This window comes from Morus notabilis, unplaced genomic scaffold (assembly GCF_000414095.1).
Source record: "Morus notabilis unplaced genomic scaffold, ASM41409v2 Scaffold306, whole genome shotgun sequence".
NCBI classification, from domain to species: domain Eukaryota; kingdom Viridiplantae; phylum Streptophyta; class Magnoliopsida; order Rosales; family Moraceae; genus Morus; species Morus notabilis.
The window spans coordinates 349,040-407,534 of record NW_010359946.1 but is presented as its reverse complement, the minus strand read 5'-3'; the positions used below and the strand labels follow the sequence as shown (position 1 = coordinate 407,534).

Genomic DNA, 58,495 nt, shown 5'->3' with positions numbered 1-58,495 from the left:
ATATATATATATATACATTTTGCTTGAAGGTTGAAAAATAATTCGTTAGATCAAAGACGGCTCTCAATAATCAGTATTTAAGGATTATTTAAATATTAATATAGTACAATTAAACATTAATTGAAAGGAATACTCATTACTCCACAATCTTCACATCTGCTCTCTGTATATATGCTACGGTGCAAGTGCATGTGCCATTTGTGCTTTCTCTTGTCGTCACTTACATGTCGTTTGCTCAAGTTAAGGATGCTTCATGCTGTGTCGTTTGCTCAAGTGGAGTTAAATTGTAGGATAAATTTTATAAATTCCCACTGACTTTTTCACTTGTGTCAATATGCCCTTTAAACTTTAAAATATGTATATTGTGCTCTCTAAACTTTGTCATTTTTGTCAACATGCTCCTTGAGTATAATTTCGGAAGTTTTTTAACAGAAATGCTTATAAATGTTCCCTGAAGTTTGTCACTAATGTCAATATGCCTCATGAATTTTAAAATGTACCTGTTGTGCCTCTCGGAATATAATGTGTCTCTAACTTTTCACAATCTATCTTGATTATATCAATTTTTTGAACGGAAATGTTGATATGACTATTAAATTACTAATTAGTTGTGATATTTGTAGTTTATTGAATGCTTTCCCCTCAAAAAATATTAAAAAATGCTAAAAGGCACCACCAGTGGTGTTAAGCACCACCATCTACTAAAAGGTGGACCCCACACTACGGAGTCCGCCTTCTATTAGATGGTGGTGTTTAATACCACTGGTGTCTTATAACATTATTCAAAAATATTAGTTGGGCCCTAATTCTCAAAATATTAACCGATTAAAGACAATTAAAAAAGAAAAAATAAAAAGTAAATTTGTATAATATAATGGTACTTAAAAAAATATGAATATACCATTTGATAAAGTGCTATACCATAGAGTACTAATATTGTTAAACAAGATAATTCTGCTTTAGATAATTAGCTATACCATAGAGTACCATTAGTACTATTCTTTTGGGTAAAATAATAAGGATTATTTTCATAATTTTTCTCTAAACTGTGTACCTTATTTAAAAATGCCCCGAGAAAACCAATCCAATTACATAAATATACCAAATAGTCGCTATATATATATATATATATGTCCGGGTTACATGGATAGCACATCAAAGAGCCAAATACATTCACAATAAAATACTCTTCTCGCATACAATTATTCTATATTCATACTTAAAAATAAGCCAAAAAAGGAAAGGAAGAGGAAAAAAAAAATGCTATCTAGGCCGAGGGTATTGTTGAAGTACATAAACTCTAATAAATAGTGCTCCAATTAATATTTGTGAGTGGTTAATCAATAATCTCAGTTATTCTTACCACTCAAGAACATTTTTGCAGTCAAACCACATGCAAGAGCCTCATTAGGTATCTTCCCTACTCGGTGAACACCTTCAGCAAAAATCACTCCCATCCCCAAGTGCAAATGAGGCTCAATGTGACAATGGAATGCCCAAACCCCGGGATTGTCCGCGACAAATCTGAGAGCCGTCCATCCGTACGGGAAAATCACCGCCGTGTTTCTAAGCGGCGGGTTCTTGAGGTTCAAATTTTTCTCGTCTTCCGTGGAAAATTTCCCCTCCCCGTAACCGAGAACCCAAAAGTCGTGCCCATGCAAGTGCCACGGGTGAATTTCGCTAACGTTCTCGGATAGGGCATTAGCATTTTGCAGTATCACATCCACCGTGGTGCCCAACCCGAGCATGTAAACCCCGCTGCCAACTGTTGAGTTCGGGTTGGCCGGGGGTTTCATGATGTCATAGGTGGCGGAAAATCTTTCGGGCGGGCTTGTGTTGCCAAATGCGTTCTTGAGCCCAAACTTGATGGAGCCCAAGTAAGGGGTTGGTGGCAGTGCTAAGGAGACATTGTTGATGGCCCACTTGGTGTAGCCGTTGACCCTGTTTTGAGTGTTGAGGAGGAAAAAAAAAAGTGAAAGTTAATTACTACAATAATTTCTGAATTTAATATAAGTCTGAAGTTCAAAACAAAACCGTGATCATACGGTACTAACGAGGAATCTCAATACTATAGTGCTATCATAGTTGGTTCAAATTAAATTGAGTCACAAATGACGAAAAGTGTGAATACTAAAATCAAGCCAACATTAAAAAAAAAAAAAAAGACCAAAACAGGTTCTATTCCTTCTGGGGATAAAGATATCTTTTATGATATGCATCACATGGGCTGCAGCGTTGCAGGTTAATCAATGCTATGGGACTGGAAAAGGGTCAATCATTTTGTGTGTTGTGTTTACAAATAATAGAAATCCGCAGAGAAAATATTGTCCAGAGGTGGAGAAATGAGAATCTTAGGGTCGTTTAGTTGGAAGATTTAAACTATATCAAAAAAAAAAAAAAAAAGTGAAAGTTAATTACTACAATAATTTCTGAAGATATAGTATCGCCACTAATAATAGTAAATTTTTATATATTACTAACATGGAGGTTTTTATTAATGCACCTTTCAGATTCTAATTGTATTTGGTGAAAAATGATAAAATATATATATATATATATATGTAAAATTATCAGAATTTAATATAAGTCTGAAGTTCAAAACAAAACCGTGATCATACGGTACTAACGAGGAATCTCAATACTATAGTGCTATCATAGTTGGTTCAAATTAAATTGAGTCACAAATGACGAAAAGTGTGAATACTAAAATCAAGCCAACATTAAAAAAAAAAAAAAGACCAAAACAGGTTCTATTCCTTCTGGGGATAAAGATATCTTTTATGATATGCATCACATGGGCTGCAGCGTTGCAGGTTAATCAATGCTATGGGACTGGAAAAGGGTCAATCATTTTGTGTGTTGTGTTTACAAATAATAGAAATCCGCAGAGAAAATATTGTCCAGAGGTGGAGAAATGAGAATCTTAGGGTCGTTTAGTTGGAAGATTTAAACTATATGATTCGAATTATTTTTGATTTATGTGTATTTTTTGTGAGAAAAAATACTGTAACGAACTATAAATCATGATTCGAATCAGAAAACGAATTTCTCTACCAAACGCCCCCTTATATTCAGTTGTACGAGTATGTAGGACACATCTCAGCCACGCTCTTCAATAATAACAAAAGTATTTTTATCTTGCACATATATATATATATATAATATGTTAAAAAATCATGTAAAATTGTTAAGTACAATTAGCAAAGTTTTAATATAAAACTTATTTTTAATTATTTTTCAAGTAAAACTAGCATCATAAAACTTTATAAACTAATAGCGTAAACTTTGTTAGATAGTTGTGAAATTTAACATATATATTGAACAAAAGTAATATAAATATATTACATAATAATTAAAAATTTGTGTAATAATTTTAATATATATAATTAAATTCTTATCATGTTGTGCCATTACATTTTTATATCAAGGTAACTCTTAAAAACTCGTCCATATATGTGTGTATATATTCTAGAATATCCATACACAGAAGTGTTATAAATATAAAAATAAACAAAGGTGGCGTTTGCCCTGATTCAGTTTCCATTATAGGTTTTTGATAAAAAGGAGGGTGATTAAAAGAACTTTGTACCCATTTGAAGAAAAGAGAGAGATATATATATATATATATAGAAGAAAAGAGATATATATATATATATATATATATTTTGGTGGGGTAATTAGAAAAATATATTTATTAGTACTATACTTAAGAAAATAATAATTTAGAAGACTAAACAAATTTTAAACATAGATAAATTTGAAAAAAAAAAAAACCGTTCAAAATCAGGAAAAAAAGTGTACTTAAAATATTTAAAAACACAAGTTTTTTCAAAAAAATAAAAAGAAATTTAAAATTTAAAAGCAAACAAATAAGCACGCATGTGTCAATCTAAAGTTGAAATACAGAAGAATTCACACTTCTATATGATCTTAAAAGATCTTGTAGATATTGCTTTGATAGGGTTTGGTTCCTTTCAAGGATCCATGATGATAGTTTGTTCATATACTAATTTTGTAATGTACTCCGCACGTATTACCGTGTTAGAGACATTTAAAGAGTTTATTGTTTACTGAATAATGAGAAATTTATTTGTACAACCATTTAATGATTTTAAATTTATTTTAAAAAGAAATATGTGTAAAGATAATAATTGAAAAAAAATTAAGGACACATTTAAAGAAATTTATTTAAACAACCAAAAATAAAACAAAAACACGTGCGAAAAAAATTACTCTCATAGTAATAAAATGAGAAACATCTTTTTAAAAAAAACACAAAAAGTTAAAATATACAAAATTCACAAAAAAATAAAGATAAAAAAGTAAAAAAAAAAAAAAATTAAGTGCAGGGACTGCCACATGACAGCCTCATAAAAAAGAGTTTTTGCTCTTTTATGTATAATTAGATTTAGAACGTATAAAGTGGGTCCTGTAGAAGCAGCATGGCAATTATTTCTGTATTAATAGGTAGTAGTACTTGTCACTTACTATGCAAATGTATATTCTATTTCCATCCTACAAACACACACACATATATATATATATATATATATATGCTTTTATTCGTTGGCAATCACTACTCACTAGTGTTGTTCCCCCACTAATTCCTAGTCCATGCACCGGGGAAAGGAATATGGTAATGTTCTGTTGCGCGTATCACTATTGTTTTGACTTTCTTCCCCTTAATCTAAGGAATTTGATTCCCCCCTTGTTTTTGTTTGTTATTTTGGTTTCCCTTTCCTATCACTTTCTTCATTCTTGACCCGACGGGGGTAATAATCACGTAGTATTATTATTATTTTTTTAAATTAGAAAACACATAAAACGGAGCACACAAAATTTAGAGACAGATTGATTTAAGATCATAATGTTACGTAGTAATCACAGAGTTGTGTTATAATTATATGTGCATATTATTTATGCACTCGCCAACATGATTAAATAGATGCCGTGAAATGATATGCTAGTAGATTATTAACAATTTTGCGATAACTATCTAATCTTATTTTATTAGTACAAGACCCAAGATCGCATTGATCAAGCACACACACACACACACGCACATATATATATATATATATATATATATGAAAACTTGGTAACATAAAACTCATGTCTTTCTTTAATAAGATAATTAGTAGTAAGATCCTTATTAAATTATACATATATAGTCTAAAAAAACTAGGTGACTTTTACCCGATATGGGCCAATTAGGTCCCAAAAATAGAATTAATCCTTGTGCATGAGAAGCAAAATTAATCCTTATGTAAAACATACCTTCCAAAGGGAATTATTGCCGACAAACATTCCTAACTTTATACTCTTTTAACGTAAGTGTTAAACATCGCCACTAATAGAATATGAGTCTCGTTTATAAGTGAAACTCACATTCTATTAGTAGAGGTGCTTAATATCAGTGGCGACCTTTAAAATTTTTCTGAGACATTACTACATCGTCTATCCAAAAAAAGTAGGGTTCTTAATCACCCAATGTTCTTTTTCTAAAACCAAGACAGAACATGAAACCAATACTAAAAAGGGGCATTCTATGAGGGGAGAGGGACCATTTCACAGTATTTTATACCTAATTATATATATATATATAATGGAGTCTTATTGTGTTCTTTCTCGATATTATTCTATTCTTTATAAACCGTGCAGTTTTATGAAGTCTAATGAGATCATACAATATAGAATCTCTAATAAAAAAGAATATGCATGTATAATTATTGTACATACAATATGGAATTAGCACATGTTTCAATCAAAAAAGAATATGCAGGCATATAAACAACGTGGGAATATAAAGTAGCTAGTGAGAGCATATATATATATATATATGTATATATATGTATAATGATTTATTACCCCAATGGCCAAGTTGAGAGAAGCTAAGGCTGTGGTACTGGCAATCCTTAGCCTGTAGGTTTTGTTTGGAAGCACATGGAGAATCTGGGGTGCGCACTGTTCTCCTCCTCGTAATTTGCACTGGTTCCCGTTCGAATAGTTGCTATAGTGCGCTGCCAGCGAGCAATTATACTGTCCCCTTCCATTTATCAACAAGCTCTGCAAAAATCGATTATATATGGAGAATCCAATAAAGAAGTGATACGTCAAAATAATGAAAGTGACAATTACGAAAAGGAATATGTAGTGGTATGAATTAACTAAGGTTGAATAAAAACAATTATATTGCTTTATGCCTCAATTTTCTATTTTGAGAATTCTTTCGAAAGGGTACAAAAGAACAAATCTAGGTATCGACACTATTTTGAAGCATCAAATATTTATTATATTTTTTTTTATGTTTTGTCTATAATTTTTTATTTTTATTTAATTAGGGCGGTTTAACGTTTAGAAGCAGTACTCTTAATCGTTTGTCTCATTTTATTTTCTCATCCTTTTTTCTTTCGTCCGATTAAGTGTTTTGGAATTGAGATTTTTTTAGTTGGAAAACTTTGGGAATAACGACTCAAACATTGATTGACCACTCGACCATTTTAAAGATTGGGGTCTCGTTCAGTCGTTGATTCGAGTTTTTAATTTAAGTTGAGATATAATTTTATATGAGAATTTTTTACTGTAACATAAAAGTTAGATGTAACTTTTTATGAGAGTTTTTAACTGTAGTAAAACTAAAATTAAAAACTCCAATCGGTGAAATGAACGAAGTCTGGATAAAGTTCTACCAGCATAATAATATGTTTCATTCTTTTTTTTTTCTTTTACTATCATTTAAAATACAAGGATATATTATGGATAGATAATATATGAGGAAACCAGCCAAGCGATGCTGGAAATGGAGACCAGGCTGAGGAACTTGAGGTGGCAGAGGTAGATGTGGGGATAGAGGTGGCTTTGGGGGTAGAGATAGAGAAACCCTAAAAATATAACAAATTTTTTTTTTTTTGAATTTATATATGCTTTTTAGTATCCTAACATGCATCTTAGTAGTAGTATACTTTATTAGCTTGAATTACTACATTTATCCGAGTGGATTATCCGAGTGATCCACAAGGAAGTGAGGAACGAAGCCCAGTATTTTATTATTTAATTAGTGAACCCTAAATTCAAAAATATTGTTATGTGATCCACTTAATGTTAGATCTAACTAAAATCAAGAGATAATTACACTGTATTTACAAAATATCGTACTTTAAATTAGAAATCGAATCGAATTAAAAATAAAAATGTTAGCCTAGTCCCGCACTTTCTATAAAGTAGTGTGCGCGCTGACTTCATAGGCCCCATGAGACAAAGCGGAGTAGGTTTTGAAATTTAAAAGGATTCAAAACGATCATAGCACAAACAATAATATTTGAAGCAGTCTTATACTAGGGTTTTACCAAAGTAGTATTTTATACTACTATTAACAATCAAGAAAAAAAAAAAACTACTGCAAAAAATTCAAATCTGACGCGGATTGAGAATCGAATTTAATTAATTGTGTGGAAAGAGTCAAAAAGTCAATTTAATAACCAATATTGGAAATTCTCGGAGTAGGCAGCAGGAAAAGTGGAGTAGGTTAGAAAAGTCTTATTCTTCTTCAACAAAAAGAGCTTACACAAAAAAAAAAAAAAAAAAAAAAAAAAAAACAACAGAGATGCTATTAAGAAGCGGGTTTAATGTTAATTACCTGCGGTTCACCGATCCAACGAAACGGCAAAGAAGAGAGGCCAACTTCTTGCTCGTGAACACTTTGGTGCCACCAGTCACTCAGCAACAGGTTTATCTCACCATCGTAGTGGAATGGCTCTTTCTCTCCTTCTGCCACGTCGACTATTAATGACCCATACAGCCCTGCTGATCTTTGCATTCCGTAATGCCCATGGTAAAAATATGTTCCCGCCTGCACCATATAATAACCTTTTTACAACGTAAAAATTCTTTCCATAAAAGGTTTGCTTACAAGAGTATCGCTGGATGGACTTTTCCTTGCCGATAAAATTAGTTTTTAATTATGTATATAATCAAAATCGCACCAAATTAAAAAAATACGTAAAATTAACGGTTTTTACACAGATTTAATGTCTGAAAGAGTCTTTTCCATGATTCATTTTCAAATCAGTTGAAGGTTTCTTTCTGTATTTATTATTACACAGATTTAATGTAAAGAGTCTTTTCCATGATTCATTTCCAAATAAGTTGAAGGTTTCTTTATTTATTTATTACTTTTTTAAGAAACCAGCAGCTGCAAGTTGCACTATAATATTAAGATCTAGTGCATGTAGGCATATGGGGAGTATAAACAAGCATATATAAATATAAGATCCGTTTAATTCGTTGATACGAATTTTTAATTCGAGTTAAAATATGATTTTATGTGAAATTTTTTACTATAGTAAAAAAATTAGATGTAACTGTTTCTAATAGAACAAAACTTGTATTAGACAAGTAACAACAATTACTTACGGCCTCGTTCATTTCATCGATTCGAGTTTAGAATTCGAGTTTTGTTACAGTAAAAAGCTCTCAGAAACAGTCACATCTAACTTTTTTGTTACAGTAAAAAGCTCTCACACAAAATCACATCTTAACTCGAATTATAAATTCAAATCAGCGAAGTGAACGGGCTCGTACATTTGAAAGGAACTACACATTACATTGTTTTAAACTCGCTTGGTGATGATTTCAATATATATATATATATATATTATGGTAGAATGATAAATTATATGGTTGTGAGTTGTGACATAAGGTAAAGCTAGCTACAAAAACACTCCGTAGTTAGTGCCTTCCGGCAAACGCGCATGCTTTGCCAACCACCAGTATTGTAATGGAGTATCAGTCGTTCCCTTTTTTAGCCAAAAGGTAACAGACAGAGAACAGAACACCGAAGAACTAGAATATTATTGACGTACGCTGGGGAAAAAAAGAAAAAAAAGGTAACAGACAGAGAACAGAACACCGAAGAACTAGAATATTATTGACGTAACGCTGGGGAAAAAAAGAAAAAAAAAAAGAAAAAAAGAAAGGAAATTACCCTATCAACTTTGAACCTATAAGTGAAGGTTTCTCCTGGGTTGATAGCACACTGTGAGATTGACGCGGTTCCATCTGCCCAAGGAGTTCCCAACTAAAAAAAAAAAAAAGAACATTTAGTAACACATTAAATCAGGAAAAAAAGTGATTAGGAAAGTTAATCACAACAATATCATTATATATGATCATTGTGATTAACTGGAAGAATAATAATAATAATTAGATGGTCGTATAATTGTACGTAGTACCTGTCTGATTCCATGCCAATGAATGACAACTCCCTCGGTTTGGAGCTTGTTAGTTAGGCGAACGACGACGGTGTCGCCGGCGTTGGCCCTTATGGTGGGAGCGGGGAACTGGCCGTTGATCCCCATCACCACGTGCTGGACGCAGTCCAGCGACCGGTACATGTACTCGACATCGAAGTCATAGTGTCTCACCTTCCAACTAAGAGCTTTCCCAATGAGAAGAGATAGAATTATCACACAATATCGTATTAATCCTCCTTCCGGAAGATTAACTTTTGCCATTTAATTGTTCTCAGTGATGTTGTGTTGTATATCTATATCTATATATATAGATGAAAATATGTAAACAAAATTAAAGATGTAATGGTAGAGAATGAATTACAAGAAACGAATCAGAGAACACTAATTAGAGCTGGAAGGACAGAATATTGTAATGTTATTTGAGAGAGTTAGGAATATAATGTTGATAGAGAATACATGAAGGAAGGTCAGCTTGTAATGTGTGAGAGGCTCCAGCTTATATAAATATATAGCATGTTTAGGAAATTGCTGAGGTCATTGTGATGTCTTTTTTTGATAAAGGGGAAGGAGAATGCCACAACTTTTACGCGAGATTTAGGTGACTCGAACTCTCAATTTATAGTTGAAGTGGAGGAATTTACAATCAATTAGACTGTCTTCACTCGTTGTACTGGTGACGTCTTTAGCGTATATTACAAGATTTTTTTTTATTAATTTCTTTAACAAAAGACGAAAGTGTTTTTTTTTTTTTTTTTCATTTCTTTTATGGTAGACTACTAGACTACTATCTTATGTGCGCCACTGCGGAAAAGCAAACTTCTCCGCGTTTCTGATGGCTTATATACAGAGGTGCATCTGGTTTTTTTTTTTTTTTTTTTTTTTTTTTCTTGATATAGAAAATGTAGGGGTGGATTTTTACAGGTGGTCGATTTGTATGAGAGCCGATGACCGATATATAAGTTGTTCAATGTCTGATTTATTGCCCCGTATGAGTATCGATCTAGAGAATGAACGAATAAATAAAATGCAGAAAATAATGAGAGACAAAGAATTTGTATACTTGTCGACGTGGTTGGGATAGATCACAATTACATCTGAGAAGAGAAAAGATGTTTAACTAGCAATTTATTCGGAAAAAATTATTTAAAGTAGAGAAATTCTTTGAAAAAATTTACTTTATAGTGACCAAATTAGATAAAATAATATTTTAGAGGATTATGAAAAAAAACTGTTTAACTAAGGATATATTTGAGGAAAATTATTTTCATAGAGACAAACTAGAAGAAAAATATTTTAATAAAAGTCATTTTAAAATATAAAATTTAGGAGAAAGAAGTAAAAATAAAGGGACCAAGACAAAAAAGTATAAAATGTTTCGGGAAAAACTAAAAAGCAATATAGAAAAAAAAAGGATAAAAATGAGTCCAAATATGTTGTCTCTATTTTTCTGTTTCATTAGTTGTTCCTTTATTATTTATTAAACATATCATTTAAAGTTAAATTGAACAATTTGACCACATGAATAAGAACTAAAAACTAAAATACTTACAATGCATGAGGCATCAAAATTTAATTGAAGGGACAACCAACGAGATAGGAAAATTGAACAACAAACCTTGATTCTAAAAAGGGATAAAATTATTTTAGTATTCTATGTTATTGCGAAACATACTATTAGTACCATGTATTTTTTATAATATTAAAGCGGTACTTCGACGTTTTTAAAATTATTTTCTTGATACACTAAAGCTAATTTTTTAGATATAAAATGACCTTAGTACCCTTCTTTTTGAGTAATTGAGTAATAAAAAACTAAAAAGTCTAGAATAAAAATCATGAACTTTTACATTTTGTTGTTTTCTTTTAAATATTTTAATTTTTTAAAAATATTTTTAGATTTGTCTTAAAATATTGATTTATATTTAATTAATAAGAATAGTAGTTTGAACATTATATGTCCAAAAAATCTATTTCAACGCAAGAAAATATTTTTAAAAATGTCAAGGTTTCGTTTCAATATTATCAAAAACACATAGTAGTAATAGCATGTTTCGTTATAACATAAGGTACTAAAATGATTTTATCCCTTCTAAAAATGGAAACAAGATCCATTGTCTCATTTTCCTGTCTTGGTGGATGCCATTCAAATTAAATATTGACACCTCGGGGTTTGCTTTTATTTTAATATTTTGTTTCTATCTATGTGGTAAGATTTCGAAATCTAAATGGCATGGCAAATAATTAATTAGTAAAGGAATAGCCACCGAGACAAAAAAAATAAGGATAATTGATCTTTTTTTTTTTTGAAAACCAAGTGAGTTGTATTAAATGGAAAAGCCATTTCAGCACTTACAATCTCAGCAATACAACTAGGGTACTCCTCTAACCAGAAATGATCTTCAACCAAAGTACAATATTAGAGAACGATTTATTAATAACTGTCGTCTAACGTACAATATTTTAGACGATGATTTATTAATAACCATCGTCTAATATAAATCGCCAGCTGACATGCGCTTTGGGGCATCACATTAGATGACGGTTATCTATTAATCTTCGTCTTTCAAGAGATGTTAAATCTATTATTTTTGTTGTGCACTAGGTTATACTTGCAACCATACTAAAACCAGAGTTTTGATAAAAATGAGTAAGCGTTATTTTTTTTACATATAAGTGTAAGAGTAAATTGCACTATTGCATCGTAAACTAATTCTTATTAAGAGTTGTTCATCACATTTTAAAATATAAAACCTTAACAAAAAGAGTAAAAAATACACCAAATGCTCGTTTAGGCTAAAACCAATTTTTTTAAAAATTAATTGAGTTACTACTATGTTATACTTGCAACCATACTAAAGTCTAGAATTTAGATAAAAATCAGTATGCGTTCTTTTTTTACATATAAATATAACAGTAAATTGAACTATTGCATCCTAAACTATTTCTAAATTATATAATAGATACCAAACTTTTAATTTTTTAAAAATACTCCTTGAACTTTAAAAAATTAATTGCAATTAAAGCCTAATAACTAATAATGTATTTACAAACTGACAGTTCAAGACATATAAGTGGCATGATTGAAAAGGACGATCTTCAACTTTCATTTGTGAATCTCGTATTTTAAACTGTTAATTTGATAATATTCGTTAATTATTGAATTCTTATTTTTTAATGGAAAACCTAATTAATTGTTACTGATTTTAATATTCATGGTATGTTTTATGAAAATCAAAAGTTCAGGATTGATGATGTAAAAGACGAATATTTTAAGATTCACAAGTATAATTTACTATAAATATAACGAAAGCAATAGCATAGGTTTTTTGCTAAAAAAATAGAGTTTCTCTTTAGGTTAGTCTTATTTGTATTATCAGTTTCTGATCGTTAGATCAGATTAAAATCACATTAAATTAAAAAATATATAAAACGGATAATTCTTAATATATATCTGACTACTGAAAATAAAAAACTACCGATAATTTATTTATTTTTTTTCTGATCCTGTAAGAAAAGTTCCAAAAAAAAAAAACAAAAAGGGATTGAATTTATTGTTTTTTTACGACCTTTTTAATTGTTTTCTTTTGCTAACACCTTTTTCACTGCGACTTTGAAAGAAAACGCGTACTGCCTGTCAAAGCAGACGTTGACAGCGCTAAAAATATTTGCCTTTGATTTTCCTCGGTTTTTGCTACTTGCTGGAGTGATTCTTTTGCTTGTTAGCAAATGGGAATGGAGAAGATCAGCAAAAAAAAAAAAAGAAAAAGGAATGGAGAGAAGCGTGTAATTTATTTCACCGTTAGGAATTATTATTTAAAGTAATAAATTAATTTTTTAACACTCAAATTCCTACATATTTAGAATAAAAATTTACACCGTGGCACACAAAATTATTTTTGGTGCACATAAAATTATTAACTAATTAATTAATCAGTTATTATAGATCGTTCTAATGAGAAAAATAACTTTTTTTTTAACCATAAATGCATCTTTAACAAATATGATTCGTTTTGCAAATTATTTCTATGCTTTCCTCCTCTCTTTAATGTATGAATTCTTCGATCAAAATCCTAGTGCTGGTTATTTTCTTTGTTTTGCAAATCATTTCCCCTTTCTCCCTATTGGTTGTGATAGAGATATGATGCCATGCGCACCGACTACTTGACCGCAACAGCTTAATTAAATTATTTCGTTTTCAAAATACTACTTAGTTATTCTCCTTTTTTTAGCGAAACCATTTCACATTTTCCAAAAAATCAGAAAACAAATTATTCCTGTATAACGTATATACATGTAAGTTTTTATTATGCTTAGATCCATGCATATTGCACATATTGATTTTTTTTTTAAATACACAATCAATGATTAACACTTTTATTAATTTTTTTGGTACACAATTGTATTAAATTGGAATTTCTTCCTAGTCTATGAAATTTCGTGTTGCATATATGTTCTAATTTACAAGTTTGTTAAGAATACCCTTTCTTCTCATAATTTGAACCACAACTCAAATGTTTTAGTTAGCTATTTTTTTTTTTCGCATAAAAATTCATTCAATTTTTTTATTACAATGTTTTCTCCTATAAAAATTCACTTTTAAACTTAAGTTCACAATTTGAACTTGTGAAAATAATGAGCTCAATGAGCATGGTTACGCATTTCTAATTTAATCAGAATAGGTAGGTAGGTTTTCCAAAAAGAATAAGTAGGTGGGACAATATGGAAAGATGATTGAGAAAATTAATGATCAGGAAATACACGTGCTAAAGATGTTGTTGTGTCCAGCAAGTAGGTAGATTATTTTTTGTGTTTTTTTATTCACATTCGGGCGGTCTACTTTCTTATAAACAAAAAGAAGAAAAAACAAAAAAAAAAACAAAACAAAACTGAGTAAAGCCCTTATAAAGTTATATTTGTGTTATTACTTAATGCATCTGAAGGCATGCTAATCACTTTGTGTTTTTAGTTAAAATGAATAAAAATTTAACTTTTTAATGATTTTTCTTGACTCAAACCATTAACTAAATAATTAACTATTATGAAGACTTTTTTTTATGCTAGTCACACTAGCTAAATATAGCTAACAAAAAAAGATTAGTCATTTAAATTTTTGTATTATTTTATTATTTTAAACCATAATAAATATATAGTTTTTTTTTAAATTTAATAAAGTCATTTATATTTTAACTTTAATAGATATTAAAATAATCTATATTGAATTAAAATAGAGAGTATAGTTGGAATGGATTATTAAAAAATTACTAATTAAAATTATCTTTTAACTATTTTAACTAAAATTTAATTAAAATTTAGAGAATTCTCTCAGAAATACTCTTATATAACAATTATTTGAGAGAACGAAGTTTGACTATTCAGGGAAAAAAACGTGTGAAAAACAATGACGGTCATCATTAGAACTTACTTTTAACCAATTGCAGATCTATTACATGTCAGGTTTTGAACCTTGAGATTATTAAAAATACATTGTTGTATTTTTTTTTTAAATTTTTTATTGTTTGCTGAAGAAATATTATTTTTGAAATTATATATATATATATATGTCTGTATATATATATGAATGAGATTTTTCACTTCTATAATTTTAGGGTTAGACGACACATATTTATTAATTTTTTTTAAAGAAATTTTTTTGAGAATTCCTTTTAAAAGAAAATTAACGTGGTCTAATACACTAAAAAAAAAAGGGAAAGGAACAAACCTTACCTTAAATTATGAGTTGATGATTAAATTATGAGATGATGTCTACTGTTAACATGTGAATATTTGTACTTGTGACTTTGTTGTTTTTCTGGACTTGTTTTTGTGGAACGTTCTCACATATGACTCACTCTTTTTAATGTTTTTCTCCCTTTTAGGTTTTAATTGGAGTTATATTTCGCAGCGAGCCTTATTTATCATGGATTACGAAGACTAATTGAAGTTGTTATTAATGTAAAGTACTTGGTGTATAGAACTGTAACGGTATAACAAAGTCCCAATTTTGTATGTTTTCGAGAAAATAATGGTATATTACCTACTCATATTATTATTATTATTATTATTATTATTATTATTATTATTATTATTATTATTATTATTATTATTATTTACCATTGATATTATCTTTATTTGTAAGTTTAATTAGTTTAGATTCTCAGATTTTGTTTATTTATTACTATTTACCATTTCTATCTTTATCTACAAATATATATTATTTTTAAAAAGAGTTAAAAATAAAAATATTCTTACCTACACATACTAGATTTTACCTATACATTTATGAAATTGCCATGTAAGCGACGCGTCATTACCATGTTAGTAATGGAACCAATCAACTATAGCCACGTGGATTGACGCATTAGCATTGTAGCCAGTAAATGATTGTTGTTGAGGTAAAATTTCATTTCTCATTTCTCATCATAGATGTGTCTTTATACATCTCAGAGAATGAGGCTGAATCATGAAATCGATTGCTGAAATGAGTTGCTAGCCATTAGCAGAATCGGCTGGTGAAACGAACTACTACCCGCCAGTAGGTTTGGCTGCCCGAACGACTAGTCCACTCACGGGACTGCCAGCTCAGTATTATAAAAATCAACATTAATTACACCATCACAACAGTCATATTCCGTTGGATATTGCCTCAGAATAATAAAAAGGAAAGTCAATCTCCACCTAAACTTGCTCCCTAAGCAATTTCTCTATGAGGAAAGAATCTTTAATCAAAAGTCAAATGGAAAACTTACCTTAAATCAAATATTCAGCAATCAAGGCCTATAAATCAGCCCTTGCACATTTATGGAGGGTGAGACACATGTTTACGCCCATCATTACACACCTACACCATTTTCAAGCATTCCTAGGAGCTTTTTCGCCATTTTTTTTTTTTTTAGTATTTTCCATAGCATTCTCCCGACATTTACGTAGAATACCATAATAATCTGCATCAATATTCATAGTGGAAGATCTGAAGGCTCAACAGTGGACGGGATTATTAGGAGAACCATTATAAATTTATGTGTCATGCTCTCTTTATTTTTTCTATATGTTTATTTTTACCACGATCACGATACTAAAGTTCTAATCATCAATTTCAGTCATTTGCCACCTAACAAATTTAATTGTAGATTTCACCCTCTACAATTGCCACGTAAACAATTTCAGATTTATTTGTCAACATCCACGTTAGCAGACACATCATTCGCTATGTCAGATTTCACAACCAAATTCCTACACATTTTTTAGAATATTACTTACTCATTTTTGTGTGGTTACGTAAAGAATAAGTTTTATCTACACAGAAAAAAAAGGGTAAATACCTTTCTCTACACCGTTTAATTACTTGCGCATTTTAAAAGTCTCAAGATGTGTATTTTACCTACGCATATCAAAGTTTTACCTACACATATATTTATGGTACAATGGGTAAACCCTTAATTAATGGTAGCACAAAAGTTATCTGTTTCAAAAATCATTCAAAACACCCTTAAAACTTTGAGAGACAAATTGATACCTTTCTCTACACCGTTCAATTACTTGTGCATTTTAAAAGTTTTAAGATGTGTATTTTACCTACACATATTAAAGTTTTACCTACACATATATTTATGGTACAATGGGTAAACCTTTAATTAGTTGTGGCACAAAAGTTATATGTGTTTCGAAAATCATTCAAAACACCCTTAAAACTCTGAGAGACAAATTGACTTAAATACATTAATCATTTTGTAAGTATTATATATGGAAGGGGATTTTGAACATTTTGTATAGACTAAAAGTGAAATGAATTCTTTTTTTTTTTTTTAAATTCCGGGCATGTTAAATGAGGACACATAGTTCAATAGGCATTTACTAAATTAATCCTTTAATTTATTTTGTGTTATTTTACTTAACTAATCAGCTCCGTTAGTGGAATTGTGTAAGTACAAGGTTCAACTACTCAGTTTAGTTTGATCTTCCAAAAAGTACTATTTGGTTTAGTGTTTGTTAATGGTGCGTTGTTTGAATGGGCGTTAGCAGCTGGGCAATGGAATTCCTAATACTCCAACAAACTCAATGACATGAAATGGTCCTCACTTTAAATATAAAATAAAACAAAAAGGAGAGAGGGAAATTGGTCCCTTCCCTTGGCAATATGATCGGCCATTTTGGTATTTATGTGCATTATGACAAACGACAAAGCTTAAACTGTTAATTTTGACTTGAAATGAGTTCGAGGTTCTCTCTCTCAGACACACATATATTGTCCAGGCTTAACTTAGAAACCCACTATTCAGTCGTATTGTGAAAGAAAACACTATAATAAAAAAGTTAAGTTTACCTTTTGAAAGAAAATATTGTAAAAACTTGAGTTGTAATTTGTACTAACAAAATGAACGTGGCCATATTAATTATACTGAATAGTGTCTTTATTTAAAATTTTTTTTTCCTTTCATTTCGATAAATTAGCAATAATTTTTCCTGATCTTTCAAAAAATTGTTTCATATATATGTGTTCCAAAAAAAATAAAAAAGACATATATAGTTGTGTTTCACAAACGTGGGGTGTAAATGTTTATTTTATATGATCAAAATATTATATTAAGAAAAAGAAAATATGAACAAAATATTAGAGGTTTAAGGGCAACTTTCTTAAATATCTAACGTATAATGCTTCAAAAGAAAGTATGATAACCATTAACATACAACTGTAACGTATTCATTTTGCTCGGGTCGTGCGTATATAAACACATTCCACTACCCAATATATGATATCTTGAGATAAAAAATAAATAAATAAAGTAACGAACCAGATTCCCTTATCTCTTTATATATTCAAAAATTGATTTATGTATACAACAAAATAATTAAAAAAAGAGAGAGAAAAAGAGAGAAAAAAGGTTATATAACTATTTTTGCTTTTGCTTTTTTATTTTTATTTGTTTTTCCTTGGTTGTCATTGGTTCCTATATCTTAGTCGTTTTCTTCTTGCATATTATTCTGTTGTTCATAGATTTTACTTTTAAAGTTTTCATTTGTTGCTGGACCTCACGGCCAATTAAGGCATTATTCATTTTTTTCACCTCACGACCAATTAAGGCATTTTTCTTTTTTTCTTTTCTTTTTTTTTAAAGGCACATTTACAGAATAGGAGTTGTCTACATTAATATTAGAATGTGAAAACAATTCAGTGTATTGCAACTTGCAGTGAGTTGGGTATTCATGTCTACTATTATAAAGTTATAGCTTCTCCCTGAAGGAAACAAAGAATCAGGAATTATTAAATAGAGTATAGAAAAAGTATCTTGGTTGGGATGTGGGAAGCATTAATTTAATTTGTGAGATCTTACACTACTCTTTCACTTAAAATAAAATGAAAAATCATATAATATCTTTTACATTGCTGAATTTTAATAAATTTTTTAAAATTAAGCTATATAAGAGCAACTCCAACCATACTAGCTATTTCATGTTTTTAGCTAAAATAGTTAATGATTTAAAAATTAAAAAAATAACATTTTAATGGCAAAAACTATTTTAGAATCATTGTTTTAATAACATTATAACAAAAAATGTAGTCTTGAAATTGAAATACATTATTCAAAGTTAAAAATCAATCAAATAGCGAGATTATATACTACTCTATGTGGAACATATACTTAATTAACAAGATCACATATGTGTACACATGAACATGTCTCTTGTTACACCTACACAAAATAACTAAATTATCAAATAATTGTTATACAAAATATACTAGGATGATTCTTAAAATTTAATATAGGACATATTCATAGAAAACTGAAAAAAAAACAATACAAGCACAAAATATAAATTTTAAAGTTTTTATATGATTTGCTACCAAACACAACTTTTGGTAGCAAAAAATGCCTTTTTATCACCAAAATAAGAATTTGGTAGTAGAAACATGTTTTCTGCTACTAAAATTTGGTACTAGAAACCTATGTTTTTTGTTACCAAACATTGTTTTGGTAGCTGAAAGCATATTTTTTGTTACCAAATATGAATTTGGTACTAGAAAGACGTATATTAAAAATTAAAAAAATAACATTTTAATGTCAAAAATTATTTTAGAATCATTGTTCTAATAACATTATAACAAAAAATGTAGTTTTGCTTCCCGCCAACATTTTCTTACCAAAACATGTTTGGTAGCAAAAAGTAATATTTTGCTACTAAATTTTGGTGGCAGAATCTTATGTTTTTGTTATCAAATATTGTTTTGATAGTAAAAAACTATTGGCGGAAACCAAATTTGTTTTTCCGTCATATTATTTGTTATCAAATTATATTTAGTAGTGGATTGTTTTGTTTTTGCTATCAAATTTAGTAGCTAAAGCCTTGATAGTTTCAGCTACTAAAATTTAGTAATAAAAAGTGTGTTTTTTGCTACCAAAAACTTTGTGGTATTAAAAAATTTAGTCTCTTTAAATGATTATTCTTGTAGTTAATGTATTCATTTTGCTCGGGTCGTACGTGTATGAACACATTCCACTACCCAATATATAATATCCTGAGCAAAAAAAAAAAAAAAGCAGTATATTGTACGAACCAGATTCCCTTATCTCTTTATATATTCAAAAATTGATTTATGTATACAACAAAATAATTAAAAAGAGAGAAAAAAGGTTATGTAACTATTGTTGCTTTTGCCTTTTTATTTTTATTTGTTTTTCCTTTGTTGTCATTGGTTCCTATATCTTAGTCGTTTTCTTCTTGCACGTTATTCTGTTGTACATATACATTACTTTTAAAGTTTTCATTTGTTGCCGGACCTGACGATCAATTAAGGCATTTTTCTTTTTTTCTTTTCTTTTTCTTTTTTTAAAGGCACATTTACAGAATAGGAGTTGTCTACATTAATATTAGAATGTGAAAACAATACAATGCAACTTGCAGTGAGTTGGCTATTCATGTCTACTATTATAAAGTTATAGCTTCTCCTTGAAGGAAACAAAGAATCAGGAATTATTTGCCGTATTTAGAATTGATCCCGTTTTTATTTTTTACTTTTTTCGAGAAAAAAAAAATGAAAACATTTTTAAAACGGTGTTTGGCACAATAAAAGTAAAAAACGGAAATGAAAACAATTTTTTGGTTTAGTGTAAAATGAGAGAGAAATGAAAAACAACTTTTAGTTGTTTTTCATTTTTTATTTTCGTTTTCTCCTCTCTCGAGCAGAGAGAGAAAGAGAAAGAGAGAGAGACATTAATGGGTTTTTTTATATTAAAAACAATCTCTTGATAAAACTACCAAACACAATTTCAAAAATGATTTCGGTTTGAGATTGAAAACGTTTTCATTTTCATTTGCATACAAAAAATAAAATCATTTTGGAACGAGTTCTAAACGCACCCATTAAATAGGGTATAGAAAAAGTATCTTAGTTGGGATGTGGGAAGCATTAATTTAATTTGTGAGATCTTACACTACTCTCTCACTTAAAATAAAATGAGAAATCATATAATATCTTTTACATTGCTCAATTTTTATAAATTTTCAAAATTAGACTATATAAGAGGAACTCTAACTATACTAGACATTTCATGTTTATAGTGAAAATAGCTAATGATTTAACTTTTTTTTGACTTCTCTCCACTCCAACCATTAGCTAAATGGTTAACTATTTTGACTAAAGCATTTTTCACTAGCTAAATATATCTAGTAAGAAGTGGCTAGCTATTTGTTCTTTTTATTATTTTATTCTTTGTTTTGACAAAAAAATAAAAGTTAAAAAAAAAAATTTATATTTTAATCTCAAAAAAATATTAAAATTATATGTGGTTAATTAAAATAGAGAGTATAATTAGAGTGACTCACTAATAAATCTAACTCATCAAATAATTATTTAACTGAGGAAACCACGTCAACACTGATGTTTATTGCCGTTTGCTTCTAGCAACCACCCCATTCAATATTGACCATTCTTTGTGAAATAAGATTAACAATATATATGAAAGGAGAAAGAAAATTGCGTAGCTATTATTATCATATAGGCAGCTCATTTTATTTCATCATATAACATAAAAAGCTCAATCACTGAGTAATCGAGCCATTTTGTACAATACTCAGGAGACTCATTACATATAATAGCTAGCGATAACTAGGTACTCATCATTGAAGCAAACTAGCTATATATCTAGAATACTCCCAGTTTATTTTGTCTAGGGCCACCATTATTTATGTCATCGTACTTTAGATGCGAGCAACTTCCGAGAAATGCGTTTGATCATACCAAGAATCTAAATTATCTCCATAGCTCACACCCAACATATCACAATACCTCTTATAGTACCCAATACTAGCAGTAATAGTATTGGTAATAAGGCCATTTTGATATCCAGAATTTTTTATTATGTTACCAATCACATATCCAGAATTAGCATTGATGAGAATATCATGGCAGGAAAGTTTATTGTCGTGTTGAGTCATCCAAAACCATATGGCGGTCTTAAATGATACAACTGGGTCTGTAGCCACCAAGTCCGGATTGTTTATCAAATCTAATCCAAGAGCTTCACCGGCAAGTCCGTAATTGTAATTGCTGCAGATATAGTAAGCACATACATATGTCAATTAATGTGTAATCCAACTCTAAATTAGAACCACCTAGCTAGAAACATTTTCTATGTAACCAAAATATTTAAACATATATAGTAACATGGTTTTTATCCATCCAAGAACTTATTCCACGTGAAATGTGTCCATCCACAATTTCACAAAATTTTAAGAGATAGGTTGAAATTCTAATCGTGATAATATAATTGAAAATTCTAATCTTGATAAAAAGAGATGTTATGTAAGATTCCAATACGTAGAAGAATTTTCAGCAGTAAATAAGACATAACTAAATAAATATGTGTAGAAATGAAGTGTTGTACTACTCGTGAATAGTAATTATTATTATAATAATTAAATGTCAATTTTGGAATGAGACACTTACTGAGTGAGTTGCACGGCTCCTCGACTATTATATTGTTTGCCAGAAGGACATGGCCAATGAGCAGATGTACAATATTCATTGTCATTCCCATTAGTGGTCTCATTGATATGACAATATCCCCATGCATATGAATCTTGTGAATCAAAACGTTGGCCTACACATAAAACATGCAAACATTAATGTACGTGTCAAAGTGATAACAAAATTCTTAAAGAAATAACAAATTACTAATCTAACGAGATAATATCAATAGTACTGCAAGTATTGATGATAATTGTTTTTCATCAACCGACTCAAGATTACCATGTCAAACTGTTAGGGTTTCTGTTTGTCAAGTATTGTTTGATAATTGTTTGAACCTTTTAAAGATTTAAATTTGTATCTTAAAAGAGTAACCTGTTAAGTGAGAATTTGTCTTCATATGTTATTAATTTTAACTAAATAATATGGGTTCGAATATATTTCACCCTTTACTATCATTTGTAAATTAATATGGATGTTGTCCAATAATGATATTGCATATCTTCAACCATTGACTTTAGATTATTTACGGACAAATTAATTTACCTGCTGTTGCTAGAGAGGTTTGAGCAAAGAAAGCAGCAAGCTCCCTCTTACGGGTTGTAATATCACCAGTAGTACCAAAATGAGGGAAAGATGTAGTAGCAATGATGAAAGCATCATAACTGTAAAATCCCTGACTTGGACAATCTTTCGTGTGCTTAAACATTTCATCGAAAACGGATTTACTAATGATCTTGCTAATAGCATTATTGCCATTTGGAATTAGAGCAGAAAGGAGAGAATTCCAACATTGGTATTGGCAGCTTGACCCTCTACAATGAGCGGCTGTACTGCCACACCAATTATGGATACTACAACACCTTCCTGGATCACATGGAGGGTTTCCGAGGGCTCTTCCACATCGGTGATCGGGTCTTTCTGGGCCGATTGGAGGAGGCGGACTTGGTGGAGGCGGACTTGGTGGAGGCGGACTTGGTGGAGGCGGGCTTGGTGGAGGCGGACTTGGTGGAGGCGGACTTGGTGGAGGCGGGCTTGGTGGAGGCGGGCTTGGTGGAGGAGGAGGTGGGCTTGGCGGAGGTGGTGAACTCCAACATTGGCTTTGGCAACCTTGATCAACGTCACAAAAGATGGCAGTGGTACCACAAAAACCCCAATGGCTACAACACAAGTTGCCATGGCATAAGGCACCTTCTGCATCCCTTCCACATTGTGGCTCATCTGCAGAGACAATTTCTAGCAAAAAAACAAGAGAGAAGATGATTAAAAGAGTTCTAAACTTCATTTTTCCCTCCTTCTGCGAGAAATTTTTTGAGGCTGTTAGTGGGCTTAATGCAAGTTCTTTCATGGTATTTATAGACTATCTTGTGGGTTGGTTGTTTATATTACGTACGCCAATCATACTCATCCTACTATATTTATGCATTCTTTTAACTCTACATTATGCATCTTTACATTACTTTTTTTTAACCCTCCAGAACAATATAGTATTTAAGGGCTTGTTTGGTAAGTATATTTGAACCATAATTTGGATTCCTCTAGTGGTGATTGAAAGTGGATGGAAAATTCTTATAGAATTATATTCAGATAATGAGTTATTTATTTATTTATAGTAGAAGCACATATTGGTAATATACGTTTTTAATACAAATATAATGGTTGAAAAATATAATCTATTAGAAACTCATTTTTTATGGCATTACCGTAATTTTTTTCTTTTTTGAATGACTTACCGTGAGCATTTGTAGTAACGTTATTTGCATATTTTCTATTGGCAAAATTTATTATATTCACCTACCAATAAAATATTATTATCCACGTGTATATGTATGGTCTTACAATTATGGACTTTGTCATAGCGAATTACTTTATGAGAAATAGTTGAACTTATCCTGAGTTTAAATTTTTCTTAATTTATAGATAAAGGGCCTTATCAACAGGTCCTTTTGTCCCACACGAAAATAATTTTTGCTTCATGTCCCCAATAATGTTTCATGTCTTATATCGTAATAATTGCGAAGGGGTTCATTTTTTTAATATCAGATTTACAACTCATGCAACGTAACAAAGTTTTTATCAGTTATTTATTTATAAGTTGCTGTGTAGGGGGTTTTTTTTTTTTTTTTTAATATCACGGTAAGTACATGCTCCTCTTTTTTTTAATGAACTATGAGAGAATAACAAGGTTCACATACTTTTAACTCTTCCCATCCTTTGTCAAACTCAAATTTTATTAATAAATAATAATGAAAAATACAAATTATATTCCAAGAAACATCACTAGAAACAGGAAACTAAAAACCAGCAACAATCTCATTGATCCTTTCTTCCGAACACCTCCAAGAACAATATTTATTCCTATAACCCCAAAGAAAGCGAAAACACAATCTAATCCAAAAATTAGAGACCTCCTTAAAAAACCTTTCCCGTAAAACGTCATGACGAAATCCATAAGTAATCAACGGCAGCTCTACGAGCAAAACCACTACGACGGCAGACCTTCGTTATCTCAAGCAATAAGATTCCTACAAAAAGATGGAGCATTGAACCACCGGGCTGCTTCCTGTGTATGAATTCCTTCAAATGCTAATTCATCAGCTACTTTGTAGATTGCATTATATTCTAAACAATGGACCAAGTACGTACGTGCACATTAGCTATATCTAAAACTGATTTTTTTTTTTTTTTTTTTTTTTTGTTGAGAATTTATCTAAAACTGAATTTGAACTATATTTTTGAGTCTCAAATAGAAAAAAAAAAGTAAAACAGTAACTGTAATCTTATTAATGTTACTTTTAACTTATTTTGTTAAAAAAAGTTAATTTTATTTTTAATTACTTGTTATAATCAATTAGTGTTTTGTAGTATAGAAATACATGATAAATCATGATTATGTATATAATATATTCCTAAACTATTTTAGAAGTTTTATTTTGGATTTTAAACAATAAAATAGATCAATAATACCTTGAAACTAATTAATAACTTGTTACTTCACTATTTTTTTTTAAATATTGCTTAACATTTTGATGGAAGCAGATTATGACAGGACATTTGCTTTTGAGATCAGTTTAGATTGGGATCATTGGTACAGTAACTTCTTGGTCAAAATGATGACAATTTACCCTTAAGTTTTAAGTGTGATTAAGTTATAGAATAGAAGTCATATTAAATTCTTGGTCATATACTTGTAATGCCTTCTTATGAGCTACGAAAGTTAAAAAAAAAGAAAAAAAAAAAAAACAATTTTGATCTTTAAAATAATTTTTTATGTTTCCATTGGTTTGTTTTTGCAAAAGTTTAAAAGATGATCATCACTTGCAAGACTTACTTTTAGTCAATTGTATTTCGATTTATTAACGCTGCTAGACCCTGAATTATAACCATTATGTCACTTTAATAATCTGAATTATAAGCATTATGTCACTTTAATAATCGATCTTTTAATTAATTCATGAACTTTGATTAATTTTTTGACATTCCTGACACTAAAAGTAACGAATGATTTCTTAAGTAGGCCATAAACACTGCACACTCAAGGTCAGCAAGCCCTCCGTACAATAGAGCTGGGCGTGGTGTTTGGTGCGTTTGGAATTAATTTCAAAATAATTTTCTTTTTAATAAAAAGAAAAATGAAATTGTTTTCAGAATTATTTTAGGACCGATTCTAAAATTGCGTTTGGTTAATTTTTTAAGAGATTGTTTTGAGTATAATAAAAAAGTGAAATCGTGTTTGGTTATAATTTTTAATTAATATATTATAATATTGTAATAAGTACTAAAAAATGAAAATAAAAAAGGAAAAATAACTTTCAATCTTTTTCTAATTCCTTCACAAAAACCATTCTCACTATGTTCGTTTACATTTTCGTTTTCAAAACATTTGCTAAACAAAAGTCGTTTCATTTTCATTTTCAATTTTTACTTGTCAAAAGAAGTGAAAACTGTTTCCAAAAACGGTTCCAAACATGCACGTTATTTCTCGCAATTATTGTGTTTTGTTAAAGGTTTTGCTTTTGAGGTAAAAATTTGGATAGTTTGTTGATTCATTAGATTTTTTGCTTTTTTCATTATGTAAGGATATAAACGTCTTTATATGTATAACAATAGGTATTTTTGTATATAAAATAATAAGTAGGTATTTTTACATTTAAGATGCTCTAAATAGACACTTCTGTAAATAACAAAAAAAAAAAGGACCTTTTTATAGAATGAAACTCGGTTTGAAGTTTGATTTGATTAGCAAATAGTAATACTAATCTCACTTTCTTCATCAATAATTAACAAGCTTTCAAATCTTTACATGGAATAAAAGTGTATATAAGGCAATGTAATCTATCTCTCTTACAAGATAACGGTAATGCGGCTAAACACATTTTTGGCTAATTTCAGAATATAAAACTACCAAGATGAAGATGGATCCAGACACATAAACTGATTATTTCCAAACAAGGTCATAGAAAAAATTTTCAAGAGGAGATTAAAACGGTTGAAGATTGATTCAGGCCATGGAATTTTTGCAATAGTTGAAAGTTTATAATATCTATAATTAATGTCTTTTAGACACTGAGGAAAAATAATTTATTTTTCACGCTATTCTAATTTCTTTAGTTGTAAATTTGTTATGAAATCTTGTTTTGTTCATACTAGTTTTTCAACGCGGTCCGCGCGTGGGTAAAATCTTATAAAAAATTACTCATATGTATTGCCTTGTGTGAGTCACCTAAAAAATTTATTACAGGAACTCATTTTAATTTTAAACACTCAATAATAGAAGAGATTAAAAAACAACTAAAATAGATGTTTTATATTCGAAGAGGTGCATTTAAAAACATTATATTTCATATTAAAATAGAACACACTAAAAGAAATGTTTTTATCTAAAAAATCAAATAGAAAACTAATTAGGATGCACATATGGAAAAGAAAAAAGATGTTTAAGTAAGAGCATATTTGAGAATAATTATTTCAGTAGTTGAGATATTTTCGAGAAAAAATATTTCAGTGTAACATCAATATGGACAATAATGTAAATAAAAGTTAAGTAAGGGTGGGTCAAAGAAGAAAGTAAAAAAAGCAAAAAAAAAAAAAAAAAAGAAAAGAAAAGAAAAGAAAGAGAGAGGAACAAAATGGCAACCACGTGCCATAAGGTGTGGTGAAGTAAACTTTACAGCGTTTATAAATGTTAGATTAGGGCATACATAGGTTGAGGCTCGTCCATTTCACTAATTTAAATTATAACTTAATGTTTTATTATAGTATTTTTTCTTATAAAAATTTAAATTTAATTTTTTTATAATATTTTCTCACACATGAATTCACTTTTTAACTTAAATTCTCAACTCAAATGAGTGAAATGAACGAGGTCTAAGTAAAGTCACATAGAGCAGCACATGGACCAACGTGGATGGAGATAAAATGGAGTTTTGCTCTTATATAAAAATAAATAAATTGGCATTTTGATTGCATATTATGTCACATGAAAAAATATATATTTATATAAATATATATATATATAAAGGACATATTTAAGAAAATTTTAGTTGAAACAATACTGGCTTTTAAATTTGAACACTTAATAGTGGAAAAAATATATATAATTATAAATTAAACGAACATGACTTAGGATAAAAAAATAATATAAAGATAATTTTTGATATGATAAGAATTACACTGAAAACAATGAAGTAGAGACGAATTTGAAAAAATTAAAATTAAATAGGAATACATGTGAAAGAAATTACTTTTATTAGAATATAGTGAAGAACAATATAATTTTGAAAACAAAAGTAAAAAATTAAAATGTAAAAAAATATTAACAAATTTTAAAAATTAAAAAAAGCTAGACATTTAAAACTAAAAAAAAAATAAAGATACAAAAAGTAAAAAAAGAAAAAAAAAGTAGAAGAGGAGCTGCCACATAGGAAAGAGCATGGGCTCTTTTAAGTATAGAGAGATAAATATAGATATATGTAAGCTGATCTATTCTTGATTCAGAATTTCATGGTTACTATGGTTTAAATATGGAAGTTTTTTGTATAAAAAAAATATGGCAGTTTTTAATTTTTACCAAATAAGTGTTATGTATTGACGGTGAATAAGGGCTATCAAGAAAGATTCCAAGAAGCAAATGAACCTTGACACTGTTTTCCGCTAAGTAGGAAAAAAAGAGGAAAAAAAAAAGAAAAAAAAAGAAAAAAGGAAAAAAGAAAAAAAAAAAGAAAAGAAGATTAATAACAAGAACAGAAAAAGACAGGAAAAAAAGATAGAAAAGTAAAAAAAAAAAAAAAAAAAAAAAAGGAAAAAAAAAAAAAAAAAAAAAAAAAAAAAAAAAAAAAAAAAAAAAGAAAAGAAAGAAAAAAGAAAAGAAAAAAAGGCTATCAAAGGCATCATAATTTAAAAAAAAAAACAAAAGAAATTTAAAAGAGTATCACATTCAAAGGTGACAAATGATCCTAAAAGAAATTTTAATATCTAATTCCTAGTATTTAAAACAATTACAATACATAAAATACATGCACGGGATCCCTTTCTGTGTAAACTACTATTTAAATATTTTTTTCTACAGTTTTTTCTCTCATAAAAATTAAACTTATGTTCAAACCTATAAATCAAACAAGTCCAACATTTTTCTTAACCAACTGACTTTTAGGAGGGAAAAAATAGAATTATCACTCAAGACAGTAAAAAATATTATTTATGTCACTCTACTCTAAAATTAATAATTGCGATGACTTAAATTTTTTAAAGTGACATAAAATATAAATATAGATAAAATCATGACAAATCATGTACTTTTTTCTTATGATTACTCTAAAAAGGAAAAAAAAAAATCAAAAGCTAAATAAGATAGTAGATTTATTTGGCGGTGTCTTGAGCTAAGTTCATTAAACAAAACCTAAGACCTCTCATAGCAAACATATATTTGACAAGTAAATTCTGCACAGTTTTCTCATAAATTACAAGGATAAGGGTTTAATTACTGGTGATATCATAATCATCATTTCTAAGTTTTAACTATAACTTCGTTAGTATAGGAGCACCTCAGCGACTCTTTGCATAAATAAAATTCTGGGACCTACATATAGCAGATTAGAAATAGAATGTCAATCCTAACTCCACTGATAATTTTGTTTACCGATTAATTAAAATAAATGTTTATTTACTATGAGATTCATATCAATTTTAAGCCAATGGCTATTTAATTATGCACAAAGATATTTTAGTTAAATATATAAGACCCATATTCTTAAGTTTAATAAATGGTAAGAAAGGAATTGCATTATTTCGGATTCAACTTTCTAATAATAAGTCAAATCCTAGAAAACAAAGATTGCTTCTCTTTCGCACCTATTTAAAATTAGTATTCTTAATCTTAATAAACACTATAAAATTATTTTCAATCGATTTCCTAATAGATAAGTGAATGCTATAAATTTGTACTCTAAATCCATTTCCTATGTGTTTAACTAATTTTGTTGTTCTTTTTTACACATAATTTGGTATTGGAGAGCATAGATGCAGATGTTATATGATCTTTATATCTGTGTGTTAATTTATACTCGCTATTGACATTTTGTTTCTTCAGTGAGAGGGATTGCTTGCTGCAATTCCAGCTACTATACTTCTGTGAAAGTTTTGTCTTAATTCTAGTATTTTTCAGGCTATGAAATATTAGATGGGGTTTTCCCCCTTTCTGAACCTCCATTTTCATATGATTCTGATGCTTGAGGAAGAACTTTCTGGAAAAACGGAAGAACTTCCTGGAAAAGCACTTGCAATCGGCACTTGCAAGGTTACTTTCGAAGCCTACGATGATTGTGTTAGTTTCATGTGGAAGAAAAAGTTTCTAAACATTTCTTGTTAGAATTGGCACTTGTGAATAGGAATTACCAACAGAAAATTAAAAATCGAAATAAAACTTATTATTGGGGAGACACCACATGTGAAACTGTCCCAATACACTTTAGGAGCCCAACTTAACCCAAAAGGTTAACCTATTAGGTCTTGGGTCATTCCATGTATATAAACCATTTCACATTGTCATCCACTTTCCGTATGTGACAACATACACATGCACTTTTTTCAACAATCTCCTCCTCATGTGTGTGTTAATCACCGAGCTCCCCCTGAAATCAAAGTCTCTAGTAGCTAGCACATTTAAGCATCACACTCCAAACGTGAGCCAATTCAAGCATGGAAAAGAGAGCTGAAACAATGCGAGTCCACTAATGCTCCACCAACTCTCCACGGGAGGCAACGTAAGAACTGGAATCGAGTGTGATCGCTTGGCCCATACGAACCATCGGCTCTAGTACTGCTTGTTTGGGAGACACCACATGTGAAATTGTCCCAACACACTTCAAGAGTCCAACTTGACCTAAAAGGTTAACCTATTAAGTCTTGAATCCTTCCATGTATATGGATCACTTCACATTCTCATCCACTTTCTGTGTGGGACAACATGCACTTTTTCCAACAATTTCCCTCTCAAATCAAAGTTTTTAGTAGCTAGCACATCCAAGCATCACACTCTAAACGGGAGCCAAATCGAGCATGAAAAAGAGAGCCGAAACCATGCGAGTCCACTAATGCTCCACCACTTCACATTTTCATCCACTTTCCATGTGGGACAATTAGTTCTTTCAACAGTTATCACCTTATATAATCCTAAAAAACCTAGCTAAAAATCTCCTAACTTTCCATCAATTACCTTTCCTGAGTACTTTAGTAAATACTAGAAAGGGAAACCGATCGCGAGCCTTAACTTTCTTGAGAATGAAGAGTGCTTATTCACTCTAATCAACAATCTCAATTTTGTAATCGTCATTGTGATGATGGCCCAAATCAATCGTTGCAACTCCATTAACTCACACTATTATCATCCAAGTAGAATCAAACACTCGCCTTTCCGCCATCTGATCACTTGAATTAGAGCGTTCACTACTGTTCGATCCCTCATATGTGTGAAATTTCTTGTTATTCATGTCTATCGTACAATGCTCTATGTAATTTGATTTTAAAGTTGCCATTGCAGAAACATTTTCGCTTCCACTTGCGTGCATGTGATGTGAGATCATACAAGATGCGGTCATTGACTATGACTTCTTTTGACTGCATCTTTAGCAATCTTGCATATCAATGCGCGCACGCGCACACATAGAAATATTCAATATATATTTCTTGATGTCTTCTGAAGTGAATTCTCTATTTTTCTCCATATTTCATGCTCAGGCTCAGAAAAAATGCAAGTCCCTCCCACTTCAAGGCGAAGGACTAGGCCTCTGCCTCCTCAAGGATTACTGTGCCTCAACTGTTTCTGACACTAGAAACAAGTTTTAATTATCATATTCTAGTTTATAAATCTTTTTTATTTTGTGATTGAACTCAATGTTTGAATTTGATGTTGGAATATTTTTACGAGGATTTTTATAATCAATAATAATTCGCTTTATTATAAATCAAAGTATTTTAGGGATAATTTTGTTAATGTAAATATATTTATACATGTATGTTAAATATCGGTCTATAATAGGATAGATAACGGTTTATTGATTAGTTTGAAATTTATAGACTCCTTCTCTCATAAGTACTTTGGTCAGCCTATTAAGCCAAAAACCCTCCGTAGCATAATTAATACAAGCTCAGTAAGCCCAAAACTAATTAATCCCTTTATGTTGAGTGAGGCACTTTATATAAGTGCTTGTGGGGTCTATTGTGAGGGTTAATGAATGTGTAGCCATTTTATTTTTGGGGCATTTTGTGAGTATGTGTGGAGAGAGGTTATTGGAGAGGAGAGTTCTATTATTCTTAAGTTAGTTCCACCGGCAACTTTAGATGGCTTAATAGCGATACTAGCGCTTCCGATAGTTAATCCGTGAACTTTTCTCTTTTGACATATCTTAGAAACTAAATAGAAGTAGTCAATTTTCAACGTTTGAGACATGTAAATTACTGTTCTTTTCATGTATTCTAATCCTGGGGGAAAACAAAGAAGAAATTAAGTGCATTAAGTTGGTGGCTTCTAAGAATGTATTTTATTTTATTTTCTTATCACAACTTTTTTTTTTTGGTTTGTAATGATGGCTTTAATGTTACGAAATATAAAAATTGACATCACACAATTCTAAATTATTCAATTATTAAGAAGATATTGACAATAAAAACTCATTAATTGTTTGATTTCATTTATAAAACAAAAATAGACAACATTAACCGAATGTTAATAAAACAGAAATAACAACATTTACCGAATGTTATGTTAATGATTTTTAATGACAGCATATGAATGTCACGGTTTCTAAATAACAATATTGCTTTTATCATTGCCAATAATTCTTGATCACGACATTATTGAAATGTTGTAATATAAAAGCGGCTTTTTCTGTGGTCCCTCGCTATTTTTATGAGAGAAATTTTCCACATCGTAAAAGGTACTTAAATGATTAGTGTAATTTTTTTGTATTATGTGTAACAGTTATTATTTTGGGAACCATAAGTCATTTTAAGCGTATGCTAAATAAAACACTGTCATGTATTGTTCCAGACAAATGTTTATGCATGACTGGATGTGTCTATAAAAAAAAGAACATGTTAGATATACTTCTTCACGATAATCTTATTTAGGTTTAAAACGACAGTCGGTTATGATGGAATAACTGATATTAACAGTAAAAATGACAATCGTTTATTAAGGTGCCTTTTAATATTTTTCATATAATTATTCATGATAGGTATATATGACAGTCGTTTATTGTTATATATTTAAAAACGATTTTTAGTTTTTAAATAGTAACTGTTATTATTCAATATAAGATAATTACGATATGCTTTTAGCCAATTACGATTGGTACATGGGCCCGTTATGATGGCATATGGGTGATTTATCCCTCATTTTTAAAATTGGGGACTATAGACAACTCCTATAAAAGCCTAAAAAATTGAAAATTTTAAGTTGAAAAAAAAAAAAAAGAAATCAATGACATGAATCATCGCTTCTAGAAAGAGTCCCTATTGATAGTTTTAGACGTTTTACGGCTACCCTCATTCAATGACATATTTTAGTTGAATCCCTTCTACGTTGTTTTTTCAATGCCGTCAAAAAGCTTATTTTGTCGTGGTGACGCTCTTTGAATGAGAGAATTAATTCATATAGGTGCTAACCTAGTTAGATGTATTTGACGTTCTTCATTATGCTAGTTGATCAGCACACTATTTCATTTAACAAAATAAAATTATATATAAAAAAAAAAGAAAAACTAAACATAAAAAAAAAAAAAAAAAATTGACGGAGGATAGAATAAATATTGCTGGGAAACATGGGTGGCCTATTTATTTCCTGATCACAAGGTCAACTAACGAAAGTTGAGTCCACTGTAACATTACATGCAGTACTTTGATATACACATAAACAAGAGGCCCAGATAATTAGCTTTCTCATCATAAAGCCACCATTTCCTTTTCCTCCATATCATACTCAGTCGACAGGCATTTGTATGTTAGAAACATCCAAGAAATAAGTTTCATCGTACCAATATTTCATGTTATCTCCATAGCTGACCTCCAACATGTCACAATACCTCTTGTAGTTCCCAATGCTATTAGTGATTAAATCACTACTCTTTTGTCCAGAATTTCCATGGATTATGTGACCAAGGACTTGACTAGTTTCAGAGTGAATTGGCATTGACAATAATATCGTGGCAAGAAGGCTTGTTGTTATGCTGAATCATCCAAAACCATATCGTTGTCTTGAATGATACAACAACGTCTGTTGCCACTAAATCTGGAGTGTTTATCAAATCTATCCCAAGAGCTTCTCCAACAAATCCGTAGTTGTGGTTGCTGATATCACTACAAGAATAGTGACTTTAAGAGACCAATTCTTTTGCTACCAAAACATTTTTGGTAGCAGAAAACACACTTTTCGCTACCAAACTTTGGTAACTGAAAGTATCAAGGCTTTAGTTACTAAATTTGGTAGCAAAAACAACACAATCCGCTACCAAATATAATTTGGTAACAAATAACATGGCGGGAAAAGAATTTTGGTTCCCGCCAAGAGCTTTTTGCTACCAAAATAATATTTGGTAACAAAAACATAAGATTCTGCTACCAAAAATTTGGTAGCAAAATATGACTTTTTTGCTACCAAAATGTTTTGGTAACAAAAAGATGGCGGGAAGCAAATTTTTTTCCCGCCCGAGGTATTTGCTACCAAATTATTTTTGGTAGCAAAACATATAACATTTGCTACCAAAATTTTGGTAGCAGAATCATGTTTTCTGTCACCAAAATTTGGTAGGAAAAAATTAAGTTTTTGCTACCAAAAACATAATTTGTTGCTACCAAATTTTAGTAGAAAAAAATCAAGTTTTTGCTACCAAAAAACATAATTTTTTGCTACCAAATTTTGGTAGCAGAAAACATGATTCTACTACCAAATTCTTATTTTGGTGACAAAAAGGCGTTTTTTGCTACCAAAAGTTGTGTTTGGTAGCAAATCATATAAAACATTAATATTTATATTTTCTGCTTGTATTTTTTTTTTTTCAATTTTCTATGAATATGTCCTATATTAAGTTTTAACAATCCATCCTACTGTATTTTTTATAACAATTATTTGATAATTTAATTATTTTGTGTAGGTGTAGCAAGAGACATGTTCATATGTATATATATGTAATATTATTAACTAAGTATATGTTCCACATAGAATAGTATATAATTTCCTTATTTGATTGATTTTTAACTTTAAATAATGTATCTCAATTTCAAAACTTTTTTTTTTGTTATAATGTTATTAGAACAATGATTCTTAAATAATTTTTGACATTAAAACGTTATTTTTTTAATCTTTAATATATGTCTTTCTGGTACCAAATTCATATTTGGTAGCAAAAAGTATGCTTTCAGCTACCAAAATAATGTTTGGTAACAAAAAATATAAGTTTCTGGTACCAAATTTTGGTAGCAAAAAACATGATTCTGCTACCAAATTCTTATTTTGGTGACAAAAAGGGATGTTTTGCTACCAAAAGTTGTGTTTGGTAGCAAATCATATAAAACATTAATATTTATATTTTGTGCTTGTATTTGTTTTTTTTTTTTTCAATTTTCTATGAATATGTCCTATATTAAGTTTTAACAATCCATCCTAGTGTATTTTGTATAACAATTATTTGATAATTTAATTATTTTGTGTAGGTGTAGCAAGAGACATGTTCATATGTATATATATGTGATATTGTTAACTAAGTATATGTTCCACATAGAATAGTAGATAATTTCCTTATTTGATTGATTTTTAACTTTGAATAATGTATCTCAATTTCAAAACTTTTGTTTTGTTTTGTTATAAAGTTATTAGAACAATGATTCTTAAATAATTTTTTACATTAAAATGTTATTTTTTTAATCTTTAATATATGTCTTTCTGGTACTAAATTCATATTTGGTAGCAAAAAGTATGCTTTCAGCTACCAAAATAATGTTTGGTAACAAAAAATATAAGTTTCTGGTACCAAATTTTGGTAGCAAAAAACATGATTCTGCTACCAAATTCTTATTTTGGTGACAAAAAGGCATGTTTTGCTACCAAAAGTTGTGTTTGGTAGCAAATCATATAAAACATTAATATTTATATTTTGTGCTTGTATTTGTTTTTTTTTTTTTTCAATTTTCTATGAATATGTCCTATATTAAGTTTTAACAATCCATCCTAGTGTATTTTGTATAACAATTATTTGATAATTTAATTATTTTGTGTAGGTGTAGCAAGAGACATGTTCATATGTATATATATGTGATATTGTTAACTAAGTATATGTTCCACATAGAATAGTATATAATTTCCTTATTTGATTGATTTTTAACTTTGAATAATGTATCTCAATTTCAAAACTTTTTTTTTGTTATAATGTTATTAGAACAATGATTCTTAAATAATTTTTGACATTAAAACGTTATTTTTTTAATCTTTAATATATGTCTTTCTGGTACCAAATTCATATTTGGTAGCAAAAAGTATGCTTTCAGCTACCAAAATAATGTTTGGTAACAAAAAATATAAGTTTCTGGTACCAAATTTTGGTAGCAGAAAACATGATTCTGCTACCAAATTCTTTTTTTGGTGGCAAAAAGAAATTTTTTGCTACCAAAAGAACCAAAACATTTTTTTGGTAACAAAATAAAGAATGAAATATTGGTGGGAAAATCAATTTAACCTTAAAAATTAAGCGCGCGCACACACACACACACACACACACATCAGTTTCATTAAAATAAAAAAAAAAAAGCCATTCCCCTTCTACCTCAGAAGCTCTGCCGCCCGAAGAAGCCATTTTTCCCCTTCTTCGGAAACACTTCGCCATCTTCGCTCAATGCCAGAAATTCCTCTGCCTTTCTTCATCTCTCTCGCTCATTCTCTCTCTAGTCGCTGATTCTCGGCGTCGTAGGCTCTGATTCCCGCTTCCGTCGCCTTCGATTTTCACTGTCGCCACCGTCGATTGTCGCTGTCGCCGCCGCCGATTGTCGTCGTTGCTGACAAACGCAAGATCTCTCCTCTCACTATCAACGCCTCCTCATTTCCGGTTAGTTTTATCTCCCTTTCTTTCCCTTTCTCATCGTGGAAAAGTTTTTATTTTTATAGCATTTTAGGACAAGAATCTGTTTGAATCAGTTGAATCTATTCATCTTAAGCAAGCTCAGATCAGGTTTCTATTCATTTCATTTGTTGCTAATTTGGGCTTTTTTGTTTTTTGTCTCTAAGGTTGAATTCGATTATTCTGGTGCATTTAGGGATATGGCTGAATATTTGATGGTTGTTCTGATTGAAATGTGAATGTGGGCTTTGTGTTCTTTTCTTTTGTTTTGTTTAATTCAAAAAGTTGTATTGGCTTTTTCAGGTCGGTAATTAATGGCTTTGGTGAGTATTTGATTTTCGTTTTAGCTGAAATATGAATGTGGGTTTTGTTTTTTTGGTTTGCTTAGGCCTTGGACTTGGGAAGTACGTTTTGGTTTAGATTGGTAGATACTTCATTTCTTTATTTCTAAAGTTGCATTGGCTTATCAATTTTGTTTGATTGTATTTTATGTTGAAATGAGATTGTGGGTTGTTGCGTTGTTATATTTTGGCTATTGTTCTTTTTGTTTGGTAAGAATCAGGGAATTTATAAATTTTTGAATCATGATAGTGTATTGGATATATGCTTTTTTGTTTTGAGTCTGTTTTGAGCCTTTAGGACAAGAATCTGTATTGGATATATGCTTTTCTTTTTTTCTTTGAAGTTGTATTCTTATTTTGACATTGCTTCCTGGCTTCATGGCTTTGACATTGATTTCCGGTCATTCGGATTAAGTTGCTTCCTGGCTTTTCTAATAGGTATAGTTAGAACAACTTGCTTTAAGAACACATGCATGGCAACCACTTCCTAATGAACTCAAATATTGTTTACCAAAAAACGACCTTAAAATGTTGTCTATCTAACTACAACCTGCAGGTTCACACCAATTAGTTTGTTTTAGAAAGAGGGGGAAATTTGGTCAAACATTTGTTTAACATATTTGTATAAGTTATGGCTTTCGAAAATTTGAAAGGAGATGAGCGTCCAAAAGTTTGAATAATACTATATTGACGATCATTCGGATTAACAGGACATTTGGCAAAGTTGAAAAAAATTGAATATTGACTGTATTATACTATATTGACGCCTGAAGTGGCAGTTCGCCAGCATACATTTATTTGCATTTAAAATTTATTTGCATTTGTTTAGCCAGCTGACATTAGGCACCAACCTTTAATTCGTAGATCTACTATCATGTCAGATATGGATAAGAGTTGGATTTATGTGACGAACCGAATTTCGGAGACATATATGGATGGAGTTAGAAGATTTATTGAACAAGCACGTAATCACCTAGATGCGGATGGAAAATGTCGTTGTCCTTGCAAAAATTGTTTGAATTGTTTTTTCCATCATGTAGATATTGTTGAGCGTCATATTTTTGTTAGAGGTTTTAGCTTAAATTATATAAACTGGATTAATCATGGCGAGGAGGAAACCGATACTACTCCCAATGTACAAGATGAAGACTATGATGCAGAAGGAGAAAAAAGTGACAATGATGACGACATAGATGAGATGGTGGATGCATTAAATGATGCATTTCCGCACATCAATCCATCTTCAATGGATGATGGTGCAGAAATAAATGATATTGGGGGTTGTGAAGAAGAGACACCGAATTTAGAAGATTTGTTCGCTGAAGCGGAGAGGAAGTTATATAAAGGATGCACAAAGTTTTCCGCATTGACTTTTTTGGTGAAGTTACTTCATATAAAAGTATTGAATCAATGGAGTAACAAGTATTTTGATATGTTGTTGAAGTTACTTCGGGAGGCATTTCCAGAAGCCTCGAGATTCCCAAGTCTTATTATGAGGCGAAGCGGATGATGCGGAAGCTTGGGTTGGGATACAAGACCATCCATGTGTGCCCGAAGGAGTGTGTGTTGTATTACAAAGAGTACAAAGATTTGAAAGACTGTCCAGTATGTGGTCATAAGAGGAATAAAAATTGTAATGCAAAGGAGAAAAAAGTTCCCCATAGAAAAATGCACTACTTTCCTCTCATTCCAAGATTGCAGCGTTTATTTATGTCTCGACACACCGCTGAATATATGAGGTGGCACAAGGAACAACGTGTTGAGACGGAAGGAGTCCTTCGACACCCTGCTGATGCGGAAGTGTGGAAGGAATTTGACAAACAATATCCGGATTTTGCAGCTGAACCACGTAATGTCAGATTAGGTCTTGCTTCCGATGGTTTCACGCCGTTTGGTGATATGGCAAATCCATATAGTATGTGGCCAGTTTTAGTGGTGGCTTACAACATGCCCTCTTGGAGATGTATGAAGCAGGCACATATCATGATGTCGACATTAATTCCGGGACGGAAGGCACCGGGGAAAGACATAGACATTTATTTGAGACCTCTAATTGATGAACTTAAAGAGTTATGGGAGAACGGCATTAGAACGTACGATGTAGTTGAAAAAAAAACAATTTACTTTGCGTGCTGCAATATTATGGACAATTAATGATTTTCCTGCATACGGTACTTTATCCGGCTACTCCACCAAAGGATATGAGGCTTGTCCGGTGTGTATGGATGAAACTGCTTCATTCCGATTACAAAGTAAGATTTGTTATATGGGGCATCGCCGTTATTTAAGTCCGGATCATGCTTGGCGTTCCGACTTGAATTTTGATGGTTCTGTTGAAACAAGAATGCCTCCCGAATCAAAAACGGGTGAGGAACTATTGTTAGAGCTAAGCAAGCTGTGGGTTCCTATGCCGGGAAAGGATGTAGCAGTTCGTGAAGCTGACATGAAAAAAATGTCAGAAGCTGGGTACTCAAACGACAGTAACTGGAAACGGAAAAGTATCTTTTGGGAGCTCGAGTATTGGTCAAAACTTAAGTTGCGTCATAATCTTGATGTAATGCATATAGAAAAAAATATATGCGATAACTTGGTAGGAACCGTGTTAGGAATAGATGGCAAGTCAAAGGACACCAAAAAAGCTCGCTTGGGCTTACAAGAGTTGAATATAAGAAAGGAGTTGCACTTGGATGGTAAGGGGAAAAAGCCTCCGGCATGTTTTACATTGTCTACTACGGAGCGGAAAGCTTTTTGTCAATTTTTAAAATCAGTCAAATTTCCCAATGGATATGCAGCAAATTTGTCGCGAAATGTCAACATTAACAATGGTAAGATCACGGGTTTGAAAAGTCATGATTGTCACGTGTTGTTGCAACGACTGTTGCCGATAGGATTGCGGCCTTACTTGAAAGACAATGTGTTGGGTCCGATTGTTGAGATGTGTTCATTTTTCCAGCAGCTTTGTGCAAGGACATTGTCAGTAAAGGACTTAGATGCACTACAAGAAGGTATAGTTTACACATTATGTAAACTTGAGAGGATTTTTCCTCCTGCATTCTTTGATGTTATGATCCATCTAGCCTACCATTTACCAGAGGAAGCAAAATTAGCTGGACCAGTGCACACTAGGTGGATGTACCCTTTTGAAAGGTATCACTCTATTTAGTGGATTTATGTATATGTTTAGAGATTTTCCTAATGATGAACATGTGTACTTTCTCGGGAGTTATATCATAGGACACTAGGGAAATTGAAGAAATATGTTAGAAATAAAGCTCGTCCAGAAGGCTCGATTGCAGAAGGTTATACTATTAGTGAGGCATTGACGTATTGTTCAATGTACATGCGTGACATTGAAACACAGTTTAATCGGCCCGAACGTAATGCAGACAATATCGAAGCCCGACCATCCTCATCAATTTCAGTTTTTCATCAACGTGCGAGACTGTTTGGGAAGCCAAAGGCTATTATGTTGACACAAGATGAACGTGAAAAAGTACGTTGGTATATTCTAAATAATACTGAAAAGTTGCAGCCATATTTGGAGTAAGATATTGATCCTTATGTGTACCTTCTCAATTCCTTTTTAGAATAACGAAATTTAACACATAATCATTGACAGTGAACATGTTTCATTATTGCGATCCGAAGGCGTTGATCTTATTGATATTCAGCGTACCCAAATATCAACCTTTGCAAAGTGGTTTGGAAATAAGGTAAGACAATGCTTGCTTTCATTTGAAATATGAATTTATAGTGAATGGCGTTCTTCTTAATATCTTACATCAACATTGATGCAGATTAGAGACAAATATGCAGAAGATGATACAACTATCTCTAATGACTTGTATGCTCTGGCAAACGAACCTAACATTTTTGTTCACTCATACCCTGGTTGTATGGTGAATGGAGTGCGATATCATACTAAAATGCGAGATGACAAGCATACCACACAGAATTCTGGTGTTTACGTTGAGGGAGATTGTGATGGGGTAATAAGTGATTTCTTCGGTGTGATTGAGGAGATTTGGGAGGTGTCATTTTTGTATTGGAATAAGGTGATCTTATTTAAGTGTTCATGGTTTGATACTGCCAATGGAAGGATGAAGAAAGAGTATAATTTCACCACCATTAAAACTGATTCATTATGCTTTGAGGATGAACCGTACGTCTTGGTAGATCAAGTGAAACAAGTCTATTACATTAATGATGAAAAGAGAGGTGACTCTTGGAAAGTAGTTCAAAAAGTCAATCACCGTCATATATGGGAGAATGTCTCAAAAACAACAGTTGAGGCTTGTCAAGAGGATGAAGAAGATAACGAGCCTTATCAAGAAGAGTTATCAAATGAGCTTGACATTTCATTTGACACCACAAATGTTAATGAAGCTCCCTTAAATCGTACGGATATTGGGCCACTCGAAATTGATGGTTTCACCATTGATATTTGCATCGATCCCAATGACGAAATTGATGACGAAACAGAAGAGGAAATTGAAACGGAATTCAATGGAGAAGCCGATGATGAAATTGATGGTGACATCGAGAAAACTGATTCTGCAACTGATTATAGTGATTGATTAGGTCAACTTATTTCAGTTTAACTTCAAAATGTGCATTTGTGATTGTTTGAAGTAGTTGTAAAACTGTGACAAGATTTGAATATACCATACCTCCAATCACTAACTTCTATTTTTATTTTTATTATTTCAGGATATCACTTATGTCTACTCGTAAGAGAAAGCTATCATTTAGTTCTGGTTCAAAATCCAAATCCGCTCCATCTCTGCCGGATGTTGACGCATCTCCCCGGACTCCTTCAGTGGCATCTTTAGGCACATTAGGCTCATCCACATCTTCACGAGCAGATAATGAGTCATCTCATGATCATCAACAATTGCATGAGGATCAACCTCCGGAGATTCTACGTTTCAATACACGTAAGATCATAATAATTATTTTTAATTGAGTTTTTTTTTTTACACTATTCTACATTTAACCACCTTTGTAAATAGCATGGTCAACAAATGTTTGAGGACCAACTACATGTCAAGGAATTAACAAGTTAGTGTCCAAGAAAGGAAAGCTTCAAGTACAATTTAGAGAATCTGAGCTCCGAGTTTACGGGGAGCATGCGGGCCGATTTGCGAGCAAAATTGGTTCTATAGTTCGCCATCATGCTCCATTAAAGTATAGTGGTTGGCGTAAGATTCCTGAAAATGAACAGAATGAATGTATAAGACGATTGAAGGTAAAAATTTCTATTGTAACTTATTCTTTATAACGATTGCACTTATATAAGAATAAATTTAGCAACTTTTTTTTCTTCAGGATCTATTTGATTTAGATTTTGAGGCGCATTCACAATTGAAAGATATTGTACATCAATATTTCTATGAGCGCTTTAAAGGTTATCGATATCGGTGCCACCAAAAATATCAAGCCATTATTGAGGAAGGAAAAGATCCATTGCAACATTTACCGAATCAATACATTAAACCAGATGATTGGGAGTGGATGTGCACCAATTGCTTTGGCGATGATCAATGGCAGGTAAAATGAACAACTTAACTGTATTGTGAGATGTTTGTATGAGAATGTGGTTTTGGATATGCAAATTGAACCAATATATGTGGTTTTAGATTTTCTGGGTTAATTGAAATTATAGGGGAGATGATGTCGAAATTTCTATTATATTTTAATGCATTTAAATGTTTCTTTTTTCATTTATATAGAAAAAAGCACAGGTTGCTGCGGAAAATCATTCCAAAAAGCCAGCAGGTTATTTGGGTGGCTCAAGATCTATAGTTCAACATTTGGAGGAAGTCCATGTAATTAACTTGCACTCACTTAAGTATACTACCACTTGAAACCATAATTTCTTTTTTCTTTTTAACTAACTAACAAATAATGATTTCTATGTAGAACACACATTCAAGTTCTGACTCAAATGCTTCGGGAAGGTATTTTGAGGTATTCAAGAACACTCATTGGAGCGAATCACGGGGATGGACAACTGAGAGAGCAAAGGAAGATTATGTAAGAATTACTAAACACTTTATCATTTTGTTTGATTTTATATATTTTTTTGACTCTAATTTGAAAGTTTATAACACTTTGCCTAATGCAGGAACAAATGATCAAGATCCGCGATGCTCGTTTAAGTGAAGCACTAGATGGGTCAGAACTTGATTTTGATGCAGAGGAAGAAATTTACTCCCAAGTTTTGACAAGTAAGAGGTATGAAAAATATGGTTTCAAGCGTGGCATAGGTCCTGTACTAAGAAAAGCGCCACAAGGTCGAAAATCTAGAGGTTTAGGATATGAAAAACTTGAAAATGAAGTTCAAGAAAATAAACGTCGTATGTCGGATATGGAAATCCTAATGAAGCAACAACAGGAGCTTATTCAAAAGCTACTTCAACAAATAAATCCGTCATCCGATCATCCTGGACCTTCCGTCTCAAGAATAGAACATCCTCCGCCACCGCCACCACCGGCCTCAATTTGTTAGAGTGTTTCATTTTTGTAATATTAAGATTTTATTAGTACAATATTTACATAAATGTTTGGGTTTGTTTAAGTATGACTATTTTAGTATTTTGTTTGGACTCTAATATGTATTGAAATATTTAGAGATTTTTAAATTAATATTTGCTATTTTATTTATATATATATATTAAAAATACAGGTACATAAATCTATCTATTTGCTACTAAATATTTGGTACTTGATTGTTTTTGCTACCAAATATATTTTGTTACCAAAATTTTGGTAGCAGAAAGCTCACACTTTTTGCTACCAAATATATTTTGCTACCAAAATTTTGGTAGCAGAAAGTTCATGCCATTTGCTACCAAATATATTTGGTTACCAAGATTTTAGTAGCAGAAAGCTCGCACTTTTTGCTACCAAATACCTTTTGCTACCGAAATTTTGGTAGCAAAAATTTCATACTTTTTGCTACCAAATAGATTTTGTTTTGCTACCAAATATATTTGGTAGCAGAAAGGTCACACTTTTTGCTACCAAATATATTTTGCTACCAAAATTTTTAGTAGCAGAAAGCTGACACTTTTGCTACCAAAAACCTTTTGCTACTGAAATTTTTGGTCCCCGAATATCATACATTTTGCTACCAAATACATTTTGTTACCAAAAATTTTTTTGGTAGCAACAACTATTTGCTACCAAAAATTTAGTAACTAATACTTTCTGCTACCCACTTTTTGCTACCAAACTTTTTTGGTAACAAAAACATTTTGCTACCAAAAACAGGACTTTTAGTTACCGAATTTTTGGTAACAAAAAATTCAAATTCTTGTAGTGTATGAAAGTGTGATCATTAATATGTGAAATATATGAAATCCAACAAAAAATTAAAACAAATATTCTACGACAACCTTTTTCTTTTCTTTTTTTTTTCTTCTTTTACTTTGTTTTTTTGGAGATTTCTACCGGACATGGAAAATGACTACCGGAAGATCTCTATATATATGTCAATCGTCAGATCTGAGAATTATCATTTTTTCATACTTGTGTATTTTGATGTGATTTTAATCAAATTAAGGGTCAGAAACATGTAATATCGCTATTCTACTGTAAAAGGATCTTCTTTTTTCTATTATGGATGAAAAGCAACAATAATAGTAAAACTCCAACATGCGTATTTTAACTAACAAAAGATTGTTATTCAACAAAAAACACTTCCATGTTCCATAGCTCTGTGGATCAATTAAGATTCTAAGGAATCATAATTTTACTTCTCATAAAGAAAAATTTAGCTTATAAGATAATTTTGAAGATGTTTCATAATTCAATTTCTATAACGGAAGTAATTGTTTTCGAGGCATATATTAGTACTTACTGAGTGAGTTGGATGGGTTCTCGACTGTTATAGTTTTTTGCAGAAGCACATGCCCAATAAGATGTACAATAATCATTCTCAACGTCACTAATGGTCGTATTAATATGACAGTAACCCCAAGCATATGGATCCAGTGAATCAGACCCTCGTCCTACAGCATAACATACAACTAAATTATGTATATATGTAGATAAAAATTTGAATGCAAACTTCCTATAAAATAACAGGATAATTTAGCTTAGACAACAATTTGCAACCGGGAAATTTTTTTGATAAAAACTGTTATTTTTTACCACCGGTAGATACCGTTACTTACGTCGCAGATTAAATTTCTAACGATCTGAATTATGAATATGACTTGGTATGTGTTGCATGCTTCAAATTTTAACACACGTACACTTGTAGATCACACTGTTAAAGATTTGATCCGCCGGCTAAAATAGCAATAATTAACACTAGTGAAAAACGTGATTTTCCACTGTAAAAATTCCCTAAACTATATAATATTTATAGTAACAAACCTGTGGTAGCTTGAGAAGTTTGAGCAAGAAAAGCTGCGAGCTCCCTCTTACGAGTGGCGACATCACCAGTATTACAAAAGTCGGAAAATGACGCAGCGGCAATTATGAGAGCATCATAACTGTAGAAGCCCCGGCTAGGGCAATCTTTCCGGTGCTTAAACATTTCATTGAAAATCGATTCAGTAGATTAAAATTTCCGGTGCTTAAACATCATAACATTTCATTGAAATTTTTAAAAACACAGGATACCAAACTTATATTTTGACATAATTCAGGTATCAAAATGAAATTTTTCGTAAATTGTTTTTGTGTTTTTTTATTCACATTCGGGCGGTCTGATTTCTTATGAAAGAAAAGGAAAGAAAAAAACTGAGTAAAGCCCCTGTAAACTTATGTTTGCGTTATTACTTAAAGCATCTCAAACTATAAACTATGCTAATCACTTTGTGTTTTTAGTTAAAATGATTAAAAATTTAACTTCTTTAGGGTTTTTTTCTACTCTAACCATTAACTAAATGATTAGTTATTATGGAGACTTCTTTATGCTAGTCACACTAACTAAATATAGCTAGTAAAAAAAGACTAGTCAGTTGATTATGTTTAGCTAAAATAAGAAGTATGGTTGTAATAGATTATCTAAAAAATTGTCAGTTAATATAAAATTTTAGCTATTTTAGCTATTTTGTACATATATATTCAGACTTTGTGGTGGGGATATCCATAGCAATCTTGGTGATTCTGTTTTCGGTTAGAGATTTGGCACTGACAAAGTAGGATCGTCGTTAGGCGAATCCTCAATTGACAAAGTGAATGACATACCCAAGAATGATTATCGCCAAGAGAGTTCACAAAGAGTTTGCTAATCGACAGAGGGTTATCACTAAAACTCCTACTAACAACCGACCTTCAAAGCCGGCCAGTTATAAAGATCCGACCCACGAATTATGGAGTCAACCATCTACGAGAATTCTAGTCGACTCTAGCAATCGATTATCTGAAGAATTGATCATCGAGCCACAATTGACAAGGAGAATGTGCTCTCAAGATTTAAGGTTCATTTCGTACGAATATTCGAATTAGGATGATTCTAATCATGATTTTGAAATCAGAACAATAATTCATGATTTTAGATTCAAATCATGATTCTGAAATTATGATTCAGAATCATGGATTTGAATCACCTTGAATCAAGAGGGTAATGGTTTTAGAATCATGATTTGAACTAGTTTAAAACATCACATCAGATTTTAAATTATAATTCAGAATCATCCAAACCAACCACTGATTCTGAATCATGATTCAGAATCACTGGAAACAAACACTGATTCTGAACCAGGATCTAGAATCATAATTCTGAATTCATCTACTAATCATGATTCTAGAATCCAAGCCAAGTGGTGGGTATCTAGCTGACTCCGTGAAAGAAGAACACGTGGACAAATAGTGTGTAACGCACTAGTCCCACTACTCCATTAAGAGGACACGTGGCAGCTACACAAAGATAGGTTGAAGGCCCATGATTGGAAATTAGTGGGATAGTTGGGTCTCGTTCACTTCGCGAATTCGAGTTTTTAATTTGAGTTGAGATGTGACATTTTCTAAGAGTTTTTAACAGTAGTAGATTAAGTTAGATGTGACATTTTTTGAAAGCTTTTAACTGTAAAAACTTAGAACTGAAAACTCGAATCGGTGAATGAAGGAGGCCTTAATTATTTTCGTGGCCTAAAGAAATAAATTATAAGGATAAAATCATTTTGATACCTGTGTTATAGTGAAATATGCACTTGTATATTTTTTTTTTTGTTGAAACTCAGTTTCCTCTGTTTTTGATAATATTAAAACGATACCGTTCAAAATTTATTTTGTTTATGTGAAGTTTTAAAATTTTTAGTTTCTAAAATTAAATAAAAGAGTAAAAAGGACATTTTATGTCTTAAAAAATAGTCTTAGGGTACCTAGAAGATGTTTTTCAAAATTAGAAAGTACCACTTTAATATTATAAAAAATAGATAGTACAAAGAGTATGTTTTACTATAACACATGATACCGAAATAGTTTTATCCCTATATTATAAATAGGAGAGGCTCCGAAGAGATGCGACAATGTTTAAAAGAGGAGGCACCAAAAAACTATTTATAAAAAGCTTTGAATTGTACTCTTATTTTAATTATAAGATAGTGAAGTTCCAAACTACCATATTGGACGTAGCTCTTTAATAGAATTGAACCACTCTAAAATTTTATTTATTTTCTGCTTTATTTTTTCTACTTTTCTATTTAGTTTAATTGTTTTATTCATAGAAGTTCGCATCATTATTTGATTATTAAAGTTATTGGATGCTAGCAAGTTCTAACGATGATCATGTTCCCTCAGGTCTGAATCGTTTTTAAATCTAACTCCTCATCAAATAATTATTTAACTGAAGAAACCGTGTCTACACTGATGTTTATTGCTGTATGCATAGCAGTGACGCCTTCCTTCTAGCAACCACCCCATTCAATATTGACCATTCTTTGTGAAATAAAGATTAACAAAATATATGAAAGGAGAAGAAAATTGCATAGCTATGTTATCATACGGGCAGCTCATTTATTTCATCATATAACATAAAAGCTCAATCACTGAGTAATCGAGCCACTTTGTACGCAGGAGACTCATTACATATAATAGCTAGCGATAACTAGCTTCACATCACTGAAGCGAACTAGCTATATATCTACAATACTCCCAGTTTATTTTGTCTAGGGCCACCATTTTAGCTATATATCTAGAATACTTTAGAGGACATGCATTTGGATGCGAGCAACTTCCGAGAAATGCGTTTGATCATACCAAGAATCTAAATTATCTCCATAGCTCACACCCAACATATCACAATACCTCTTATAGTACGCAATACTAGCAGTAATAGTATTGGTAATAAGGCCATTTTGATATCCAGAATTTTTTATTATGTTACCAATCACATGACCATGGCTTGGGAGTACTTGACCAACTTTAGAATTAGCATTGATGAGAATATCATGGCAGGAAGGTTTATTGTCGTGTTGAGTCATCCAAAACCATATGGCGGTCTTAAATGATACAACTGGGTCTGTAGCCACCAAGTCGGGATTGTTTATTAAATCTAATCCAAGAGCTTCACCGGCAAGTCCGTAATTGTAATTGCTGCAGAGATAGTAAACACATCAAGATGTCAATTAATGTATAATCCAGCTCTAGATTAGAACCACCTATCTAGAAACCTTTTCTATGTAACCAAAATATTTAAACATGTATAGTGACATTGGTTTTTGTCCATCCAAGAACTTATTTCATGTTGTGTCGATCGACAGTTTCACCAAATTTTAAGTGATAGGTTGAAATTCTCATCATGATAATAATATAATTGGAAATTCTAATTTTGATAAAAAGAGATATTATGTAAGAGTCCAATACATAGAAGAATTTTCAACAGTAAATAAGACATAACTAAATAAATATGTGTAGAAATGAAGTGTTGAACTACTTGTAAATAGTAATTATTGTTATAATAATTAAATGTCATTTTTGAAATGAGACACTTACTGAGTGAGTTGCACGGCTCCTCGACTATTATATTTTTTGCCAGAAGGACATGGCCAATGAGCAGATGTACAATACTTATTGTCATTTCCATTTGTGGTCTCATTGATATGACAATATCCCCATGCATATGGATCTTGTGAATCAAACCGTTGACCTACACAAAACATGCAAACATTAGGTTAGTGAATAACAAATTCTTAAAGAAATAACATATTACTAATCTAACGAAATAATATCAATAATACTGCAAGTATTGATGATAACTGTTGTTCATCAACCGGCTCAAGATTGCCATGTCAAACTGTTAGGGTTTCTATTTGTAAGTGGTCTTAGATTAGATTAGAGTCTCCAATGTTATAATATTGAATGAATCGAGCAGCTCATTTGAGCTTGTTAGGCACTAATATCAAAATAAAAAATGAATCTTTTAAAGATTAAAATTTTTATCTTAAAAGAGTAACCTATCAAGTGAAAATTTATCTGTATATATTATTAATTTTAACTAATTAATATGGGTTCGAGTTTAGTTCACCCTTTACCATCATTTGTAAATTAATATGGATGTTGTCCAATAAGGATATTACATATCTTCAACCATTGAATTTAGATTATTTAAGGACAAATTAATTTACCTGTGGTTGCTAGAGAGGTTTGAGCAAAGAAAGCAGCAAGCTCCCTCTTACGGGCTGTAATATCACCAGTTGGACCAAAATGAGGGAAAGATGTAGTAGCAATGATGAAAGCATCATAACTGTAAAATCCTTGACTTGGACAATCTTTCCTGTGCTTAAACATTTCATCGAAAACGGATTTACTAATGATCCTGCTAATAGCATTATTGCCATGTGGAATTAGAGCAGAAAGGAGAGACTTCCAACATTGGTATTGGCAGCTTGCCCCTCTACAATAAGCGGCTGTACTGCCACACCAATTATGGATACTACAACACCTTCCTGGATCACATGGAGGGTTTCCGAGGGCTCTTCCACACCGGTGATCGGGTCTTTCTGGGCTGCTTGGGGGAGGCGGACTTGGTGGAGGCGGGCTTGGTGGAGGAGGAGGTGGGCTTGGCGGAGGTGGTGAACTCCAACATTGGCTTTGGCAACCTTGATCAACGTCACAATAGATGGCAGTGGTACCACAAAAACCCCAATGGCTACAACACAAGTTGCCATGGCATAAGGCACCTTCTGCATCCCTTCCACATTGTGGCTCATTTGCAGAGACAATTTCTAGCAAAAAAACAAAAGAGAAGACGATTAAAAGAGTTCTCAACTTCATTTTTATGAGAAGTTTTATGAGGCTGTTAGTGTGGTTAATGTAAGTTCTTTCATGGTATTTATAGACTATCTTGTGGGTTGTTGCGCGTATTAAGACGATCATACCCTTATTACATCTACGCATATTTACCTAATAATTAATATTTATGAGAAAAATATATTGTCTCTCATTGTTATGTAGAAGCCTGTTTTTTATATCATTCTAAATATTTAGATGTTATTGTATCTTTTTATTTTTTTATTAATTATATTATAATTATTTATTTTTAAATGATGTGACAAAAATAATATTTTTTGTCATGTATTTTTAGTTTTTGCCTTTATATTATTTAGAATTCTTTCTTTGAAAATTGAATACATCTCTAGTGATGAATGACGGTGCCAGAAAAATTCTTGTTGGAGTTATATTTAGATAATTTAAGTATTTTACATAATTTGTGACTTACTAGTAAATTTTCTTTAATATATATGTATATTTTTTTTGTGACTTGCTAGTAAATTAGTAGTTTTTTTCACCGACCAATAAAATATTGTTTGTCTTGTAATGAGAAAATATATATGTGTGTGTGTTTACCACGTACTCCTTGTACGGTGTGATGTGTCATAGCGAATTAATTTTAAAGAATCTTACCAGTAGGAAACTCACATGTGTGTGTGTTTACCACGTGTTCCTTGTACGGTGTGATGTGTCATAGCGAATTAATTTCAAAAGTTCTTACCAATAGGAAACTCACATGTGTGTGTGTTTACCACGTGTTCCTTGTACGGTGTGATGTGTCATAGCGAATTAATTTCAAAAGTTCTTACCAATAGGAAACTCACATGTGTGTGTGTTTACCACGTGTTCCTTGTACGGTGTGATGTGTCATAACAAATTAATTTCAAAGAATCTTATCAGTAGGAAACTCACAATTTTTATTTCATGGCCTCAATAGTGTTTCTCGTCTCATGTTGTAATAGCTGGCAAATAGTTCAATTCACGATTGGTCAAAACCTACTACTTTGTTTTATCAAAAAAAACAAAATAGGTTCAAATCAATTATTTGTTTAGTTGCTGTGCAGGAATATCCTTTTCACGGTAGGTACATGAAAACGTTACGCTTAATTACTAAAAAAAAAAAGAAAAAAGAAAAAAAAGGTACATACACGTTAGGTACAAATTATTCGCGACGACATGTCGTCGCTAATAGTCATTAGTACTAAAATTAATCTGGCGCTAATAGTTTTAGCGCCAGTTTGTTCATTATTTACGACGACATGTTATCGCAAATATTAATGGTTACAGCTAGAGGTGACGTGGCTAAAATGAGGTAAAAAATTTGGCGGTTTTCCATGAATAAGTTCCAAATATTTCTTTATTTTTTACGACGACATATTTAAAAGTCACCGTAAAAAATAGTTTAAGAAATTTCTTTTCTAAACGACTGTTTTTGCAACGACACAGTCATCACAAAAAAAGGTTCGAGAAAATTCTATCAAGTACGACAATTTTGTGCAGCGACTTATTTAATAATGTCATTGCAAATAACTGGGTCTTTAAATTTCCCCCAAAAAAAGGGCAGAAATTTTGACGGTTTCCTCAAAATTATTTGTGACGACATTTTAGCAAAGTCGTCACAAAAAAGGAGCATGGATATATTCCTCAAGAATATTCTCAAAAATATTAATAAGGTGAAGAAGAACGACGTCATTTTTATATTAATTGTGATGACTATTTAATCTTTTTTGCGACAACATAATGTCGTCGTAAAAAGTCACCTGTATAATCGCAATTGTAGAACTCTTTTCTCCATTTTTTCCGGTGACCCTGTCGGTTTTCTCTGATTTTCTCCGTCCAAAATCTCCAAAAGTCATCCAAAAACACTAAAAATAGCTTAGTATTATTGTTCTTTCCTCAAATCTTTCATTTGTGGAGAAAAAACGTCTAAAAAAATCTAAAAAATTGGAGTTTTCACCTCGTCGTCGCCGCCCATTTTTCCAGCTGTCGTCATCGTTTTCCGGCCGCCATCGCCCTCCCAGCCTTGCTGCCATACCATTTTTCAACCCCCGGTGTTTGTTGATTTGGATTTTGTGAGTTAATATTTTGGTATTTTATAAATTAATTTTGGTATTTTTGTTGTGGTTTGTGGTTTTGTTTTGGCTATTGAATTTAGTTTTTTGTTCTGGATTTAGAATTGTGAATTGTAAATTAGAATTGAAATTAAAATTTTTATTAGTTGGATTGAAATTTATTTGATGATGATTATTTGATAATGATTAATAAAATATGCGACTTATGGAAATATTAAAAAGTTAAAAATAGAAATGTTAAATGGGCCGGGGCGTCCATGGACGGCCCGGCCCAACCCGTAATAGTGCCGGGTTCGGCACGGCCCGGTCCGCTACTGTTACGGGTTGTGTGGGCCCGAAACGTGTAAAGGGATAGGGCTGGGCCTCACCTTCTCAGCCCACGGTCCAAGCCCGGCCCTAGCCCGTGAAGGCCCGCAGCCTGGCCTAAGCCCAGTTCGGCCCAAGCCCGGATTCGGCCATGGTTCGGCCCGGCCCATGCCCGCGAAACGACCCATTCTAAAGGCTACAGTTGGGCCTTCGGGGGCCCAACGGTCGGCCCATGACGGGCCTCCCGTTTGACCCGTGACGGGCCGCCCGTTAGGCCCGTCACGGGTCGCGAAGGGCCCAACAGTCACAATCTGATTTTCTCCTAAAAAAATACCCTATAAATACCCCTTAATTCCACCCTAAATCCCACACAACAATTCACTCTCAACTTCTCATCTCACTCTCATTCTATCTCTCATCTTGTCCCTTTGATTTTGATTCTAAGCTTTTGTCTCGCGATCACTCATTTTCTTGCTCTTTCATTTACAAAGTTCAAGTTCAATCAATTTCTAAAAAATGGCCGCATCAAACTTCCTAGATTTCACTGCTCTTCCTGAGCTTGGTGATGAAGTATTTTTCGAGGATGAAATGATGCCTCCCAACCCCAGCCCCACTGAGCCAGAAAATGCTACGGTAGATAATGCTTCAATGCACAATGAGGAAGCTGGAGAACGTAGTAGGGGAAAAAGACCACGACCTTCTTCGGCATGGTAGCATTTCACCGAGGAGCCCCGACCAAATCAAAAAACACGTGAAATGGAAATTCGAGCGGTATGTAAATATTGTAAAAAAAATACTTTTCTAATAAAAAGGGTAGGGGTACTGGTCATCTGGATAAATATTGGAAAGTATGTGTACCGTTGCACCAATATCGGAGTGTGGACTCTCGCCAACAAACACTATCACTCACATCACATGGGTTACAAATTTTTACAAATGATGTACAATGTGCTCGTGAGGCTTTAGCTAAATTTCTAGCTAGTTCCGAATTGCCTCTTTCTTTTGCAGATGATGCATCGTTCAAAGAATTCATCCAAATGGCCTTCTGTCCACAACTTAAACAGGTAAGTAGAAACACAACTCGTTCTGATTGCATGAAAGTGTTTTATGCAATGAGACAATCTCTCGTTGATAATTTTAGGACTTTTAATGCTACTATCTCTTGCACTTTTGATCTATGGGAGAGGTGCAATAAAACTGGATATTTATGTGCAACGGTGCATTATGTTGATGACAAGTGGGTTTTACGAATAAACTTTTAACTATTACTTTTGATAATACGTCAGCTAACACTGTTGCAATTAATATGTTTAAACGTAGTTTGAAACCAGCGTTTGGGGGGAAAATTTTTCATCAACGGTGTGCATGTCACATTATTAATTTTGTAGTTCAGGCAGAAATTGAACATATATCATCTAATCTAAACATTTTTAGAGAATCATTATAATTCATATCTAGTTCTGGAGCTCAGCTCCAAGAATTCAAACTATATTGCAGGAACAGTCAGAAGTGCCCAAGAAAGTTTCCAACTGACGTGAGACATAGGTGGAATTCTACATATTTAATGTTGAAGGCAACACTCCCTTATTCGGAGCTTATCACGACGTACGTAAACAGTAAGAACGATCAACTTTTGATTTTCGATACAGATTGGCAGATTGGTGAGTATTTTTCTTAAATTTCTAGAAGTTTTTTACGATTCTACTGAATTACTTTCTAGAGTTTATTATCCTACTGCACATTTAGCTTTACATCAAGTATTTAATATTTCAGAAACATTTTCTTATTATAGGGATACATAACTTTTTTGAGACAGTTAAGTTAATGGAAAATAAATTTAAAAGTTATTGGTCAGGTTGTACTATGTTATATGCACTCGCAACCATTTTAGATCCTAGGTGTAGAGTAGATGGGACTGACTCATTGATGACTACTACCGTAGAAAATTTAGGAATAGATATGCAACTAACTATTACTGACGCTAAGAAGATGTTAAAAAAGGTTTTTAGTTTGTATGAAGCAAAATACGGCACAAGTAAAAAAAAAAAACAGGGGACTTCGACGTCAACTAGCAGTTCGGGGCCTAAAGGATCATCGTGGAGTTTCTTGAAGAAGACAGAGAAAACGGCAGGATCAACATCAACACAAGCGTCTACCAAACTAGTAAAATATTTTGAAGTAAATTTTGTTATCGATGACGACAAACTAGACATCTTTCAGTGGTGGAGGAGCAAGACCGATCGTTTTCCAACACTGTCCGTAATAGCTCGTGACATTCTGACAACTCTAGTGTCAACGATAGCATCGGAACAAGCATTTAGCGCAAGCAACCGAATTCTTGACGACAAGAGAAGCAGAATGCATCCAGATATCTAGAAGGGGCTAATGTGCGTTAAAGACTGGGAAGATGCCAGAAGACGAAAATAACAATACACAGATGATTCAATCTAAGAATATTTTTCTAACTTAGAAATAACAGAATCTTCTGGAAGCACTTAGGTTTGTAATTTACTATTCTTAGCTACTGCACTCTTTTTTCCTTCGCTAAGGTTTTGTCCCGATCTCCCCACAGGTTTTACTTGGTAAGGTTTTTAACGAGGCAGTTTTTAACGAGGCAGTCATTTATGTGTACTTATTCTTATTATTTCAATTCAATAAAATCACATCTTTTGGGGCATATGATATATATATATATATTTTAATTAAATTTAAAAAAAATAAAATTTGTTGGGCCGGCCCGTGAAGGGCCTGGCCCCAGGCCCGGCCATAACCTTTATGGACCATCACGGGCCTGGTGGTTGACGTGCCATGCTGGCCCGGCACGACACATTTGACACCACTAGTTATAAATAATGAATTATATGTATGATGATTAAAAAATTTAGATGGAAATATTAAGAAGTTAAAAATGATGAATTATATATAAGATGATTAAAAAATTTAGATGAAAATTTTAATTAGTAGTATATTGCTAATTAAAAAAATTAAAAATAAATATTATAAAATAGTTAATAGAATGTTAAAGACATATTACAAAATAATTTGTATTAATTTTCATAAAATTTGATAAAACTTCACAACAAGCAATCATATCTGGCCTAGTCGCTTCATGTGCTGGCTCTTCAGGGGGAGTGCAACCTCCACCCAAGCCTTATAGGTTGCCATCACACTGTGAGTCTTGTATATTAGAACATAATTATAAATTTGTTAAATTAATTACATCAGTATCATATGATCACCAAATATATTTCATTCTACAACACCCGATGCCATACCTCAATGACGCCATGGAGGTCGAAGGAAGGCTAAGGGTCACGAAATCGTGGCTAGAATGGCAAAGGAAGGAAAGATCACCCCCATGTTTGACGAATTTGGAGGTACTTGGAAGGCAATTAGAAACTACGGCACCTGGTTCGATAGTGCTGTTGGAATCCATATTAGGGATGTCTGTGAGCTTTTCCACGATGCCTGGAAGGACATGGACATCTAGCATAAGAGAGAGATTCAGTAGCGACAGCTGGTATAAACTATTCAACTTCATTGTTTTTTAATTTAATCTAAATTTCAATATAATAAAATCATTTAACATGTTTATATTTCATTACAAGGATAGTTCAACCTCGAATATAACCGCGACGATGGTATAATTAGGTCTGTGGTCGACAAGGAGGCTGCAAAATGTTATAAGGATTCAAAAAGTTACCTCCGTGACTATTTAAAAGATCTTGGTGATTCAGAAAATGAGAGTGCATTAGGGCACAACCTCCCAAAAACCCCAGGAATCCAGATCACTGTGGTCATTGTTGCGATTGATTCATGTCTGACAAGTTTCAAGTAATTAGATCTCTTTTATATGTTGTTTTATTAGATATAATAAAAGTTAATTTTACTAATGTTGAATGCAATCATAAATAGAAAAAGTCAGGAATCAATAAACTTAATCGTAGCAACCAAAAGTGGTCGAGTTTTCATTGTCAGCTGTCGTACTTTCAACATCGCGAGAAGGAAGTAAGTATTTGTTAATAATTTATTCAATATAAATGTTAATTTTGTAGTCAATTACACTATATTCATATACTTTTAAACTACTATACAGTCTACCACAGAGACTCAACAGCCGATGTTCGTCATCGATAACTGGAGGGACATGAATCGTCGTAGGCATACTTGGGTTAATCCCCAATCTGAGCAGACTTTTGTTAGTATACTCGTAATGTTTAATTATATTTTTTTATTTAAATCACATTATGTATTTAATTATTTTTCTTATAATATTTGTAGCATCAAATGGAGGGAGAAAGAGAAACGCAGATCCAGACACAGTCTGCTACTTCTGGATCATCCACGACATGAGTAGTTAACAAGGGGGATGTTATGGACCAGTTTCTGGGCACCCGTAGAGGACACAAGACTGGAGTGGGTCGCACACTCCCACAAAAGGTTTATCGAGGGGATGCGTCGTCATCTGGCTCACACTCGGCAAGTTCTTCTACGACATGTTCGGACCCACACGTAGAAGAATACTTACAACAGAGTTACCGGTAAAACCTCTAGCTGTACGAGAGCATCAGAATGATGCTGAATTTCATCACTCAAATGCACCCCAACATGACTTTCCCAGCGGTTACTCCTCATGTGCCTGTAACACCCTGAAGAATTAAATGAGATTTATTAAGGTAATTGAGATTTATTAATGTGTCTAATCTGGATTAATTAATTGGTTATTAATTAATAAATGTTTTTGACGAGTAAATTTAAATAATTCCAAGGTATTTAAATATTTTTAGCATTTACATTTTCACCCAGAAGTTGTTGGGAATAGTGTCATAGAAGCATGAGATGTAATAGGATATTTATTATTTAATTAATAAAAGAGTTTATTCATCATTTTATGTGCATATATTTATGAATATTTTATGAATATCAAATGAAAATTCCGTGATTGTTTATGTAACCTTAAACATAGTATATAAGTGTTATATACTAGAGGATAGTGTTTAAGGATAATAATAAAAAACGTTGTTCATGATGAATTTAATTAAAGTTTGAAATCTTTAATTAAAACATTATTAATACATGTCATTCCCATTTAGAATGGAACGGTGTTATCCGCACTGTTAATATGGCGAGATATTGAATGAGTGTATTTCGCATAATAAGATTATGTGGAACAAGGACAAAGACACAATATGAATTTCTAATAATTTCCGTTAAGCATAGAAATTCTAATTGAGTCTACCAATGGTCATATATAGGATGATCTTAATCCTGAGTTTTTAACAAACTCCTATTTATGGATTTATGTCTTTTGATTTACTCGATACGGATTCTGAGACCCTAAATCATATTCCTTGTATTTTGGAGACATAATGAAATAGGTAGCTGGGAATGTTATTGTACGAGATGAAATCCATTCCTTCTTGAGAAAGAAGTAGATAAATAATTCTCTTGAGTGTTGATTCGGTACTTAGATTAGTAAGAGTGCTCTGGTTCATGAATGTGTTTTATGAATCACTATCCATCAGAGAATCAATGGTACTCAAGGATGAAGATATAATTAGAAAGGTTAACTTATTTCACCTAGCTCTAATTATGAATTATTTATGGAGAATTGATCTATATGCAGTGACTATATCAAATGGACACTTCACAGTTTAGAAGTAATTAATATCTATAATTTTGAGAGTGCAATTCCAAGTTTATAGTGGAGTAACTATTGGAATTAATA

At 31.7% G+C, this 58,495-nt stretch overlaps 3 protein-coding genes and 1 pseudogene across 3 annotated transcripts; all 4 read right to left on the bottom strand.

Annotated features, from left to right (window-relative positions):
- Window positions 1-1,072: 1,072 nt before the first annotated feature.
- On the bottom strand, window positions 1,073-9,823 carry LOC21405336 (L-ascorbate oxidase). Its single transcript, XM_024163953.1, has 5 exons — window positions 9,231-9,823; window positions 8,984-9,076; window positions 7,637-7,849; window positions 5,869-6,066; window positions 1,073-1,964 (listed from the first exon to the last, which is right to left on the bottom strand). Exons 1-5 carry the CDS (start codon window positions 9,510-9,512, stop codon window positions 1,350-1,352), a joined length of 1,401 nt encoding a protein of 466 aa, XP_024019721.1. The 5' UTR covers window positions 9,513-9,823; the 3' UTR covers window positions 1,073-1,349.
- Window positions 9,824-21,236: 11,413 nt separating this feature from the next.
- On the bottom strand, window positions 21,237-23,518 carry LOC21412808 (mulatexin). The gene is made up of 3 exons (XM_024163964.1): window positions 22,762-23,518; window positions 22,195-22,348; window positions 21,237-21,795 (listed from the first exon to the last, which is right to left on the bottom strand). The coding sequence occupies exons 1-3, from the start codon at window positions 23,498-23,500 to the stop codon at window positions 21,447-21,449; spliced, it is 1,242 nt and encodes a 413-aa protein (XP_024019732.1). The 5' UTR covers window positions 23,501-23,518; the 3' UTR covers window positions 21,237-21,446.
- A 10,173-nt stretch (window positions 23,519-33,691) lies between these two features.
- Window positions 33,692-45,731, bottom strand: LOC112091110 (annotated as a pseudogene).
- Window positions 45,732-48,100: 2,369 nt separating this feature from the next.
- Window positions 48,101-50,420, bottom strand: LOC112091117 (mulatexin-like). Its single transcript, XM_024163965.1, has 3 exons — window positions 49,744-50,420; window positions 49,112-49,265; window positions 48,101-48,712 (listed from the first exon to the last, which is right to left on the bottom strand). Exons 1-3 carry the CDS (start codon window positions 50,390-50,392, stop codon window positions 48,322-48,324), a joined length of 1,194 nt encoding a protein of 397 aa, XP_024019733.1. The 5' UTR covers window positions 50,393-50,420; the 3' UTR covers window positions 48,101-48,321.
- Between the last annotated feature and the right edge of the window lie 8,075 nt (window positions 50,421-58,495).

What these genes read in the sequence shown, in the direction of transcription:
- LOC21405336 (XM_024163953.1), bottom strand. Translation starts at nt 9,512, where the DNA reads ATGGCAAAAGTTAATCTTCCGGAAGGAGGATTAATACGATATTGTGTG. An exon ending in ATTGGCATGGAATCAGACAG is followed by an intron (nt 9,077 to 9,230) that starts GTACTACGTACA and finishes TTTTTTTTTTAG; the next exon opens with TTGGGAACTCCTTGGGCAGA. An exon ending in GTTGGATCGGTGAACCGCAG is followed by an intron (nt 6,067 to 7,636) that starts GTAATTAACATT and finishes CGATTTTTGCAG; the next exon opens with AGCTTGTTGATAAATGGAAG.
- LOC21412808 (XM_024163964.1), bottom strand. Translation starts at nt 23,500, where the DNA reads ATGAAGTTTAGAACTCTTTTAATCATCTTCTCTCTTGTTTTTTTGCTA. An exon ending in AACCTCTCTAGCAACAGCAG is followed by an intron (nt 22,349 to 22,761) that starts GTAAATTAATTT and finishes TTTTATGTGTAG; the next exon opens with GCCAACGTTTTGATTCACAA. An exon ending in GGAGCCGTGCAACTCACTCA is followed by an intron (nt 21,796 to 22,194) that starts GTAAGTGTCTCA and finishes CTATATCTGCAG; the next exon opens with CAATTACAATTACGGACTTG.
- LOC112091117 (XM_024163965.1), bottom strand. Translation starts at nt 50,392, where the DNA reads ATGAAGTTGAGAACTCTTTTAATCGTCTTCTCTTTTGTTTTTTTGCTA. An exon ending in AACCTCTCTAGCAACCACAG is followed by an intron (nt 49,266 to 49,743) that starts GTAAATTAATTT and finishes TGTTTTGTGTAG; the next exon opens with GTCAACGGTTTGATTCACAA. An exon ending in GGAGCCGTGCAACTCACTCA is followed by an intron (nt 48,713 to 49,111) that starts GTAAGTGTCTCA and finishes CTATCTCTGCAG; the next exon opens with CAATTACAATTACGGACTTG.